The sequence below is a fragment of the Cynocephalus volans genome, chromosome 8 (genome assembly GCF_027409185.1).
Source record: "Cynocephalus volans isolate mCynVol1 chromosome 8, mCynVol1.pri, whole genome shotgun sequence".
NCBI classification, from domain to species: Eukaryota; Metazoa; Chordata; class Mammalia; order Dermoptera; family Cynocephalidae; genus Cynocephalus; species Cynocephalus volans.
In genome coordinates this window covers 72,736,548-72,808,636 of record NC_084467.1, presented here as the reverse complement: position 1 = coordinate 72,808,636, position 72,089 = coordinate 72,736,548, and positions in this window count along the sequence as shown.

Genomic DNA, 72,089 nt, shown 5'->3' with positions numbered 1-72,089 from the left:
ACAAAGAGATAACATGTGTGGCAGAGGAAATGAAACTAAAGTGTTTATTTTTCTGATAAAATAGGAGTGCCTCTTCTTTCCCAGTTGTAGCATAGTGACTCAATTCAGTGAACTATGTAATCCTCTCTAGAGCTTAATTAGAAACCTCGTAAACTGAGAGCAAGAGGCCAGAATACATGTTGGAAGAACACAAAAAAAGCTTTTTATGAGAACAGGACCTCCCCCTGAATCACCTTACAATGGGGTCTAATAACATTGTAATAGGATTGCCACATTTGGGTCCAGAAAAGGGAACCTTCTGCTTCTACAGAAGGATAATGAGAACTGTGAACTTTACACGTTTATAACAAAAGCATTCTTCCTTTTCTCTCCCAATGTCAGAGGCATAAAACACATTGATCCAGATTCTCCTAGTGGCTGCCTTGTGGACTGTGAACTAAAGCACTGCAGTGATTTCCTAAATGGTACCCTGACGAGCTGCCAGCTTCTCCAAGAGTGTAGAGAGACCCTGGTTCAATAAAAAAACAAAGAGATAATAGGCTATCAGGAAGGGATCAAAACTCTGTATCCTTGAGTAATGGCATCCGGCAGACCCTCATTGAGGAAAGCAATGAAAGGTGGAGTGAGTTGATTTCACATCTCATGAAAAGAGTCAATTTTAAATGTTTACATTTGCACACACATGATAAACTGTGGGTCTCTTTTAAATATCTTTTCCTTTTTCTTTTGCCATTCTCTTCCTCTCCTTTTCATTCTGCTTTTCCCCTTTCCACTAGGCCTCTGCTTTGGCTTTTGACATGTCCTCTCATAATGCAAATGTTTTCTGTTTTTACTCTTAGCTTGTTAATTTCCATTTGAAGGTTATTAAGGTTTAATAGGAACTAGTCTCTACTTTGCAACCCAGTTTAATTGATTCATTCAAAAACCTATACTTTGGAGAGTCTACTTTTGTCAGTCATCAAGCTTGGAAATATGTGCACACTGTTGAGCAAAGCAGCTATGTTTTTTGCTCTGGAGTTTACAGTCTAGTGAACCTAATGGTATTGAAGGGCTGGAATGATTGTTCTATAATTTTAGAGGTTCTAAGCAGCAGTGATATGAAATTATCCCTAAAATGAAACTGTATTTTTACATTCATGTGATAAGAAAAAATACAGTAAAAATATTTTATGACTCTGACTTTTTCATCAGATACATCCACTTATATAGTAACATTTATGTTTAGTTATATGACATGGATAATGGCATATAAATACATGTATGTTTCATAAGCAGCAACTTGTGACCAAAAAAACACACAGCGTTGATACCTAGTTAAATTTCATTGGTAAACTCATCTTTTTAAACTCACCACATCTCCCACTTCTTGAAATATATTGGAAGATGCTTACATTGTATCCAAATAAATGCACTTAGAACTTATTTTTCTAATTCTTAAACTTTTTATATTGTCACATGAAGATGATGCAAATATTTCTGTGTTTTTCAATGCTTGTTTAATGGTCTTTTTTTTTTTTTGCTTTGCTTCATGTAACTGGTTAGGCCTGGGGAAGAAGAGAGAAGAACAATGTGCTGTTAAAACTGCAACATGCCATATGACATTTTGCACTCCAGCACCCTTTTGCTAAAAAGCATAGATATGACGATGATTTAAGATGGTTGAAAGAAGGCTCTTCTACCCCAAATAAGCTGCCATGGTTTTCCAAGTTGCTTCAGACCCCCCTTAACTCATTATTCTGGCTGTTATATTTTAAGGTATCCAATTAGCATTTGTCCCTCATTCCTTCTACTTGTAAAGGTACTTTGCTATAGATTAAGACATAATTCCTGCTTCTAAGAGGCAAAATGAAAAAAGTGCTCAAATGACCATAGTACAAAGTAGAATATGAAATATACCCTAAGAGAAGTGCTAATGAAATAACATGCACTGAGTATATATGAACAATAGATGTTGGTTCCTTAATTTCCCCCATCACTGTGGGAAATGTGTCTGGTTGGAAGAATAAATAAAGCCCTTATGGACAAGATATTTTGTTTGTGATGGTGTGGAAAATGTCTGTGGAATGGAAAGCAACTTAACTAGACTTGAAAGTAGCATAAGTATAGGAACGAAGTTGAGATGATTTTTGGAAAGGTGGGCTGCAGCCTGACGTGGAAGGTCTTGCATGTTAGGGGGAGAGATTTTAATGTAATTTGATCAATGATAGGAAGCCATTGAGGATATTTAAAGTCAAGAGAATCATACTCTGACTTGTACTTTAGATAGATTCTGTAAGCTGTGTGGCAGAAAGATGATTTTAGGATATTAGTTGTATAAAAATACCAATAATTATACTCTTTACCATCACTGAATACCTATTTAAGGCCATAATTTTTATATACATATCTTCTCATCTTCTCAACCATCTTAGAATGTAGCTATCTATCTCCATTTTACTAGTTAAGAATATGAAGCTCAGTGTCTTATTTTTGGCATAGCTAGGTAGGATATGTCTTGATTTACACAAGCCGTAGTTACCAAGTAGTTTATCCCGTGTCTAAAGCATCATTTTGCTGACTCCACAGCTCATAATAGAAATTAGAACCCACACTACCCTTAATGAAATGTATGACCTTGGGTAGATTACTCAGTTTGCCCAGGTCTCAGTTTCTCCATATGAGAAGACAAATTAAACATTTTAATTCTGCAACATTTCTGTACTCACGTCCAATTCCCATTATGGCCAATGGCACACATTTGCAACCTGAGTGGCCAGGGAATCAAATAGGGACCAACATGGAATTTCATCAAGACTTATTTTCTAACTGAACTAACTCTTCAGGCTGAAGTATAATGAATTTGAGTGATTTCTAATAATACAGTTTTTATAACAAATGATATTTTAGAGAATTTACAAGTCATACAAATTCTGTTAGAGTAAGGTAATATTTAACCATAATTTCATAAGAGGTGCATTTAACAAGATCCAATCAATGATATTTCTCTTGGAGATATTCTAAGTTAAGAAGAAAAAGTTTGAGGAAAAATATAAAGGCCCTAAACTCCTTATTACTTCAGTTTAACAAGGAATCAAGAGTAGAGTTCTTCAAAGAAATACTTGAAGACACCCCGGGAAGAGCGGACTGAGGTTTTCAAGTTTATCATAAATCTTTCAATGCCTTTGGCAAAGCCTTGGTGGAACTTATGAAGCTGAATATTATAATGTAATTTAAGTTTTCACTAAGGACTTAATTCTGATTCTGATGGGAATTTTACCCAAGAAAGAACTGCAGAACTGAATCCCAAGAGACAGAGTCTGTTGATCATGATAATGTTTTGCCTCTAGCAGAAAGGTGAGCTGCTGTTTTTGAACCCAAATGAGAACTGTTTCGGTAGCACCACATCTATTCCTTTCACATTGATCAGGGATAAATCAAGGAGAGGACAAAATCTACGCCTCTTCTGAAAAAAGGATAAATAATAGCACCTTTATTTGTATAGAACTGAACTTAGAAATCTCCTCTGAAATCTATATCAAGTGTTTCTAAATGGTATAGGCGTGTGCATCAGTGATGGCTCAGTAGATCTAAGCCTGTCTGAAAATCTGAGCAATTGGAAAATGTTTGTGCTCACTCACCTCCTGACAAAGGAAACAATAACTAACACAGTAGGAAGCTACAGCTATCTTCCAACACATTATGTCTCCAGCCCCCAAATGTCACCTGAAACCCGCTGAATGGAGATGAATGAAAACCAGCAGTGGTCCTGAAACACGCAAAAGGAGAAAAAGCCCCAGCTGCAAAAATGACCAGGTTCTTCAAAGCCAACAAGCTGTTGACTCAGACCTTTGCAAAGTCAAGAGCGTGGATTCTCTGGTAAGGCCAAGGGTCTTATAATTGACCAGGCAGGGAAACGTAAATCTCTAATTTGAGGTATAATTGCAGCGTGCAGATTCTTTGCAAGAAGCTTTTAGAGAAAAAAGCTACAGTAAACCTTAGAATGATTTCCTATTTCTCTGTCATTTGAAAATGTAAGGACTCCGAAGTGTATAATGTTTGAAGAAAAAGGGACCCAGGAGCTTCCAGAATTCAAACTTGTTCTGCTAGGGCTGATTCTACAAATTTTACATTTGAGAAACCTGCAGCACTAACAAAAGAAACCTTTAGAACTTGTACAGGTTTAAGACAGCTGATGAGTGAAGACGAATGATTAACTTTATGTTAATGTTCTTCTCGGAGCTTTCATATATCAGTATTTTTGGAGTTAACATGAACTTTTTAAAGCACAAACAGTTCTTAATTAGTAAAGTTATGAGTGCATGCTCATTAGAAACTGAATGGGAGTTATCTTTCATAACTTTAAAAAATTCTTTGGTTATTTGAGCCAATAACATACTTTGGGACTCTACTGAGCAAAGTAATTGTTATCGTGCAATAAATATAATTGAGTTTAATGTATGTGGTAGATGTCAGAATTTTTTCATTCTTCCTAGTTTTCTGTTTTCATTGATTATTTGCTTTGAATTGGTCTGGATTAAAAACGTGGCTATCTTCCTGATAGGTGCACTAAATAATGATAGTGTCTTGCAAGATCCAAGAAAGATTGTATCTTGCTATTTTCATGAGATTAGTGTGGCCCTGAATTAACATAAATCATCTAGTTTTGTAATTGTTATCCTGTCTCAGGAAGAGGATGATAGTGCCTTAAGTGACTTTTTGATTATTGTTATTACTATTGTTTCAAAACATCTTTGTCTTTTCAATAATATTAACAACAAACTCATAGACACTCGGTCATACTGAAGTCAAATTTTGAAAACTGTGTAGATAACTTCATTAACTGGGAAGACAGCATTCAAAGTTACATAACTGGCTTCCAAGGAGACAGGCTGGGAGGAGAGAAGAGAAGGTGCTTCACATTAACCACCTACTTAGACTGGCTATGCTGCTTATTTGGAAAGAAGCATTGCATTTTGACCTTAGAGAAAGTAGAAAAAGATAAAGCAAGTTTTAGGAATTACATATGTTTGTGACAGGTATATTTTAGGATAGACCATTTTTACTTTTATGTATAGATCCTTAGATCTTTTTCTTCCAAGGGTTTAAGATTTCATTAAAAAATTGCAACCCCATGGTGGAAATTTGGGTACTGGTGAAATATGAGCAGAGACCAATTTACACTATGTAGACATTTTAGCTAGAATGAAGAATTAGCATTAAGCTATGTAAATAGATTTCATTGCTCCTCAATCACCAATTTCAGTTCATAATCGAACAAAAAACATACTGTCTCTGATTTTCTCAGCAGTTAGAGTTGTCGGAACTCAATAACTATTTCATGATTAATAATAAAGTGAATCCCCTCAAAAATGGAATTTCACTGACTTTATTTTCCCAAGCCCTTCAAATCCCTCTGGCAGGAACCCCAACATGATATATCAAGAGCTTAAACTGGAATGCGTATAAAACATTACACATTTACAACTTCCCCTTTAATCCTGCAAACTTCATTTTCGTCCTATAGGCATTATTTTCTGACACTTTAGCAGTAGTAGGCAAAATATATTATCGGAGAAATATGCTAGAAAAGGAAAGAGAACAAGGTTTTGGGCTATTAAGTTATATTAACAGCTTTCTCTAGGTTTATTTAAAAAAATTGATGCAATAAATGTCATTTTAAATATTTTATCATACATTTAATCTGGTAGAGTAGGGCTTTAACAATTTATTCTTGAGCATAATGTTTCTTAATGAGGTTTTTCATACATGAAATTCATTAGTGTTTAGGTCAAAGAAAAATAAGTGGATTTGTAAGCTATATTGCCAAATTTGTGATTTATTGGTATACTAAAAGGGGTAAATAAATATGGTTCTTACATTAATAGATTAATTCTGCATATATTATTAAAGTATAAATTGTTCACTTTTTTGACATCATATTTACTAATTATATTTGTATCTAAGAGATCATTCCTCAGATTTTAATCATGTGAGCTCCTGGTTAAGTGACGAATTTAAATCTCTTCATTTTTTGATTTTGAATGTTCCCAGATAACCTAAAGAGATGAATTGATTGGTTAATTCATTCATTTATTCAGAGACGTGTCCTGAATGCCTAATGTATGTCAGGTACTAATCTATGTGCTGGGCACACAATGGAAGGCACACTTCATGCCCTCCAGCAGTGAGGCTGCCTCAGAGAATGAAGGAAGGGCATTTTCCAGGTTGGCTGAGGTTTCAGTTGAGGAATTATACTCTATAGGGTTGGAATGCTGTCCTCTGGATGCATATGTCAACCAAATTAATGGCCAATATATGGTGCTGTGGCCCCCAAAGCCAGAATGCATGGGTCAGAAACCAAAAAGTAGAAGGTTGGTCCCCCTGTTATCACTCATATGGACTCAGTTGGGGAGTTTGTGCTTCTCATTCCTACAATCTAGGCTGCTGAATTAGAAGTTCTGGTGTCTACTGGACAGGAGGGCACTTCGCTAGAGGACACAGTAAATGTGTCATAACTTTGAAACTATGACTACTGGTTGGTCATTTTGGGTTTCTTATGCAAGTGGCCCCAATGGCAGAGGAGGAAGTCATTGTGTTGGTTGGGATAACTGAACCTGATTACCATGAGGCACTATGGTTATGGCTGCTGCATGGTGGTACCATGTAAGAGCATGTTTAGAACCCAGAAGCTTCCCAGGGGCTTTCCTGGTGATAACAGAAAATGGACCATTGTAAAGACAATGGCCTGACCAGGGTATAGTAATTAAGGACTCTGGCCCCCTGGAAGTGAAGGTCTGGGTCATCTCATCAGACAAGTGAGTTTAGATCAACTGGAGTGCTGAGTAAGAGTGGGAGAAATAGAATGGGTGTGGGTAGAAGAAAAGGATGGTTAGTATCAGTTATAGCCTGGAGACCAGCTGCAGCATGAGAGACTCTAGCTTTTACTAACATTTCTATATTGAGTCTATTGTGGAAATTGCTACTGGACACTCACTACATTGAAGGCTGTGTAAAAGGTTTCAGTGATGCAAGAGGTGAACTCTATCAGAAACCTCTTATATCCCACCTCCATCCTCTCAGTTGACCATTTTATTTCAGCCATTGATGTCATAACTAGCTGATTGTAGGAGTAACCAGCTAACACCTTGCCCCAACTTTTGCTCCAGACACTCTGTTGGAACACTTGTGGCAACCTACTCAGCCATTCTGAACCTGTACTAACTGTACCAGTGGGACAACACTTAAAGAATGGAAAACGGGCTGTAACTCAGGTAGACAATTATGAAATGTATTATACAAGGCTCTTCAGAAGGTCCCTGATCATAGTGAGCCCTGATTATCCACATGGGTCACTAACTTAATAATGCTCTGCTATATTAGCTTTCCTTTCTTTCCCTTTTACTCTTCCCATTATTCCACTTCTCTTACTTGGCATTACTTCCCCAAATTACCTACATGCAAGCTCTTTTCTCAGGTCCTTCTTTTTTGGGAAATGTGGGGGGTAGAGTAGGAAATGATGATGAGGAATGTTTTAAAGAAAAGTAGAGGAGGAAATGGGGTAAGGAATATCAAGAGGGAGAGAGGAATTGCTGACATTTGAGCAGAGACCTAAGGAAAAAGAATGAAACATGTAGATATCTAGCGGAAGAACATTGCAGGCAGATGGAGCTGTAAGTGTAAAAGCCCTGTGGAAGTTTGTCTGGCACATTTGAGGAGCAGCAGGGTGGCCAGTGTGGCTGGAGCAGAATGAATGAGGAAGAGAATAATAGGAAGTAAGTTTGTAGAGGCAATTGGGCAAGATGGAATGGGAGCTCCAAGTGTCTATGTCAAGATATTTAGCATCTATGGGTTGTAAATGGGGCTATTGCTGACCTCACATGTGTTGGAAAGTTTTCAAGAGAATGCAGTGTATAGCAGGAATAAGCCTGTTTATCTATCTATCTATCTATCTATCTATCTACCTACCTACCTACCTACCTACCTACCTACCTACCTACCTACCTATCATCTATCTATCTATCTCTATCTATCCACCTGTCTCTGTCTGTCTGTCTCTATCTGTCCATCCATCCATCATCTATCTGTCTTCATCATCATCTATCATTCTAATATATCTAAATTTTACTTAATTCTCTCATTTCTTCCATCTCCTTCTCTAGCACAGCACTTGTTGATACACAGTCTACCATGGACTATGGATATACAGGCACCAATGGAAAGGAACCGGGGAGCTGAGAGCCTTCAGGGGTTGGGACTCTCACATCTACATATGAGCCAATCCCACCATTTGCCTCCATCTTGTGTCTGCCTTCAGTCTCTGGAGCTCTGTCTCCTTTTTGGCTAAAAACATTATGCAGCAAAGAAAACTTACATGCTGATTGCCTAGAGGGGCATACCCTTAATGAGGTACTTTCTCTAAAGGATCCTGTAAAACTCATGGGGACCTTGATACTATCATGTATTATTAGTAGCAGGAAACTCCTTAGTCCATTGAACCTTATTTATGTTATTCTTTTCATTTAGGCTATGAAGAAGAGAGTGGGTCACCATTATTGGAAAAAACAAGGTAACTGTTAGCAAGTTGACTATCATCAGACCACTTGTAAATTATTTAACACTTCCTGGAGCAACTGACTTTACAATCCATTATGAAGCTACTTCCTTTTCCACGCTTTTGAATTCTTAAATATTTGTTCATTTTGTATCTGGAGACTTTACTTCTGCTCAGTACTATGAATCCTACTGCTTAGTGACCGTATGAGACCCACTCAATTTATAAACTAGGTAATTTTTAATTTTATAGAGTTGGAAAAATTGTGTGATTGTGAGTTGGGAGATATTCGCACCTTGTCACCCTTTAGGACTGATTTTTTCCTGACATTTTTTATTGATGTAGTTTGGGCCTCTCACTCTTTATTTCAGCGGGTATCTGAGTATCTCTGGCACACTGTCAGGTACCAGGCATATAATGGTATACAAGACTTGAGTTTTTATGGAATTTAGAGTATTTGGGGTTGAAAAGTAGTTGTGAGTGTGAGTCTCTGGCAAAGGAGCAGTACAGAGGTTAGAGGAGCTAATAACAGAGGAACTAGCTGGGCATGAGCAGTCATGTGAATCTCTTGTGAGCTATATTCTTCATTTATTCACTTAGCTTGGCATTTAGAGTCTGCTACAAATCATTGGAAGAAGTGAGAAACTCAAGTTGGAAGAAGATGTACTCTGGGGGTAACTGGGGAAGAAGATCAGCAGAGGGCTTCTGTAATGGGAGAGCCCCGGGGCCCCTTAAAATGGGCTGCTCAGAGACTCAACTTGGGTCTTTCAGTTGGGTTTAATTGAGAATTAAACTAGTAGGATAGTTGCCAAATTATTTCCTTCTACTTCATCCTTCTACCGTCCTCTATATCCCCAACAAAATCAAAACAAAATGAAATAGAAACAACTTATTAGCTATATTTTCCTTCAGTTGGGTGATAGTTCAAGTTATGAGGCTATTGATACAACTCCAAAATTTATGCATAAAATTACAGGCAGTAAATAAAGCCCAAGTCTCAAAATTATTCTTATGGCCTAAATATTTCAAGTCTCAGACTCCCACAAAACATGCCAAGAATAGGAATCCAAAGATGAGACCTTAAGCATCAGAGAACCTAAACCAAGCACAAACAAAAAGCAGATATTGAACAGGAAATTCTCAAATTTGAGAATTTTTATAGTGTCAAGCATTAACAACTTTACAGTACCCCAAAGCAAGCATATGTATGTATTGCTATATTTGGTTGATATCACAAATATATGACACTATATAAAGGCCGAAAGATTTTGAAAATAATTTTTGGAATCTCAAGAGAATTGGGTTAAACTTTTGAATGCTGATGAAACTATAATATAAAGTGATTTGACTGTTATTCCTTAAGGGTTTCAATCAATAATTTTACTACTCAGACACTTTAGATTACAAAGTAAAATTTATTGTTAAATCTATTTAAATATGTTCACTGATATGAGTACATTAAATGCCATGCTGTTTTGGGATAAATAATAATTTTTATTTAGAAATAAATACATACTTTTTATCACCTCCCTTCATTACTTTAACTCCTTTCTTCATTTGGCTTCTAGAACACAGCACTGTCCTGGATTCTCTCTTGCCTCACTAATCACTTCTTCTCTGTCTCTTTTGTTGGGTTCTCTTTATCCCCCTGAACTCTGAATAATGAGTGCTAAAGAATTCAGTCTTTGGACTTCTCTTCTCTGTTTGTACTCATGACCTCAAAATCTCAAAACTCATGACGTCTCCAGTGAGGACTTCAGACTCCGGTATCCAATTGCTTACTCAGCCCCTCCTCCTAAATGTCTAATGTCCAAACTCCTGATCTGCTTGCCCCCACCAAATCTGCTTCTCCTAAACTTCTCTTCATTTAGTAAATGGCAACTCTATCCTTCCATTTGTTCAGGTTAAAAACTTGGAATCATCCTTGACTTTTTTCACTCACATTTTTATTTAATTTTTTTGGCAAATCCTGTCTACTCCAACTTCTAGGATATAAGCTTCCATCATACTTCATCTGGATTATTGCAGTAGCTTCTTACCTAATCTCTTTGTTTCCATTCCTACTCCCATTAGTCTGTTCTCAGGGTAGCTTGGGTGCTCCCTTCTGAGTCATACGGCCCATCACATCACTCTTCTGCTTAGAATCCTCTGATGGCTGCCCATCTGACTGAGGGTGAAAGCCATTCAGTGGACCCCCTTCTCTGGACAGACACACCTTATCATCACCACCACTTGACATCAGCTGCAATTCTCCCTTCCTTGCTGAGTGCCTCGGGCACACTGGCCTCCCAGATGTTCCTTCAACATTGCAGGAATGCTCCTTTCTGGGGTGTTTGCAATTGCTTTTCCTTCTGCCTGGAACATTCTTTTCAATGCATAGTGCATGGCTTGCTTCCTTACTTCCTTCAGAGCTTTTTGCTCACCTTTTCTGAGAGGTGTTACCTTTTCTGAGAAGCCCTCCTGAATAACTCTTCTCTTTTCTGCTTTTTCTCCGTAACACTTATCATCAACCAACATAGTATATGTACATGTACCATGTCTCTCTACTGTTATGCAAATTCCTCTGGGACAGAGATTTTTGTCAATTTTATTCATTGCTATTTCTCTGTGGCAAACCTGTAACTTGAAAGAAAAATAACTAACATGCACAGACTAAGAAGCATGCATACTATACATTCAATAACTGGATGAGGCATGTGACATAGTGAGGACTCCATGTGGACTTAGCTTTGAGACAAATCATGAACTGTTAAGATTCATGAAATGAGTTAAAGACCAAGGTTTTGCGTGAATATTTAAACAATCATGAAAAATAGTCACTAAAAATTATTCCTCTGAATATATCATTTAAGTTTAAAATGTTTGCTAATTATGTTCATGTGATTACCAACAGATTGTGATGTGTTAATAAACCGTTAAAAAAAAGGGGGCAGAAGAAACATTTGTCTTAAATAGAGTGAATAGCTGACTGTAATAGAAGACGATTCTGGAATCCATAGTGCAAGGTGATTTCTCCTGACCATTAAAAATCTCTATAGGTCCCAAGAGACTCCAAATAGAAGCAGGCCACATTGTGACACCCATGCAAAATTAGATATGACAATTCATTAAAAGTATCTTTTGAGGAGGACTGATGTTTCTCTTAAATTTGGGGATGCAAAACAAACAAAAAATGAAATTCTAATATTGTGTTTAACTGGCTGACATCCTTTCTGCTTCATTTTAATAAAAAAAGGATTTCGAGAGCCACAACACCATCTTCATTGTCAAGAATGGTGTGTATGAATAGGAAATAAGTAGGGATGAACACAGTGTGTGTCAGTGTCCATATTCATCTCGGGAAGTTGTGCCTATTAACAAATTCTCACGGCCCTGCACTTTGCCTTCCTGGTAATAATAATCTCTGGAATTTAGGACTGTTTGTTTACACTTTAGAAATATAGTGTTTCGTTTTTCCTGAAATGAATGGGACTTATTAGTAATGGCATCATCTTATTGTGAACACACCCCTTTCTCAATAAATTCACAGCTTGGTGCTTTGGCTAAAAGGAAATGCCATTTAAAGGACAGAGTCTGCAAGCTGAAGTATGAGGTGGAGAAAGAGCAGTGGAGAAATTATTGAAAATGACACTCATCCCTTTATTAGTTGAACAGCATTATTGAAACAATCAAGATTGCAATTTGGGGGCTAATTTCATCTGATAATAAGAAAGTTGCTCACAACCCCTAAGGTTTTAAACTCAGATTTTTTTGTCTTACAAACATAGATAATAAAGCGGAGATTAGACTGCTGTTCTCCATGCCTTTCTGTGTCCTTCTGTTAAAACTTTGGTAGACAGGTTAGTTGCAACCTTAAGTATTTTAGCCCTCTACTGTTAGATAGAGTCAAATTGCTATGGAGTGATAATTGCTCAGAAATTGAACTATAGGCAGCTCTGTCCATACAGTGTATCATCAGACACATATTTCAAAGGGAATATTGAAACTCAAAGAAGCACAAATGATCTTGGCTGTGGAAGTCTTAGGATTTCAACTTCAATCAAAGGGAATAGGACCTGCTTAAAAATAGTCATCTTTACATACTCTGTAGCTGAGTTAGACCTGCATAATCACAGACAGTCCCTGTCAAGTCAATGGAAGGCTCCCTTAAAGCAGGAATGCACATGTGCTCACAAGGCAGTGCATTTGGATGATTTGTGGCATAGGATCAGAAATCGCTTCAACTTGTTTGAAAGGAAAGAGCAACATACTTTAGAAAAAGAACACAAAATCCCATGTGATCCTGATTCTTGGAAGCACCTATTTTCTTAGTAAATGTAAAGCATAGAGGAGTTCATCTTGTATTATTTATTCCTGGCCAGGAGTGTATGTCAGAGTGGAAGGGCTTTTTTGTGCTGGCATGCAGGATTGGAATGAGACAAACAGCAACACAAATATTCCATTGTTTGCCTCTGTAGATAGAGCGGCTGGAGACAAAGGTGCTAGAATGCTGGAGAAGCACTTTTGCAGAAATGCTAGCGAGAAGCACCAAATGCTACCCTTCTCCCCAGCTTGCTCTAATTTCTCCAGAGCTGAAACAAAGATATAACTTTAAAAAGCAAAAAAAATAATAGAAAGGTGATGTGCCAAGTCACAGTTTTAAATGAGAAGAACATTCTTGCAACATTTACAAAAATGAGAACCTACTCGGATCCCCCCCCATTCCCATGCATACACCCTCAATTAAAGCAATGCCCCTGATAGCAGGCAGTATAATCTGCATTTTATTTCACTCATGAGCAAAATAACAAGTTACTCAGGCCTGAGGCACTCATGAGTGATATGGGGCGTGTAATATCCTTTCCATTGAGTTTCCTATTATTAAGCTTGAAATAAGGAGTTCAGAATTAACTGTGACAATGATTTTATCTCGTGTTGGCATCACCATTAGCTTTTGTAGTTTACTGCTAATAAAACTTTAAATTTGCTATTACTTCTAATAACCTTCTTGCCACCTTAGCTGTAGAAATTAGACAAAGAACCCTGCTGACATGTGGCTAGTGACATTTTCTGGAAGTGTAGAAAACTCCAATGACAGCAGTGACTGTTATTTACCAAAGTATAATAAAGCCAGGCTCTGCTGGCCTTCGGCAGCCTAATTTAAAGCACCTGTTCATGGAGTTTGAAGGGGTCTGTAAAAGAACAAAGCATAAAATTTTGGCTTCTGTTATTGTTGTTCCAAGCATCAGAGTTTTATTTCATAGCCGTCTAGCAGATTCTAAAGGAGGAAAAATAATTTGTGACGAGGCCTTTGTGAGTGAAACAAAATATTCAAGTAATTCGTTGTTTGGTTAACACAGAAACTCAAATGTGTTCATGCAAAACATTAAAAAATGAGACAATGATAAACTCATTTGTGGGCTTGATCACTTTCTATCAAGTCTCTAGTTTTACTCAACCCTTCCTCTGTGATATTGGACATTGCCCTTCCCCAATACACATCCCTAGTTATAGGGTTATGAACACTGTCATTTTCTAGTCCTGTCAACAGAATTAACACATGTCCAGACATTATGACTTCTGGTCATAGCTCAGATCTACCTGGTAACCTTGTCCCAACAAAATTCCCCCCCAAAACAAATACAATACAAATGAGACGGTGGACTTAAGCACGCAGAGAAATGCAGTAATGAGTCATAACATATTTATAAAGTATTTGCCTTTAATCATAGTGAGAAGAATTGATCAGTCACCAGACTTGTATCTGGGAGTTGGCACATTACACCCAGTCAGGATTATGTGTGCCAGAAAGCCCTTCCTTCACACATTTTCATCTTAGGGCATGCTGTGATATTGGAAGGTCTGTTGTTTTCTCTCTTTGGAAAATGTGGTTGTTTGCTAAGACAGTCTGAATTCCAGAAAATGGGAGAAACAAACTGAAGCTTCTTGGTCACTTAAAAGCATATCTTTTGCAATAATTCCATTTTATTCTGACTTCTTTAGTCAACTCTCTTCTCATTTTACATAATTAAATTCTATTAGGAAACTTGCAGCAAAGAGGGCAAGTTTTCTCCCAAGACACTCCATTGAGAATGTTCTCTTTGCCTGCAAGTGAGAAGTCAGCACTTCTAGCCATGCTCTGAGCAAGACCGTCCGTAAATGGCAACAGAGAAGCTGGCAAGCTCTTGAGAATTCCTGAGCTGTGAGTGAGTTGTTTATAATGGAAGAACAAACTCAGACCATGCTCAGCCTTTACAGAGTGAATTATGGTGGCAGCGCATGGTGGCACTTTCTTCCTCAAGTCACTTCAGGGTTGTTCTCCCCCTGGAGTACTATAATCACTTTCCAAGTAAACGTCAGGCACACACCCATTTCCTCTTCCTTTTTGTCCTTATTCACTGTCAGTGCAACACTCATCAAAGATATAGAGCTTTGCTACTGCTTTTTCTGGGCCAACCTTTTTGAATCAGATAAGGGGATCCATGGAGTGCAACACAGGGTCTAACTAACGGCCTGGAAAGGGGGCTGTGGGAGATGGCTAAGAGGGCAAGTGTTAGAGGAAGCACTTGGAGCTGGGCCGCATGCCAAATGGTATTCTCTTGTTATGACTTTCTTGGTGACCAGGAAGTATTTCTTATGGCTTTGGTTAAATTTCCCAACTCCCTCTCAACTCTAAGAAAGCTATCTTGGCATTCTAAGCCAGGAAGGAACAGTATCTTTCCTTTAATGAGCTAGGACTTCATTCTCTGTGAATGGGAACTATTCTTCTCACATCTGGGATTCATCTGTTCAACCACAAAATGTTGGTTAAGAAAGAAAGAATTTACTAGAGAAAGTAATATTCAAGGCCAGCCCATTATGAGTTGGCTGGGAACTTGGTTATAAGAGATAGAAAATGACTGAAAATCAGGTGAAAACTACTGATGGCTGTGAAAAGGAAGCAATGTAGTTCCTGACTCTCATGGCTCACCTCTCCACTTTTATTTGATTCCTCTTCATTTCAGAGCCCCATCCCACATTCCTGCCTTCAGTCCAAGCACCCTGTCCCTGACAACTTCATTTTGATCCTCTAAGTTATAGAGATGAGACTGGAGGAAGGAGGAGAGAAGAGGGTCTCCCACTTCAGCACCCAGGGAGGCTTGCTCTTGACCTGTACCGACTTAGGGCATGTGGGGGTGTGGCTGCAGATTTCCAAAGTTCCCTTGTTTGAAAATTGTGTTAGATTTCTGGCCAGAGCCATTAAAAGTCAAATTGTCACTAGATGTGCCATTAATGACATGAAAGAATGCATTTTGGGCTTCCAAAATACATCCTTTCAATGGAGCTTTGGAAAATACAATTGATTCATAAATTCTTTTTGCAAAAAATGCTGGTTTTGCTCATTTCTATAAGTTGCCTTGAATTTTACTACTTTTGGATAGCTATGAATAATCCATATTTTTTGAAATTCTCATTATTAAATTGATAAAAACTTTTCTCAACTCATTATTTGCCCCATAAAACTGTACTGAAATTGTATGTATTTGCCCTCAAATTGATTTCTACTCTAGTATTTACTGTCCAATTTAGACTATTTATCTCAATTGCTGAATTACACAAGAATACAAAAGGTATGTATTGTTATTTACAAACAGCTTTCAATCTGCTAATTAGGGCTAATTAGAGGACAATTGAACTTTACTCTTCCTGCGTTGTTCTCTCTTTAAACTGTAGGCTGATGGCATTTCGCAGACTAGTAGAATGAGCAGCCTTCCTGAGCCTCGTACTCTTTTCATTTTGCTACTAGTGCTATATTTTTCTTGTCAGCGTTGGTGTATAGAAACTCTAGGAGTGCAACTGTGCTTATTACACAAGCTAGAGGAGACAAATTTAAGGCGACTGGATAGAGCTTGGCTGATTCTGCAGAAAACCTTCAATGTGGGTGAGGGAAGGAGACATGGCTAGGTAATCCCTTAGGATTCACTCATTTTCCTTATTACTTAGAAATATTTTTCTCTCTAAAAGTAAAGGCACTTGACTTTTCTGTTACTCTGTTACATGCAATTAACTGACATGATTTCTCTTGTTCCTTTTGTCAACCCTGAGGGGTGAACAATTTTCTTAGCCCCATTTCTCTGAAAAGCAGAGGCTTGGAGAGCTACCTTGGGAGGAAACATGGCAACGTGGCACAGGAGGAAAAGCATGGTCGTCGGGGTTGGACAGTTTTGGGTTCAATTTTGGCTCCAACCTTTCTATTGTTTACTTTAGCATGTTACTGAAGTACTTGTAGTTTTATTTTTTTCTCATTTGTTTATGGAATGATAGTCCTTAAAGGTCTGGTGAGGTTGGAAGTGAAGAGTTATATTGAGTGAGCTCAAGATTCGTTCATTCATAATACTCTCATTGAAATTCTACTATGTGCCACATATTATAAGGTACTAGAAATACCTCAGAAAGGTAAACAAGATACGGTTCATGTCGTCCAAGGAATTTTGAACCAGAGGAGAAGACAGGTAAGGTAACAGAAAATTATAAGACGGTGGTGATATCACTGTGAGATAGGTGGTATGTGTGAGGACTATAGGAAGACAGAGGTGGGGGTCACCTGACTCAGCCTGGGGGAATTCAGGAAGGGATCCTGGAGAAAGAGGCTATTTAGCTGAGACTCGAGAGAAGGAACAAGTTAACAAAATTAAATGATGAGTGAAGTTAGGGCAACGATACTCAGGAATCAAGTGAGCAATGGCAGGTGCCCATAAAGAGAATTCAGGGAATTACAAACATGCAAGTTGTGAGTGAGAATACGAGGTTCTGGTAGGGGCTGGAGAAGTAGTGGGTGGGGTATGGTAGGCTTAAGATCATAATTAGGAAAGGGTGGGATCACATTTGAATGCTGGTCCCAGCTCAGAACATGTGTGTGTATGTGTGAGTGTGCGGGTGTGTATGTGTGAGTGTGTGTAAGTGTGCATGTGTAGTCATATGTGGAAATGAGTCCTGCACATGTGTATTTACCATCCTTGGGCTTTTCTGATACTTTTCTTCACAGCCAACATGTAGATACATGTTATAATCCTTTTGTAATTGAACTGAAATGTCAACATACTTTAAGAGAAGTCTTTAGCTGTATTTTTACCTACCATTATCTGTACTTTTTTTAAAAAAAGAACAATTCAATCTATTAAAAGCTGTTTGTGAAATATTCAAGCTTTGAAAAGTTGTCTTTGATAAGATAGAGTACAAGCAAAAAAAGAAAGCAAAGCAAGCTTGGACAGTATATAGTTACCATTTTATCTGAAGTGAGAACCAACTATCCTAATGGACTTGAATAACTGTAGTTGTTACCTTTTCTTTTATAACATAACCAATATGTGTAATATAATACCTGGATTCTGTATAGAAATATAAATTATCTGGCCAAAAAATGTCAATTTCCTAATGAAAACAGATAAACTTATAGTGATAATAGATAAATTTTAAGTGAGACCCTGTTGTATTCTAACCCTCCAGCCCAGACCATTTAATTGCAGAAGCCAAATGAAAACATCTGTGAAAGAAAAAAATAAATAAACACACAAAACAAAAATAATCTAGCCCTATATCTAATACCTAACAGATTTAAATGTTTACAATATATGGGCTCCTTACATGGCTGTAATTTAGAAAAAATAGCCTAGAGTTCAAATACATTTGAACATTGTTCTGGCAAACATATGACATTCATATTGCTCTCCTTATGGATACAATGCATTATTTTAAAATACAGTTTATGACCGAATGTCTTCAAAGCAAATCTCAGTTTCCCATTGTTTTTCTTATAAACAAGGGGGCATATTTCCACAATCTGAATTAAAATGGTTTTTGGTGGGAAGGGGATGGGGGAGGTGACGAAGAGGTTAGTCATTCCTATGGCTCTTAGAATATTATCACAGTTGGGCCGAGCCCGTGGCGCACTTGGGAGAGTGCGGCGCTGGGAGCGCCGCGACGCTCCCGCCGCAGGTTCTGATCCTATATAGGAATGGCTGGTGCACTCCCTGGCTGAGTGCCGGTCACGAAAAAGACAAAAAAAAAAAAAAAAAAAAAAAAAGAATATTATCACAGTACTTGTACTTTCCGTAACATTGTATTTGCTAAGAAGTAGAAGGCAGAGGTTAACAGATTCCCATCTCTTATACTGCTTCTGTTCCTCAAGATCTTGACAGTTTCTCCTGTCCTTCTCGATGTTCTTACTTCATATCCATACTTCCCAAAGTTGAATATCCCTCTTGGACAGGGCATGTCATATTGAGATAGGAGGTGCTCATTTCCATGGGCTTGGATTACAGGACACAACTCTGGGTTTCAAGCCATTCCCCAAGGTCTCGGACCCTCCCCTTGAGGAGAGTTACTGTTGCTAGATAGACCTATTTTTGGCATCAACAGGAGGAAGTTGAGACCTCAGGGGGCTGACCTGTGCAAATCCAGGGGCTGGATGTGCTCAGTGGAGAAGGGTTATATAACCCTGGTAGCCAAGCATGCTCAATGGAATGGAGTTTATCCTTGAATGACCTTCCACTAGGGGTGCTAAAGAGCACAGAATATTCTTGAGTATATCTGGTGCATGTGATAAGATAAGATGTGACCAATGAACATGCTCCAAAAAGAGATCAACTGAGCATATGCAAGACTATGTTACATAACATATGCCCCTTAACTGAATGTTTATTAGATAGCAGGAATCTGTATTACACAGCAAAACTGTGAAAACTGAGTCCTGGCAGGAGGTGGAGTTGTTGCTCACTTTTCTGGGGCCAACCTGTGCTTTGCTGGCTGAGGTGTGTATGCTTTACTTTCGTGTTAAACTTGTTTTTAGCAGGTGGCTGCTCACTCTCTTGAGCCAGCCTGCTCTCTGTACTGAACTTTAAGTGTGTATTTCTTACTTTTGTATTAAACTTGGTGTGGGCCCTGCCCAGTCTCTGGAGCTAGGCTGCACTCTGTGAAACCTGTATTTTTAATCTGTTATGTTAAAGCTTTTCTCACTTTCTATTGATTTTGCTCTTGAATTCTTTCCTGTGGTGGAGTCAAGAACCTGGTAAGAGGATGGGGTGGGTTGAGGCTAGGTATCGGGCCCCTAGACCCTTCCTCTGACATCAATATGTGTAGCAAAAGGCTGCGTTTTCCATTATTTTGCTGCGGCTGAAAAATTGCAATTATAATGCCAATTCTATAAGCAAAGAGCAAAAATTGCCATTATAATGCCAATTCTATAAGCAAAGAGCATATATTACTGAAATAAAATATGACTTTCTGTCCTCCTATGATGGGGTATTTTCCATTTGCCTTTCTAGATCATTCTGGGGCTATCTCCCCTTGCATTATGTCCCAGGAGGCTGATAGGAAGAGACTGTGAAACTAGGCTTATTTTCCTCAGCTTTCAGTGGGGTTCAGCCAATGAGAGGCCCTGGTAGGAAACTGGAGGACATGAGAAAGGAAAAATTAGGATTGCCCCTTCTGTTGGTTTATGTCTGAGTGCCTCTTCCATGGCCACAGCTCCTGTAGACTCAGGCCTCATCCTCTCTAAATGTTTCCTCTTCTTGTGGCTTCAGCCCTGGTGGTGGTTGGGAGTCTCAGGAATGCTTGCTTCTCCCTACTGGGTTGTTTTCTCTTAACTCTGCCCACCCCTTTTGCCTTCATTAAAACTCTCCTTTTAAGTGTGCCATCTGTATCTTGCCAGAACTCTACTGATACAACTTCCCGAAGCCAAAAATGAAGAAAACAAGCAGAGCAAATATCAAATTTGGGCATTGAACAGGCTGAGATTGTTTTCTTGAATCTTAATATACTGTATAAAGCAAATTCATGTGAATAAAAAGTGCATGATCTCTGAAAAAAGAGGTCTAGCTAGGAATTGTAAATTATTAGTATTGCATTACATGTAGCACTTACAATAACATGCAAGTGGTACCAATTTGCACTGGAAATTAAACTGTTTTTCTTCTGTCCTGGAAGACCAATTTTGTTCAAATACGAACAATTTTTGTTTTATGCCAAGGGATGTACAAAAGATGGAATTTCAGAAGCCCATCATGGATGTCTTCAAAGCCATGATATAGAGGATTTGATAGATTCTTCAATCTCTTCTTTAGAATATTCTGACAATGGTAAAATCCTGCCTGCCCATCAATGGGCTTGTGCTTAAAAGACAAACTTCACCATGTAATGACTGACCACTAACCCTATTAATGCAATTCGGGGGGCTTTATTTTGTTTCATTTTGTGGCTGATTTCTTGTTCCACACTTCTTCGGTCTCCAGTGCTGCTTTCTTTCTACCATAAGTTAGAAATGAATTTTTTAAAATAAGCATTTGTACTTTGAACCATAAAACAAAATCTGAAGCTGAAATCAAAGGAAGAAGGTAAATTACTTTTAGTGCTCTGCAAAGAAACTTTCACTTGGCTATTTCCTGTTGTTTTGAAACTCTGAAAATCAATACAGAAACATATCATATTCTGAAGGCAGGTCATCTGTGCACTAGGTGTTTTTAACAGTTGGCTTTGAAGGGGATACTTATGCCCCCTTGACATGAATCTACAGTTCTTTGCACTAAGTGTCCCTGTGAAACTACATTTTTGCTCAGGCTATCCATCTCAATGGTTATTACTTTTTACTGTTCCAAGCTCCCATCTTCTATTATAGATTCACTGATAGATCAATATGACAGAGGCAAGATGAAAGTCAGTTAGCTGTACATGTCTATTATAAGCCTGAAAATTCAGACACACATTTTTCCTGACAGAAGTCAGGCACATAACTGAGCCATTATGTGTGTCTGGGTGGTTTTCTAGTCTTTTCTGTATAAACTCACATTTCTGGACATCTTTCTTAATTTTGAGGTCCTCATTGCCTGTCAAGAAGTTAGGAGTGAGTGGTTCCCTAGAGGAGAAAGTGATTTTACAATACAATCTTCACTTTTGAAAAGAGAGAACAAAACACATTTGCTGCTACACTGAGGCAGTAAAAAGCAGTGCTGACATGCTCGGTTTCTGAACCACAGGCAAGCGGACTGTAAAACCGTGTGGTGGTTCAAAGTCAAGGCAAAAGTCTTTGCAGTTCTCTAGTGGGTAGTGGGAATGAGGAAACTGGCTTTGGGTTGGTTGGAAACTTCAGGTTCCCTCTGGGATTGATCACTTCAGCTATTAATCAGCAACCATTTTGATAAAGAAATAGAGATCTGCCATATTTAAGTTACTGGCCAGTAGATGGTCTAAAATATCAGTAGAGAGAGAGTGCTCAAAGGACACTTCAGAAAAATAAGAAATGGCTAGTGAAAGAGGCTGAGATTCAAATGGTCTTGTATTTTAAGATTTTAGCTCTTATTGCAAATTCTCATCATTAGATTCTTATCAAGAGATATGAAACTTGGAAAGTCTACCAAAGGTCATTAGTAACTCAATTAAAATTTAGTCCCTTTAATTCATTAATTTATTGTCTCATGCATGGATTTAATAAACATTTATTAAGTTCTTATTGTATCAGACACTGTGCAAGGTGTTCAGGTTGGAAAAAGGCTAGTTTTCTGCCTTCAACTAGCTTTTTGTTCTAGTGCCAGAAACAAGTGAACAGTCAATTATGTGAAAAAATACAGACAGATGTGTCAATACACCATTTTTACAAAGACATCCAAAATCAAGAATCTGTACACACTTATGGATCCAAAGAACACTATACAGCAGACAGCTGTGGGGGGAGGAAGTGGCAGGAAGAAATGAGGATGCAGGAATAAGTAAGTAAATGAATGAATGAACGACAGCGGAAAAAAGGCGTTGTGCGGACTGAATAATAATCCTCTTTGAACTGAATGTAGAAAAAAAGTAAAACAAAACCTGGAAATTATAATGCTGTGTGGTGCGTGCAGATAGTGCTGCTGGCTACATGGATGACGGTCCTTGCTCAGCTCAGGTGGATTTAGGAAAGGTAGTTTCTGATCCAGTAGCTTGAAAGTCTCAGGTTTTGGTAAGGCCTCCTGGCAGAATTGGCCCTCATAGAATTTCCAGAGGATGAGAGGGGGCTTACCAGGTGATGAGAGGGGGCTTACCAGGTGAAGAGAGGTCAATGAAGACACATCTGTATCTATATAAATATTTATATATTTACCTGTTTTTTATTTTACTAAATATCACATAACATGAGAGGTACTCTTTAATTTTTGAGAGTGCACTATGGTACTGTTAACTATAAGCACAATGTTGTACGGCAGATCTCTAGAACTTTTTAATCTTGAATGACTGAAACTTTATACCGATTGAACACCCAGTATATTCAATCTAATTTTGATTTTAATTTCTCCTCCTCCCCCACCCACAAAGACATGAAGGAGAATAGCAAATCATTTATTACATCAAAGGGGAGGGGTGGCAAGATTTCACATGGCTGTCAGACCATAAAAGTCCTTACAAATTATACTATGAGATGGTGATTTTATCAGGAGTGATAGGAAGCCAGTGAATTTCTTTTTGTGTGGAAGGATGTGAAATGATCAGGATACCCTCTTTACAACCATCACTCTGGGGGCAATTAGGAGAGTGAACTGGAGGAGAGTGAAACCAGAAGCATGTGGATCAGTCTGGAAAAAGTGGTGATTTAGATAAAAACAGTGAGGGCCTGAACAGAGGCTGTGGTGGGGTTGGGGGATAAGAAAGTAGGAATGCCAGAGGAGGCAGGACAGGTGACAGCGCCATGGGCTGTCCATTTTCTCAGTTTCATATGACAAGTCGAGTTAAACTCAAACCTGCTGCTTGAGGAGAGGTGGTAAGCTTTCCATCAGGACCAGCTCTGAGCGTTCCCGGCGCAGCTGTGGTTTACACACTGAAGCTGGCCTCGATGTGCAAACCCTAAAAAATTGACCAGTGGTGCCCTTTCTTTTTCACAGATCAATTTTAAGAACAAGTGGATTCTAAGTAAGTATCACTGAAAACAAAATAAGGAAAGACAGAGCTGGAACTCTGTGAAAATCAGTGCCTGGTAAGGAATGTCATAAATCCTCCATTATTTCCCTTTTTAAATGTGTTTCAAATATAGCGAATAAGTGTGCGGTTCTAAAGAAACAATACCAGGAGTTTTGTTTTGTTTTGTTTTGTTTTGACTGTAAAACTCTTCCTTCCAATCAATACACACATTTCAGGGCTGGCTGGTTAACTCACTTGGGAGAGTGTGGTGCTAGTAACACCAAGGTCACAGGTTTGGGTCCCCATACTGGCCAGCCTCCAAAAAAAAAAAAGTACCCATATTTCTATGAGATAAATATGAAATGAGCAAGGTCCAGAAATTTGAGAGAGCTAGAAAAAAGAGAGGCTAAAATAAAGACCAAGTCACGCTTTGGTCAGAAGATGGGGCTGAAGTATCTCCATATTTTTAAACAGCTTTATTGAGATATAATTCACATACTATAAAAATCACCCACTTAAAGTTGACAATTAAATGAATTTTCGTATATTCACAGAGTTGTATAAATCGTCATGATCTAATTTTACATTTTTATTACCTGAAAAGAAACCCCTTGTTCTTGTCAGCAGTTGCTTCCCATACCTTCCACCCTGCCCCAGCTCTAGGTAACATCAATCTATTCTTTTCTCTACAGATTTGCCCATTCTGGGCATTTTATATAAATGGACTAATGCAGTATGTGGTTTTTCTTGTACTTAGCAAAATGTTTTCAGGACTCATATATTGTCTCATGCATCAGTACTTCATTCCTTTTTATTGCTGAGTAGTATTTCATGGCATTGCTGTGCTATGTTTTGTTTATTCGTTCGCCAGTTGATCCATATTTGAGTTGTTTTCTTTTTTGGCCATCTGTGTGGTGCTCTTATAAACATTTGTGTATAAGTTTTTACATGGACCTAGATTTTCACCTCTCTTGGGTGTCTTCTTAGGAGTAGAATTGCTATTTTTAACATTTTGAGGAGCTGATAAACTGTTTTTCAAAATGACTGCACCGTTTCACCACATCCTCGCTAACATTTGTTATTGTCTGTCTTTGATTATAGTCATCCCTGTAGATGTGAAATAGTACATAGTATCTCATTGTGGTTTAATTTGCATTTTCCTATATGTTTGTAATTAAATCTGGTGACTGGATGGATAATTTTGATTCTTTCATTATTTATAGAGTATATTTCTCTTGTGTTTTTTAAATCTTGGAAAACTCTTCAGTCACCTATTAACACAATAATGCTGCTTAGCAAACAGTACAAAACTCAGAGGTTTAAAACATTCAGCATCTGTTAGTTCCTGAATCTGTGGGTGGGTGATTTAGGTTGGTCTCAGCTAGGCGCTTCTAACCTGGGCTCACTCAGTTGGCTCAGGGTTGGCTGGTTGTTGACCTTGACAGGACAACTCAGCTCTCTTCAGTGTGTCTACTGCCCTCCAGCAAGCAAGGCCAGGTGTGCTCTTCCCAGACAGTGGCTGAGTAGCATAAGCAGACATGGCAACATACAAATGTTTTTCTGTGTTTCAGCTTCTGGCACAACTGCTTATGTCCCATTGGCCACAGTAAATCACATGACTAAACTCAGACCCAAGAGGCAAGAAAATATACTCACTTCTTGACAGGAAGAGCAGCAAAGTCTCATGGCTAAGGGCATGAATATTATGAGGGCTGAAGTACTGGGACCATTCATGGTATCAGTCCCCCCAAAATGTTACACCATCATTTAGAAGAGGGATGGATTAAATTGGTAGGTCAGCAGCTCTTGCTTCACTAACGTCCTACACTAGGGACATGTTTGCTCTCAGGTTTGCCTGTGTGAAAAACAGATCCGTTAGCTATTCTCTAGGGTTAAATATTCTCGTGGAAGCAGGTATTCTATTTTTAAAAGACAGAAAAGATTCTTACGAGGCAAATGAACATTTGTTGTTTGAAAACATCTCCAGTGGTGTAATGAGCACTCAGGACAAACCTAAATCAAACAGCAGCAGGCACTCTGAGATATTCTGGGAAGTGCTTAAACCTGGGATATGTGACATTATTTAAGTATTTATAAATGTCACATCATCTGTTTTAGGAAAAGCTAGTAGAATGTCTTACAGACATTTCAGATCCCCCCAAAATTGCTTCTGTAATCTACTTCTATAGAATCTGCAAATGTGGAAGCAGACATATTATGGGTCAATACCAGTGAAAGGATGCTCTGCACAGACATAGGATTCACAGTCCATTAAGCTTCAGGTCTGCCCTGATGTGGATTCCTCTGATGTATTACTATTATATCCTATTTTTGTTGACTCAGTTACTATGTCAGCAAAACCAAACATTTTGGCTTGTGGCCCAGCCTTGAGCTGTCTACGGAGGATATGTTTTTGCCTTTACCACCATGACAGTAATGAGCAACTGGCATTAGTTTGATTTGCATAATTGTGTGCTTCCAACTTAGACTCTGTGTCAGTAGGAGACAACTTATTGTGATGATACCCACAGCATATTATCTGTTCTGTGCTATCAGCATTTATTTATGTAAATTCCATCATTACAAGGGGTCATTTTCCAACATTCTCTGCCAATAAGCAGGAAGGAGACACCATAGGAGAAGACCTGGGTGTATTTTGTCATTCACAGTTGTAGGTCAAGGTGCTGGAAAAGGTATTTTTGGTGATTGTTTACTTATTTGATTTTCTAAGCTAGTTTGCATTAAGGACTAACAGGTAAGATGCCAATCGATAGTCTGTCCATGATCATTTAGAACTAATATCATCAAGCAGACACATTTTTTTCTCTCTCACAAACACATATGCATATACCACAAAGAGTGCCCGACTCATTTAAGGTTTTCTTTAAGAATAATTTATGGTCTAAAAAAGTATTTTGTGTTCCCTCGATGATAAGTGAATGTTTTCTTTGATAAGAAGTGGAACTCTGTAATTTATTCATACAAGAGATGAAAAGATAGAATAACTAACTAGGATATCCCACTTGTAAAAAGTACCTGAAAAAGTGGGCAGGAACCATTCAGAACCTCAGATTTTGTAAATCAAACTTCACGTCTCTGTTCACAGAAATATAGCCAAGGTCGATTGTGTATCTTGTCATTAGAGGTAGATGAGTCTCCTAAGCGTCAGTGTAACTTGAGCAGTAATTTATACATTTCTTTGATAGTTATCTCTAGTTAAGCACAAAGGGATGTCAGCATTTAACCCTACTTCAAGGCATGACAATGTAGAAAAAAGGGAAAAAAAGAAGAAACCCTTCAGCCAACGATTTAAATCTGGTTGACACCTGTCAAAAGGAACCCTTACGAAGAGGATAATTAGGATACTGCTATGTTACAAGCATGTAGTTCTCAGCCTGTTTCATATTACTTCTCCAGGCTGGTTAGAGAAGAGAAAGAAGGGGGAAAAATAAAAATGAAAACAACAACAACAACAAAACACAACCAGAAATCACATCTCACATTTAAGAGTTATCTTCGCAGAAGCTCTTACTGGCAACCCCACTGATCATTCAGCTCAAAAGAAACTTGGAAGTGATCTTATAAGGGGTACAGCGTAAAGCCTACATTTAGGAAAGTTTGTAAAGAGGCATATGTGGGATTTCTCTAGACACCTTTCTAAGCCTCAGTGCTAAACAGGGATGCAGCAGAAAGGTATTCCTCCAACCCCAAACTTCTTAATAGGATAATCCTTTGAAAGAGCATCCTGATAGGTGTTTTTTTTTTTTTTTTTATGTTCTATTGTTTTCCCACTTAATTTTTACACTTCGGTATTGTAGGATGGCACTGATTCACAGGCTTACAACATATACAATAACATGGGCCATTCTTTCTTCTCGTATAGCCATTTAGAACTTCAACTCAACACTAAAATATGTTTCTCATGACCTTTTCTCATTCTATTTCAATTGCCCTTCTTGATAATATTATCACTTATTTTGTATTTTATAAACAAAACATCTCTATCTAAAACACGTATAACCTGCTGCCACTTGGACTTCTGTTTAGACTATTTAGTGGCAAGTGAAACTAGGTCAGGAATACAGTGATCAAATAAGACACCACAATGTGCTGTACAAAGCATGTGGTTAGGAGTTACCAGAGATTTACTTCCCAGCCATTTTCTACTACTTATTCCATTTACCGGCCTTTTAGGACTCATGTTGGGTCCTCACTTTCCTCATTTGTAAAATGCAATTGAAAGGTGTAAGTGTCTTGTTAATGTTGTCTTTGAAACAGCTCCAAAATTTATGTTACCATTTGCTGGACTGCTTGTGCTTGGAATAGAACTAGGAAAGGAAAAGTTAGATCCACTGATGTTAATTTCTCATGTGGGACAATTTCTCAAAGGGAGGGAAGAAGGTTCTCAAACACAAAGACAGGCAAAAAGCACACATTCTTTTAGGAATACCTACTAACAAAGAGTTCAAATAAGGAGAAAGGAAAAGCTGGCCATGGAAAAAAAGCTGGGAGAAGCAAAGTTCCGACCACCGCTTCATCCTCAGTGGGGGACTTACACCACACACATATGTCAAAAGGAAAAAGCAGCATTTCTAAAGAGCTCACTGTATATGTGGAGAAGTGGAGGGCTGAAAGCCAAAGTGAAATGTTACCTAAAAGCCAGAGGGGCAGAATAGTAACACTGGGAAAAATAATATCAACACCAAAATGGGGGCAAGACAACTGAAGGCTGTATGTAGTTTAAGGAACTGAGGGAGACCCGCACGAGGCAGTTGAGCAAGAAGAATTGAAGGAAATGACAGTAGCAGTAAGAAAAAAGTTAATATGTTTGGCCACAGGGACTGACAGAGGCATCTGGAAACAATGAAAGGCAGAATTTATTTTTCTCAAGAAGTTTTCTTTGAAAATAATGCTCCAGTGGAACGAAAACCATAATAACAATGTCCTCGACATTCCACTTTTTATGTTTTAAAAATTGATCTAAGAAGCAAACACAGAATTCTGGCTTTGTTAATTAAGAGGAATTATGATTTACAAAACAATCCCTCGTAGCCTTTGTTATTTCATGAGGTCTTACTCCACTTAGAAGAAGCCTGAGGCACAAGAAGATAGCTTAATGAATGCTTTCTCCATATTCCCAGTAGCTGCTCTTTACCCTGCTCACCTTCTTATGGACATATGGAAACATAATGGAAGGAGTGAACAAAAGACTCAATGATATCCGTTCCTGGCTAATGAAAAAGAAAAAACCCATGCTGATCATTTATAATATGTAATGTACTCATATCAAAGATAACATAATCAGAGGAGAGTGGGTTACAAACTACCCAATTGACTCAGCAGGTATCACCAAAATATTTGCAGGTTGCTTGGTAACCCAATTAAAAGTGTCTATTTAAATCCCAGATCATTAGTGACTGAAAATCACTATCATTTGATGGCTCATCTCAGTCCAGTTCTTAGGGGAGATTTTCCTACATCAAAAAACCACCAACATATTTGGCACTAATTGGCTCCCTTGGTGGCAATCGCAGCCTATAGGCCAAGAATTGAGTGGACCTGGGAGGATAAACTATTCCCCCAACCTGAGAGTTGGTGCTTCTCAGCACAGGCTGAAGGACATTGGTGGGTTAATATGAAATTTTTACACGGATATTACCTGTCTTTGGATAAATTGAGATGTTCTATTTTTAAGAATATTATATTGGTAGCAAGTTCATTTTTGTTAAATTAAGTTCCATTTAGGACTTTCTTATTAAAACACATCTCTTTTTGCTCTCCCCTCCAATTTTTCAGGTCCTCCCCCAAACTTATAAAGATTAACGGGGCAAATATTAAATTTTATCATCTTAAAATTAGAAACCTGAATTACAGACATTGATGTGACCCAAAAGACAGGCCTAGAGTAAATGGGAAATTGTTTCTTCACTAAAATTAACTGATTGATAGCCTTGCTACTTTGCTATATGTAATAAGAACTTTTGTAGAAATAAACAGACTTACACAGCATTCATGTTGTAGGGACCCAAATGCCCCAAGGGATCACACCCGGATCACATAAGCCCTTCTCGGCCACACCGCATCATGGCGCTGGTTGCCCTTCTCTTCTGTATTCTCCTTCCCGCCGGCGCGAATTAGACACCAATCGGCTCCCCCCAAACCCCATGCGGTATGCTAAGTAGGGATTGTATTTTAAGCCAATCAGCTTTCCCCTTAAAGCCCTATATATGTGTGTGTGTGCTGCCTAATAAACGGGCTCTCTCCGGTGGATCGTCAACTGGTGTCGACTTGTCCTTTCACATGTAAACATATATGATCTTTAGTATTATTTGAGTACTTTTCTGTTAAAAATTGGTCTGAAATTGATCTTTTGAGATAATGGATTTTCCATATATTGTGGTGTTGAAAGTAGTAGACAAATTCAAATTCTTAAGTGAAGAGACATAAACCTGGAGAATATATGATGAGAAAATTCTAGGTAATTTAGTTACCTAGAAGTTTAGAAATGTCTAGGTAACTAAATATGTCTTTCATGAACATTTGACTATTTGCATTGACTATAGCATAATACAGACTATTGCAAAATAAATTCATCACTTTTATGGTAAGATATTTCACACACATACACATAAAGATAATGAGGACCACAGATAATAGAATAAAGTTATAAAAACACAATCTAATAAAAGAGGACTGGATTAAGAGAAGGCCTGAGTTCCAGTCATATCACTGCTACCTCCTTGTCTTAAATTTTTTACCTGCAAAGTTGGAAATAAAGATACGGAAGACCTCTTTTTAGCTTAGAAATTGGGAGATTCCTACAGAAGATATTCCTTTATAGTTTTTTTTTCTACTGATGTCTGCTTTTGGTGTACTGGGGATATGAAGAGTAAATTATATTTTCTCTTTGGGGGGCCTCAGACCTCAGCCATGCTCCCCCAACACCCACAACCAGCCCAGTGACAACCACCGAGCTGCTGCAGGAGGCACCCCAGGTTCCTGAGCAGGGGTGATGGGGGGTGCTGAGGGCCTCAGCCATGCCCCACCTCCTTCCTCCTTCTCCCACCCTGTTTCCTTCCCCTTCCAATCTCCCCCTCACCCTCAACTGCTCTGCAACATCTTAGAATGTAAAAAAATAACATTAATAAATAAACTTAAAAAATTATATTTTATCTTCAAGATTTTTGACACTGAATTTATTGGACTGCAGCATTCTCTAAAATGAACCTGAGAAGATCCACTATGAGAAATATTTTACAATATAAGGAGAGTTGCAGTTTCATTTGTTCACAATGTCATATAAGGGGAAGGCGGGCTTGTTGATTAATATTCAAAGAAACAAATGAGAAAACCTCTAATATTTTTATAACAATGAAGTTCCTCAACACAGAGATCAAGATAACAACAAAAATGTGGTGCCTGAGTTGCTAACGTGCACTGGCTTTCAACCATTTACAAGTCAGAGAGATTGAGATTTGTCCCGAATTGTTTACTGACAGCAGCAAATCAGAATAATTTTAAAATTTTCACCTCTGTTGTTAATAATTTTTGTTGAATTTGGGACTAGTATTTCACAGTTTATTTTACACTGGTGATCTTTTATTCAACTGGTTGTACTTTGAGGAGGTGAGGTTTTGAAAACTGTTCTCTAACTGGCTTCTAAAGGCAATCAAATAGACATCACTCATTGTTCACAGTTGTTGTACACATGTTTAGCTCACATTGGTGAAGATGATCTGGTTTTAGAAAAGTACTGGAATGTGTCCTGAAATCATGGAAGAGACTACAGTGGTCATCTCAAACCAGTCTCTGATGCTGCATGAATTCTGTTTACCACATAAAACACGGCAGTTTATCAAGTAAAGTTTGTGAAACACAGTCCTAAATGTGTCTAAATGGAAAAATAAAGTTTGGTGTTCAATTAATTTAGTAAATTTCACATGCTATACTTTTTCATTAGAGAATCACAGACCGTAATAAAGTCTCTGAAAAATACTGCAGTGAGAGGACAGCACTGTATATTTGCTTAACCTAGAATTTCCTACACAAACTTGACCGTAAATTCATTTCTCTTTTTTATTCCTATTTACCTGTATTCTAAAAAATAAAGCCTCTAAGAAAGTGGCTAGGTACCCACTGTATAAACAGTCAGAGATTTTCCAGAAATTCTTTTGAGTTTTTCCATGGAATTAACTGGAACGCTTCCTTGTTGCCTTTATCTGTTCGTTGGTACCATACACCTTAAAGACCTTGTGAAAACATTTAAGTCAAGAATATAATTAATTTTGTCCCTATGCCCTACTCTCTTGCACACTAAACATTGTCAGACCCTTCAGACATTCCTTCTATGCCACAGTTTCAAGAACATTCTCCATCTGTGAATATTCTTCAATTTACTACTATCCCTCTTGTGGGTAGCAGGGGAGAGGGATACAGTTCTTCAAGGGGCTAGAACAGAGCAGGAGCAGAGGAATATTCACCTCCCCTATGGAGAAGTCAGTAATTTATCATGTTGTCAAGGATCACTTAGTCTGTTTCTGCTGAGGAAGACTTGTGATGGATGTCTCCCGTGGTAGGCAGAACTCTAAGATGGTCCCCGAGATTTCTGGCTCCCTTTTGTTCATTCCCTGCACAGTCCCTGGGACTGTGAATATGATGGATTTTACTTCTGTGATTAGGTTATGGCACAGTTGACCTTAAGATAGGGTGGACTTGATTTAATCACACGAGCCCTTTAAAAGTAGAATTTTCTCTGCCTGCTCACAGATGAGTAAGTCAGAGAGTCAAAGTAGGAAATGGACTCAAAGCATCACTCCTGGCTTGAAGATAAAGGCGGACATGTGGCATGGGATGTAGGTGACTTTTAGGAGCTGAGAGCAGCCACTGGCTGATAGCCAGCAAGGAAACAGGGAACTCAGTCCTAAAATACCTGAATAATCTTGGAAGTGGATCTTTTCTCATTGTGTCCAAATAAAAGTTCATTCTGGCTCACACCTTGATTTTGGCATTGTGAGATCCTGAGCAAAGAACATAGAAAGACCATGCCAGATTTCTGATCTACAGAACTCTGAGCAAACAAATGGGTGTTTTTTAAGCCACTAAGTTTGTGGTAATTCATTACACAACAATAGAAAACTAATAAATCCAGATAACCAAACCTCACCATCTTCACCATAATTTGCTTTTATATGTGCTTTGTGATATATGTCAGTAATATATTTCCCATTTTCTCTGACTGAACAGCTTTAAGTATCCCACCTGAATAAATATTACTTGCATGCCTTCTTTTCTTTGCTTTCAATAAGATGCTGCCTGTTTGCAGCCATTCTTTGATTCATGGATTTCCTCACAAATTCATATTTCTTGGACATACAGATATATCTTGCTTTGTATATTTTCTGTGGACTTTTTCCATTAAGATATGCCCTTCCAATTCTAGATTCTAAGCTTGAGACAGATGGCATGCCTGATTAAAAATTCATAATGACTATTTACCTTTTCCTACCAAGATTGTAAGTTTACTCCTTTGATTACCCAAACAATGGAATTATTATGCAGATTGACCTCAGGTATTGATTATGACCTCTTTTCTCATTTGCTTTTTCTTATGAATTACCAGTCATCTTCTCCACTATTATCTTTCTGCCTCACATTCTTTGTCCTTTATAACTTGTATGAAATATGTCTTTCATTTTTTCTCCTACATTTTATTTTCTGCTTAAACAGCTCTTGTACCACTCAATTGCTTACCAACTATCTTAGTCCATCATTGCAATACCTTGAAACAATCTAAGTCATCTCTATCTGTTTTATGGTATCCTAATCATAGAAAACTCTTCACTGTGCATAACCTCATTTCTCTTCCAGAATTCCAGGCATTAAAATGAATGAAAAGGTAGAGTTTTCATTTATCTGGGACTCTGAATCCTTCAGTATTATATCCTTGAAGGTATTTGTTAACTCTTCTGTTGGTTTCCTTTATCCTGAATGAATAAGGAGTTACAAATAACAGAGGGGTTGGTAAGCCTCAGAAGCCTACAATGTCTCATCAACCCTCTTCAAGAAGTAGCAAATCCCTGAAGGGACAAGTCATTACTTCAACATCCTAATTTTGTTTCTGAAAACACTAGCCATTTCTTCTCAGTCTCCTTTGTTGGCTCTTCTGCTGTTGAGTCTATGTACCCACATTTCACTATGGGCTCAGTTTGGACTCACATTTAGAATTGAATGTGAAGTGAATGACAATAGACTTTGAATCTCATGTTATGTGCTGGGCTGGCTAACGATAATCTTCAATGAAATGTTTCCTCTCCCTTCCCCCTCTGGTACTTTTTAATGGAAAGTAAGGGCTTATACTTTGAAAATTTGATTCCAACTACCTGATTTGAAAAAGGCTTGTAATCTACACTGCTAAATATCAAAGATTAATATCTAATGCCATTTGCCTTAAATTGCCACATGATTCTTAGAACCTGGGAAGAGTAAGACGTCTGATTATCCAGATAAACTTCAAAGGAAGTTTTATCTTGGTCTTGATATAACAAAGAGTTCAAATACCTCCTTTAACCCTTGGGCTACCTCTACAGTGTCTATCTTTTGTCACTACTATTTATTTTAACTGTTTGGTTGCTTCACTCCCCCAAAGTTGAGTAATTGGTGTGTGTTTGTGTGTGTGTGCTGCATGCACGTGCATGTGTGGGAGTGGTTCTCTTTGGTTATCAAATACTTTCCCAAGTATTTTTCTACGCTTTCCACTTTGAAAATTTATTCTGACATCCGTGACAACTATTCTGCTTTCCCATTACCCTACAAATGTAGTAATTTCACTTGATTTTTGTTTTAGATATCTCCCAGTTGATTGGCATCTCCTTAATTAGCTCAACATTTTCACTAATATTTACCTTCAACATCTATGTTCTCCTTCAATTTCAATTTAAACCACAAAATCTGAAAATATTTCAAATGCACAAATAAGAGAACTCATTAGTAAAAATTCCTTTTTTCAATAACAGTAAGTAAAAATTATATGAACATACATAAATTGCTAATATAGTATGTTTTATTGTATATTTTTATGTTTCTATATGCTTCTTAATAGTAAAGCAATGTTAAATTTTGTTATGTACTTCAATCTTAGCAAAATTAAATGTGAATTAAACTCTAAAATTAAGTGACAAAAAGATCTCTTATGTGCGTACATATGTGTATATATATATATAAAAGCTCCATTGAAAATCTCTCAGAAAAAGGTCATATGAAGACTGGCAAACAAATAATTTATTTCAACATTAGAACAGATTATTGTTTCCTTTCGTGAGTTTCAGATGAAATAATTGCCATGAATTTAGGTGTAATATTGTACTGAAAATAAGCATCTTTAAATGATAAAATTGTGCTCCATTCAGTGATAGGCAATGACTGAACAGAAAGCCAAATCATGTCTTCTATCTCGTTTGATTGGGGATTCGTGCTCCATTACTGGAATTGTGAGAAGAATCTTCTGTAATTATTAAATTGTTCTTTCTCTTTTCCTTTAGCTTACTTACTCTTTCATTTTTCAAAGACAGTTGAATCTACTTAATTTTAATATGTTGATCAAGTGACTATGTACTAAAGGATGTATTAGCAAGAGAGCTATTCATTTTTTAGTTGACTAGCTTTAGAATGGTGAGACAAAATAAAATATCTTTTATTTTATTTACTCTTGATACAATTTAAACTTTTCAATTTGGTTTTGCTATGTTTGGAAATGAGAAAAGGAAGTCAGGAAGAGGAAAGAGAAAAGAATGGAGATTTATCGAGCATATGTTTTATGCAAATAATTCTGCATGTCTTATGCCATCAAATCTTTAAAATAATCCAAATGCATTATTTTGCTAATTTTATGGATAAGAAAATGGACTCAGGGCAAGATCATTTGTTGAAACAGACCACACATCTAGTATGCACAGATACTACTTTAGTAGGAAATAGACTAGTAAAATTCAAAGCCCAATGCTATAATTTGGATATGATTGGCCTTGCAAATCTCATATTGAAATCTAATCCTCAATGTAGCAGTGTTGGAAGGTACAGCCTAGTGACAGGTGTTTGGATCATGGAGGTAGATCCCTCATGAATAGATTGATGTCCTCCCTGGGGAGTGAGCACTCTCTCCAGAGAGAGGGGGTTGTTAAAAAGAGCCTGGCACCTTTCCTCTCTCTCTTTTCAGCTTCCTCTCTCCTGATGTGATCTCTTTGAACATGCTGGCTGCCCTTCTGCCTTCTACCTAACGCCCATTAATGAAAGCATCCTGAGGCCCACACCAGATGCAGCTGCTGCAGAATCATGAGCCAAATAAACCTCTTTTTTAAGAAATTACCCAGATTTTGGTATTCTGTTATAGCAACACAAAAATGGACTAATGTCTGGCTAGGCAGACAGTGGAATCCTGCTCACAGCACCAATTGTCTAGCTCTTAATCCTGTTTGTGACGCCAATTGTAAAGCTAGGCAATCACGCCAGTTGTTGGGCTCTTTTACCTGCTAGTAATCCTGCAACAACTGGGCCAATTGTTGCACTAGGGCTGGGTCTGGAGCCCACAGACCCCTCAAGCCCATTCACAGACTGGGTCACAAACCCTTCACATGCCAGGCTGAGTCCTCAGACGCCGCACACACCAGGCTGGGTCACCAGACCCCTTAGACACAGGTCTATGAGCTAGGTAACTGGCCAAAAGATCCTGGAGCCATAGGTTGGAATGCAGGGTGGATGCCTGAGGCCAACACCTGCCCACCTGCTTCAATAAAACTCCTTTCTCTCTTTTTCTCCCTCTCTCTCTCTTCTCAGAAGAACACAGGAATAGCAACAAAACTAAAAAGATACATTGGCACGCATGTGCACTAACTCCACACACACACACACACACACACACACACACACACACACACACACACACACACACACACACAATTTGCTTACAAAGGATGCTGAACCACACCCAACTGGACCTGAGGTGAGGGCCCTGACCAAAGTATTCTATTTTCCCAACAACTAATAAACACAAGTTTTCTCTGGAAGGCTACCCATCCTCCTGCTGTCTGTTCTTGTTCCTGCAGTAAGACAAAGGCTTTTGAGTAGCAGGCTGAGGTTTCCTAACTGTCCCCATAATATAGGTATTGCAGTTTTTTTTTCTTATCTCATTTGCAACAAACAGGATATTTATTCCTTGTGGTTCTGATTCATTTATACTATACTCACAAAGAGGTTGATTGTTTTTTCAAGAGCTATTTGAACTGTAAGCCAGGTGACTTTTTAAAAAGTTACTGGAAATAAAATGTTGTTGATATTAGTAAAATGGGATCACCTTAAACTACAGAATTAAACACAAAACTTAAATCTCTCAGTCTATACCCACAATGGTGTGCTGTAAACATGTAAAACCGATTTTGTTGTTTATACTTTTGATTGCCTAAAATTAACATCATAAACACAAAAAGTGTGTTTTTTCTCCCTTAGCACCTATCAGATATGTTCGTGTATGTGTGCGTATTTCTGGAGCTCCTATTTCCTCTTGAATGTACGTTGGTAGAGTATCTCCTTTTTGAAAAATACCAGTATTTCTACGTATTTTTTCCTATGCAAATCAGTATTGTGCACAGGCCCACAACTGAAGCTATACTTGAGTATACGATGCCAATGATTTCATGCAGAGTTAAGGATGTTATTTAAATCACAGACTCTCTGGTAGTTCAGAAACATTAAAAGTGAACTCCCTAATTACCTTAAAAAATAGTTGAGATTGTAAAGAAACAAAAATTGGTTGGAACTTAGCGAACCGAAGAAATAAGTCCCACTCTGTATAGATCAACTTCCTAATGTCACAAGTCAATTTAGAAATTATGCACAAGATAAATCTCTTTCCTCTCACTGTACCAATGTATTTAGCTTAATCATGAACATCAGTGGAGACAGAGATTGAAAAATAAATTGTTCACTGTCGCCAAGACAAACCCCAAATAGGAAACTTGATATTCTGCCTAAACTCTATCCCTGGAATATGCTTTTGAAAAGACATGGTATAATTATATGTAGCATTATAGAGATTCTTGTGTTTATAAATATTTTCTAAAGCCTTTGAAATTGTTTGTAAATCCAAAGTTTATAAATGACTTATGAAATCCACAAATTTGCTAAATATGTTTCTGCATTTTTGCATTATGCTCTGTGATTTTTCTATGTGGTGTAAGTCAAAGAAAATGATATACAATATGGCTAGATGGAACTAAAATATCCAAACAAAAGAAGCATCTGTTTTTCTAATTTAGTTTTTGAATTTATGTTGGTTTCACAATTGGTTACACTGCAAACAATGTGGTTCAAATGACAATGACATTGATTACAATTCTACTTTGCACTAAGAGCACTTTTTATCCAAGATTGTCAACTCCCTTAACTAACAATAACTAAGCCTTTCAGCACCTCTGTACCTTGGGTATTGTTTTACCCAATGTGAAGCAGATTGAACTGTAACTTTGCAAGAGGCTGACACAGTTCCCATGAACCCAGAGATGGCTAGAATTTTAAAGCCACACTGGGTTGCAACTGCTTATCTTTTGATGTACATTTTTAAGTATCGGAGTAAGCTACTTACAAGTATGATTTCTCCACTATGCTGATTTTTCTGGTACTTTGAAATGATTCCAACCTCAGGGACCATGGGCCAGGTGAGCTTTGTCTCACCACTAATTCTTACTTTCTTTGTGTTTCTATGCAGTGTCCCTACTTCCTCTCTTAGTCAGTGGAAGAGGCCAGTGGAAGAGGTTTACTACCCATGTTAGGGGTAATATCATCAAAGTATCATCCTGCCGTACAGAACTTTGATTCCTGAGGTGGTTTTCATCAATTGCTCCAGTTCAAAGTTTCACTTTTAAGATCATTTAAATGTTCATATCTGTACCTCAGTTTCTTAAAAAATTGTTTATGTCTGTCTTGCAGTCCAAGTAGACTGCAAGTCCCTTTGAGACAGGGAGAAATTTGCATTCTCTGAATCCCATTCTTTCACTTGCTCATTCAGGAAACATTTATTGAGTACCTACTATGTGAAAGACAGTATGCTAGGTGCTAGCTTGTAGGAGCAACTGAACACATTTTCCTTGTTAAGATAGTGATTGTTTCAATAAGCTGAGGGCTCTAAGGTAAATCCATTGGAGACTGAGGTGAAAAATGTGCTTTACAGATATGGTTTCATGATGTAATTTGTGCCTATAATATCAAAATATTTACTTTGTGTAATTTCTACAGCAAGAGTGTTCTAGTTCTGATGTCTACCAATTTGCACTTTCTGTGTCTAGTGGAAATCTTATTGTTCTGTAAACTGGAAACAGAAAACTCTGAATCATCTCCTGAGGGTTTTACTTTTGCTATGATACCTTGAATAATTTTATTAGTGTTTAGATGTGTATCAAAATATTACTTTTGTCTTATTAGTGAGATTAATGTGGTGGCCATTTTTTAAAATGACAAGAACAAGTTGTTATAATAAGGTATTAAACGGAGATAATTTCTCAACAGTGAAACCAGACTAGGTTTAACGTATGCTTTATCAAATGATATTTTACAATAAAGCAAAGAGAAATTGCCAGCTAAAACATTTAATTATTACTTTACTGAATGAGTCAAAATGGTGTATTGCCTATTCTTTTCATGCCAATTTTGACATTAACTAGACACGTAAATTTTACTTAAGCGTTCTTACAATATGGTGGATAACTAACTAGGTTATAAAACTTGCTTTTGCCTCTAACAAACTGTGTAATCGTGGAGAAATAATTTTGTTTCATTTAAAATTCAGTTTTACCATCTGAAAAATGGAATAATAAAAGCATTTTCATGAATGAGTGTATGGGATACTTAGGAAAGAGCCTAGTACAAAGTAACTACACTAGAAATGTTAGCTAATGATATTAGTAGTGGGTTTCAAATATATTGAATTTATGCTAAATTTATTAGAACAGATGAATCAAGTCACATAAGATCACAGATAAATTAGTAAGTTATTTTTTAAAATTTACTTTTAATTGAACCATGTTGATTGTATGTATTTATGAGGTACAAAGTTGTATTTCAGTACATGTATACAATGTGTAGTGATCAAATCAGGGTAGTTAGCAAATTCATCATCATAAAAACTTATTTCATTGGGATGAGAACATTTAAACTCCTCTCTTCTAGCCGTTTGAGTATATACAATAAATTATTATTAATTATACATGTTTAGTACTCCTGTACCCCACTAGGACTTATTTTTGCTCTCCAGCTGTGATTTTGTGGCCATTAACCAGCCTCTTACTATCTCCCCACCATCCTCCCCTTCCCAGCCTCTAGTAACCACAGTTCTACTTTCTACTTAGAAAAGTTCAACTTATTTTATCTTTTTAGTTCCCACATGTGAGTGAGGAAATGTGATATTTATCTTTCTGTGCCTGAATTATTTTACTTAACATAATGCCTTCCAGGCACATCCATGTTGGCACAATGACAGGTTTTTAAATTCTTTTTCATGGCTGAGTGGTATTTCACTGTGTGTATACACCATGCTTTCTGTAGCTATACATCTGTTGATGGACACGTATGTTGATTCCATGTTTTGGCTATTGTGAATATAGTGCTTCAGTAAACAAGGGGGTTCAGATATCTTTCTTGTATGCTAATATCCTTTCCTTTGGATAAAAACCCAGCGTGGGATTGCTGGAACATCTGGTATTTCTATTATTAGCTTTTTTTTTTTGTAAAAGCTTTATACAGTTTTCCATAGTGGGTGTCCTAATTTACTTTCCCACCAACAGTGTGTAAGTGTTCCCCTTTCTCTGCATCCTCACCAGCTAAGCATTGAATCTGTAGATTACTTTGGGTAGTATGGTCATTCTGACAATGTCATTTCTTCCAATCCATGGATATGGAATATATTTCCAGTTTTCTGTGTGTTGTCTAATTTATTTCATCAGTGTTTTGTAGTTTTCATTGTAGAGATCTTTTACCTCTTAGGCTAAATGTATGCCTAGGTATTTTTTTTTCAGTAGCTATTGTAAATGGGATTTCTTTCTTTCTTTTTTTTTTTTTTTGTCATTTTTTTTTCGTGACCGGCACTCAGCCAGTGAGTGCACCGGTCAGTCCTATATAGGATCCGAACCCGCGGCGGGAGCGTCGCCGCGCTGCCAGTGCAGCACTCTACCAAGTGCGCCACGGGCTCGGCCCTGGGATTTCTTTCTTGATTTGTTTTTCTGCTAGTTCATTGTTGGTGTATGGAAATGCTAATGATTTTTCTATATTGATTTTGTACACCACAAATTTATTGAATTCTTTTATCAGATCTAACAGGTTTTTTTTGGTGGAGTCTTTAGGCTTTTCTCTATATGAGATCATGTCATCTGCAAACAGGAACAATTTTTCTTCCACTTTTCTGATTTGGGTGCCCTTTATTCCTTTTTCTCACCTAATTGTTCTGACTATACATTCCAGTACTATGTTACATAAGAGTGGTGAGAGTGGGCATCCTTGTTTTGTCCTATTCTTAGAAGAAAAGCTTTCAACTTTTCCCTGTTCAGTATGATATTAGCTGTGGATTTATTAAATATGATCTTTATTATATTGTGATACTTTCCTTCTGTGCTGAATTTGTTGAGAATTTTTATCATGAAGGAATGGTGAATCTTGTCAAATGCTTTTTCTGCATCTATTGAGATGATCATATCTTTTTTGTCTTTCATTTTGTTGATGTGGTGTATCACATGTATCACATTTATTGATTTGCTTATGTTGAATAACCCTTACGGCCCTGGGATAAATCTCACTTGATCATGGTATATAATCTTTTTGATGTGCTATTAAATTTGGGTTCCTGGTATCTTGCTGAAAATGTTTGCATGTATGTTCATCAGAGACATTGGCCTGTAGTTTTTGTTGTTTTTGTTGTTGTATCCCTGTCTGATTTTGGTATCAGTGTGATTCTGGCCTCATAGAATGAGTTTGGGATAATATTTACTGCTTCTATTTTTTGGAATATTTTGAGAAGAATTGGTATTAACTATTCTTTAAAAGTCTGGTAGAATTCAACAGTGAAGACATCCAATCCTGGGCTTTTCTTTGTAGGAAGATTGCTGATCACTGATTCAATTTTGATACTCATTATTGGTCTGCTCAGATTTTCTATTTGTTCTGGGTTCAGTCTTTGTAGGTTGTATGTATCTAGAAATTTATCCATTTTCTCCATATGGTTCAATTTGTTGGCATATAATTGCTCATAATAATCTCTAATGATTCTTTGTTTTATCAGTTGTAATGTCTCCTTTCTCATTTTTTATTTTTGCTATTTGGGTCTTCTCTTTTTTTCTTAGACAGTCAAGCTAATGGTTTATCAATTTTATTTATCTTCTAAATAAACCAACATTTTGTTTCATCGATCTTTTTTTGGTCTCTGCTTCATTTTGTTCTGTTTTGATCTTTGTTTTTTGGATTGCTCTGCTTTTGTATTTCCTTAAGGGTCAATGTTAGGCTGTTTTTGAAATCTTTCTACTTTTTCCTCTTAGAACTTAGTACTTAGTACATAAGTTTTGGTATGTTATGCATTTATTTAAATTGGTTTCAGGAATTTTTTGGGTTCCTGCTTAATTTCTTTATTGATCCATTTGTCATTCAGGAGTGTGTTGTTTCATTTCTGTGTATATGTAGTTTCCAAAGTTTTACTTTTTATTGATTTCTAGTTTAATTCTGCTGTGGTCTGAAAAGATACTTGATATGATTAAAATTTTAAAAAAATTTTTGAGACTTTATTTTTGGCCTAATGTGTGGTCTATCCTGGAGAATGATCCATGTACTTATGAGAAGAACATGCATTCTGCAATTGTTGGATAAAATGTTCTGTAAATGTCTATCAAGTCCATTCAGTCTACAGTGCAGTTTAAATCCAATGTTTCCTTATTGGCATTTTGTCTAGATGATCTGTCCAATGCTAAGAGAAGGTGCTGAAATCCCCAAATATGATTGTATTGGGGTCTATCTCTCCTTATATATCTTATAATATTTACTTTATATATCTGGTGTTCAAATGTTGGGTGCATATGTATTTACCATTGTTATATTCACTTGCTGAATTGATTTTTTATTATATAATGTCCTTCTTTGTCTCTTTTTATGGTTTTTGGTTTAAAATATATTTTATCCAATATAAGTATAGCTACTCCTGCTCATTTTTGGTTTTCATTTCCTTGGAATATTATGTTTTCATCCCTTTACTCTTTGTTTATGTGAGTCTTTACAGGAGAAGTAAGTTTCCTGGAGACAGCATATAATTGGGTCTTGTTTTTTAATCCCTTTGGCCACTTTATACCTTTTAAATGGGAAATTTAATCCATGTGCATTCAGGGTTTTTATTGAAAGGTGTTGCCTTGCACCTGACATTTTATTAATTTTTTGTGGTTGTTATATATTTCTCTTGTTATTTTCTTTCTCTTTTAGAATCTATCTTTGCTGTTGGTAGTATTTTTGTAGTGATAAGATATAATTTTTTCTCTTTCTCATTGGTATGTTTGCTCTACCAGTGACTTTCATTCTTTCAGGTGTTATGATGATGGATGTTAATGTTCTTTTGCTTCCAATATAGGACTATTTAATGATTTCTTGTAGGGCTGGTCTTGTGGCAGTGAAATTCCAGTTTTTGTGTGTCTGGAAAGTATATTATTTCTCCTTCATTTTTGAAGGATAGCTTTGCTGGTTATAGTATTTTTGGCTGGCAATTTTTTCTTCCAACATTTTGAATATATCATTTCATTCTCTTCTGGCCTATGAGGTTTCTGCTGAGAAATCTGCTGTTAGTCTGATGGGGATTCCCTTATATGTGAGTTGACACTTCTCTCTTGCTGTTTTTGGAATTCTACCTTTGCTTTTGACTTTTGACAATTTGACTACAATCTATCTCACAGAGGACATTTTTGGGTTAAATCTGTTTGGGGTTCTTTGAGCCTCTTGGACCTGGAAGTTTATATCTTTCCCAATACTTGAGAAGTTTTCAGCTAAATAGGTATTTGATGCCTCCTCCCTTCTCGTCCCCTTCTGTAACACACATAATACAGATATTTGTACCATAATTTGTCCCGCAGATCTTGTAGGCTTTCTTCATTTTGTAAAATTCTTTTTTCTTTTCTTTTTGTTTAGTGTCACTGGGATTTTTCAAGAAGCCTGTCATTAAGTAAAGAAATACTTTCTTCTGCTTGATCTAGCCTATTGCTTAAGCTCTCAGTTGTACTGTTTATTTCATTTAATGAATTCTTCAGTTCCAAAATTTTTGCTTGGCTTTTTTATGATATCTAGCTCTTTCTTGAATTTATCCTTCAGATCCTAAATTGTTTTTCTCATTTTGTCATGTTGTCTATCTATATTTTCTTGCATGTCATTGAGTTTCCTTCTGATTATTATTTGGAATTCATTTTCAGCATTTCATAGACTTTTAATTCTTTGGATCTGGTATTGCAGAATTATAATATTCTTTAGGGATGTCATGTTTCCTTGTTTTTTCATATTTCTTGTTTCCCTATGTTGATGTCTGGGCATCTGGTGGAAGAGTCACTTCTTCTAATACTCTGGAGTAACTTTTAAGGGGAGAGATTCTTTTCTGTCGATGTGTTCTATAGTGTCAGTCAGGAAGGTTGTTTTAGATTTGGTTCTGGGTGAGCACAGTAGTGGTCTCCATGTTATTTCTTCAACTGTATTTAACATCAGAGTTGTCTGTGAGTGCCTCTGTGGCCTAGGTTCCAGAGCACTTGGCAGCTACTTGTTGGAGTGGGCAACACTGGGCTTGGCCACAGTGTTAGTGGATGAGGTCTCAAGCTCTTGGGAGAAGGATTGGGGTGCTCTGCATCTCCTTAGCTTAAATGGGTGACTCTTGGTGGGATTGCTGGGGTCACAGTCAGGACCTTGGACTTTGAGAGAGACAATGAGATGCTCAGTAACTCCTCAGCTGAAGTGAGTCATCCTGGGTGGGATCATTGGAGCTTTTGGCTGGGCACTACAACTCCAAAAGAGGTGCTAGAGTGCTCTGCAGCTGCACAGCTGGAATGAATCACTCTGGGCAAAGGTGCTGGGGTCATGAGAAGGACCCTGCTCTCCAAAGAGAGATGCTAGGGTGTGCTGCAGCTTCACTGTTGAAGTAGGCCACTCTGGGTGAGGTCACTGGGGTTGCAGGCCCTGCATCCTCAAAAGAGACACTGCATTGCTCTGCAGCACAACTGTTGGTGTGGGCCACTTTGGATAAGCTCATTGGGGTTGTAGGTGGGACCCGTACAAGAGAGATGCTGGGGTGCTCTGCTGCTGCTTAGCTGATGTGGTCCTCTCTAGGCAAGTCTGCTACAGACATGGGTGGGTCCCTATGCCCCCAAGAGAGATATTGGGTCCTTCTTTAAGCCCTCAGCTAGACTCTTGGCAAGGTCTCTGAAATCATGGACGGACCCTTGAACCCCCAAGAGAGACACTGTGTCACTCTGTAACTCCTCAGCTGGAGTGGGCTACCCCCCCGCAAGGTTGCTGGGGTTGTGGGTGGGTCCCTGTACCAAGGGGCAAGAGAGATGCTGGGTCACTCTTCAGTTCCTCAGCTGGAGTGGGCTGCCCTGTACAAATTTGCTGGTGTGGGCAGGTCTCTGTGCCCCAAGAGAGATGTTGAATCCCTTTGCAGCTCCTCAGCTGAAGCAGGTGGCCCTGGGCAAGATCACTGGGGCTACAGATGTGGCTCTGTGCCCCTGTGAGAGGCATGAGGGTGCTCCATAGTTTCCCAAGTGGAGTACATGGCTCTGGCAGGTTTACTGAAGCCACGGCAGGACTCTGTGCCTCTGGGAGAGGTGCATGGGCACTTCACTGAAGAGAGCAGGAGCACCAACACTGGCAGAAGGCTCTAATCTGTTGGCTCCCTGAATCTGGAAAGTGCATGCTCTGGCTCCCTCTATCCTGGGAGTGGCCTCTGCATTGCAATAGACCACCTGTTTCCAGAGTGCAAGGTGCCACATGTGCTCAGGTGCCTGAGTTCCAGTGTGTTGAGGGAGCATTAGGGCTGTGAAGATGCCAGGGATATTGGGCCCCAGGGCAAAATACACTCAGGTGTTGGTTCTGGTCCCCAAATGGCAATGTGATGTGGCAGCCAGGTCCCAGGGCATGGTGAGGATTCAGTTTGAACTCCCTGCCTGAATTAAGACAGTTGCTTGGGCTTTCAGCAGCTTCCCACAGGGGGCTCAGGGCCTGCAAGGGCTGCTTGTCTCCCTCATAGTTTGGATTGCAAGCATTCATGGTGCAAATCTTGCTTACCTTTTCCGTGTAGGCAGAAGCTTTTCTTGTTTCCCTGATGCTTCTGGCTGGGGTATGGGGCCAGTAAGTTATTATTAACTACTGAGAAAGCAACTGGTACCTTGGGGTATTCTCAGTCTATCATTATTATGCACAGCCTTGGCACATAGTTTTATAGAAGTGATTATAGAGTCACTTAGTAACTGTAACAGACTTTTAGTCATTCCAACATCACAACAGCACTGTGAGGTAAGTAATGTGTTTATTTTACAAGTAAGGAAAATAACAGTCAGCAAAAGAAAGCAGTTTTCGAGGTTAAACAGCTATGAAAGGGGCAGGCCTTGATTCCAGGTATAAGAGTATTAATTACCACACAGTATATGCTTTCCAATAGCCTGTCATTCTAATTAGCATGATATGAATGTAAGCAGCAATTAGTTTTGTCAGAAACAGTCAAATCATCAGCACTGATCTAATAATTATTAAATGTCTATCACATGCCAAATACTATGCAACAGGCTGTAATAAATATTTTTATAACATAATTCTTCAGTCATTAGCTATACTTATTGGGCATCAGCTCTGTTGCTATACTAGCTACCAGGGGTACACTGAAGGAGACACATTTCTCAAATTAAAGAGCTTTTGTTTTTTTCTTTTTTCGAAGATTTTTTAAAGGGTTGTTTTAGGTTTGCAGCAAAATTGAGAGGAATACAGAGATTTCTCATATACCTCCTGCCTTCACACATGCACAGCATTCCCCATTATCAACACCTGTCATCAGAGTGTCACATTTGTTACAATTGATGAACTTACATTGGTGCATCATTATCATCTGAAGTTCATAGTTTACATTAGGGTCCACTCCTGGTGTTGCACATTCTGTGGGTTTAGACAATGTATAATGACATGTATCTATCATTATAGTATCAGATGGAGTAGTCTAACTGTCCTCAGTGTGCCTTATCCATGCTCCAACTTCAACAACCACTGATATTTACTGTTCCTATTGTTTTGCCTTTTTCAGAATGTCATATAGTTGGAATCATATAGTATATAGCTTTTTCAGATTGGCTTCTTTTACTTAGTAATAAATATTTGTTTCCTTCATGTTTTTACATAGTTTGGTAGCTCATTTCTTTTTAGCACTGAATAATATTGCATCATCTGTATGTGCCACAGTTTATTGATCCATCCAACTATCAAAGAACATCTTGGTTGCTTCCAAGTTTTGATAATTACAAATTAAGTAGCTATAAAAATCTGTGTGCAGGTTTTTGTGTAGACATAAATTTTCAACTTCTTTGGGTAAATACCAGGGAAAGCTTGATCATATGGTAAGAGTATGTTTAGTTTTGTAAGATATTGCCAAATTGTTTTCTAAAGTGGCTGTACCATTTTGCATTTCCATCATCAATGAACAGCAGTTCCCATTGCTCCATATCCTCACTTGCATTTCGTGCTGTCAGTGTTCTGGATTTGGGCCATTTTAATAGGTGTTAAGTGGTATCTCATTGTTGTATTTATTTGTATCTCCCTCATGACATATCATATAAAGAATCTTTTTGTAAGCTTATTTCTCATCTGTATATTTCCTTTGATGAGGTGTCAGTTATTTTAAAATTGGATTGTTTTCTTATTGTTGTGTTTTAAGAGATCTTTGTATATTTTGTATAAAAGTGTCTTATTAGATGTGCTTTTTCAAATATTTTCTCTCTATCTGTGTCTTGACTTCTCATTCTCTTGACACTGTCTTTTTGCAGAACAGACACTTAATTTTAATGAAGTTCAGACAATCAATTATTTCTTTCATGGATTGTGCCTTTGGTGTTATTTCTATAAAGTCATCACCAAACCTGTAGACATCTATGTTATTTTCTAGGAGTTTTGTATTTTTGCATTTTACATTTAGGTTCATGATCCATTTTGAGTTCATTTTTGTGAAGGGTATAAGGTCTGTGATTAGATTCTTTTTTTTTTTTTAATATAGATGTTCAGTTTTTCTAGCACAGCACCACCTGTTGAAAGACTGTTTTTTTCCATTGTATTGCTTTTGCTCCTTTGTCATGATTAGTTGACTATATTTATGTGGGTCTATTACTGGGCTTTCTATCTGTTCCATTGATCTATGTGTCTATTCTTTGCCAACACCTATTTTGATTACTATAGCTTAATAGTAAGTATTGAAGTCAAGAAGTATCAGTCCTCCAACTTTGTTCAACACTGTGTCGGCTCTTCTGGGTCTTTTGTCTTTTCATATAAATTTTAAAATCAGTTTGTTGATATTCCCAAAATAACTTGCTGGGATTTTGATTGTGATTGCATTGAATCTATAGATCAAGTTGGCAAGAACTGACATTTTGACAACATTGAGTTGTGTAACCCATGAACATGGAATTTATTTAGTTCTTTGATTTCTTCCATCAAAAATTTATAGTTTCCTAATATAGATCTTGTACATATTTTGTTAACTTTCTACCTACACCTTTCATTTTTTGGAATACTAATGTAGATGTGTTGTGTTTTTAAATTCCATTTGTTCATTACTGGTATATAAGAAACTAATTGACTTCTGTATATTAATCTTGTATTCTGCAACCTTGCTATAATAGCTTATTAGTTATAGGAGTTTTTTTAATTGACTTTTTAGAATTTCCTTCATAGATGATCCTGTCATTTGCAAAGACAGTTCTGTTTCTTTCTTCCTAATCTGTATATCTTTTATTTCATTTTCTTGTCTTATCACAATTGTGAGAACATCCAATACAATGTTAAAAAGGAGTACTGAGGGGATATCTTGTCTTGTTCCTGATCTTAGTGGAAATGTTTCTAATCCTTAAATATGATATTAGCTGTAAGATTTTTGGCAATATTCTATATCAAGTTGAGAAAGTTCCCTTCTCTTCCTACTTTACTGAGAGTTTTTAACATAAATAGATATTGAATTTTGTGAAATGCATGCAAAATTGTTTCCATTGTTATTTTGAACAAACTGTTATCTGTTAGATCAATTAAGAATAAGAAAAATAGAAGTTTTTGTTTTACCTTCACTTATTTTTTCTTTGATCCTCTTTCTTCCTTTGTGTATATTTGAGTTTCTAACCTATATCATTTTACTTCTCTCTAAATAACTTCTTTTAAGAATTCTTTTGAGACAAGTGTACTGGCAGCACATCCCTCAATTTTTGTTTGTCTGAGAAAGCCTTTATTTCTCCTTCACTTTTGAAGGATAAGTTCTCAAGGTACAGAATTATACATAGGTAGGTTTTTTCCCTCCACTTTAAGTATTTCACTCCGCTCTCTTCTTGCAAACATGGTTTATGAGGAGAAGTTGGATATAATTCTTTTCATTGTTCTTCTATAGGCAAGGCATTTTTTCTTTTGGATTCTTTTAGATTTTTTTCTTTATCTTTAATTTTTTGTATATTGAAAATTATATGTGTTGGTTGAGTAGTTTTGATATTTACCCCACTTGTTGTTCTCTGAGCTTCCTCAATTTGTGGTTTGGTTTCTGACGTTAACATGGGGAAATTCTCAGTCATTATTGTTTATAGTATTTCTTCTATTTCTTTTTCTCTTTCCTTTCTTTTTAAAATTCCCATTATTACATTATATATTGGTGAATATAGTAATTATGCTGATTTGAGCATCACATATTGCACACAGGTATTGATATTCAACTCTGTACCCCACAGATATGTACAATCAACTATGTTACAATAATAAGATAATAAGTAAATACCTATTGTATGTATGTTGTACCTTTTGCAGTTGGCCCACAGTCCTTGGATATTCTGTTTGTTTGTTTCTTTGTTTGTCTTTGTTCTCTTTGCTTTTCTTTTTTGGAGCTTTCTATTGAGATATTCTCAAACTCAAAGATGCTTTCCTCAGCCATGTTCAGTCTACTTCTAAGCTCCTCAAAGATATTCTTCATGTGTGTTACAGTGTTTTTGATCTCTAGCATTTCTTTTTTCATTCCATCATAGAATTTCAACATCTCTACTTACATTGCCCATCTATTTTTGCATATTGTCTACTCCATTAATACCCTTAGCATGTTATTCATAGTTGTTTTACATTTTCTGTCTGATAATTCCAACATCCCTGACATGTGTGGTTCTAATGCTTGCTTTGACTCTTCAATTTTTTTTTCACCTTTTAGAATGCCTTGTAATTTTTTTTCTTGATAGCCAGACATAATGTACTGGTTAAAAGAACTGTAAATAAGCCTTTAGTAGTGTGATGGTAGGGTGTGGGGGGAGAAAAAGTGTTCTGTAGTCCTATGATTAGGTCTCAGTCTTATTGTGAACTCATGCCTCTAGACTGAACTTCACAAGTATTTCTCAGGTATTTATTTTCTGCCTTTAGGTGGAACAGATGGCTACAGTGGCCTGGGCTCAGGTATTTCCCTTCTGTCATGTGGAAGAATGGAGCTGGCTGGAGTTGGGTATTTCCCTTCCTCCTGGTTAATTAGGCTCTGATAATACTCCCATTAAATTAGGCTCTGGTTAACTAGATTTTCCTGAAGGCAGTCCTTATTAATAAGAACACAGTGCTCTGGCATAATTCATAATGGTTTCTTTTCCCTTCCCCCTGCTGAAAGCACCAGAGAATTTTTCTCCAGTATTTACTGTGAGAACTTAGTCAGGTTCTTGGAGATAAAAATTATAACAGTCTGGTGAACCCCAATAACTGCATCTCCCTGGAGTTTTTAACTCTCAGACTTGTCCACACTGAGCCTCCAGCAACTCATCAATTACAGTTTAGATTTTCCTACCATGACACTGGTTCTTGCAGCAGTTTCCACTTGTGAGTCTCTGCTTACGTCAGCCATGACTCCTTTTTTCACCTGTCTGTCTCCATTCTTAGGGCCAGCAGTGTGTCCTCACCTTTCTCATGCATCCAAAAAGAGTTATTGATCTTTTAGTCTGTGCAGCGTTTTACTTATTTATAGGATGGAGTGACAACTTCCAAGCTCCTTACATGTGGAACTTGAAACTGCAAATCTAAAGAGCTTACAATGTTATATGGAAAAGGAACAAATAATCAGATTTTTATGGTACAGCATAATAAGTATCACCACGGACAATTTTTATTCTATTATTTTCATTTTATAGATGAAGAAACTGAGGCTTAGGGAGGAACGTAAGTAGCTATAGGACAGTAACTAGTATGAGGAACATCCTGGATTCAAACTCAAATCTGTCTATTGCTTGTCCTTTTTATTTTTATTAATTAATTAATTTATTTTTAATTTAATTTTATTTTGTCAATATACTATGTGGTTGATTATTGTGGCCTATTACCAAAACCTCCCTCCCTCCTCTCTCTCCCCCCCTTTCCCAACAACCTCATATCTGTTTGCTTGTCATATCAACTTCAAAGAATTGTAATTGTTCTGTCTTCTTCCCTAGCTGCCCCCAGTTTATTTGTGTATTTATTTATTTATTTTTAGCTCCCACAAATAAGTGAGAACATGTGATATTTCTCTTTCTGTGCCTGACTTGTTTCACTTAATGTAATTCTCTCTAGATCCATCCATATTGTTGCAAATGGCAGTATTTCATTATTTTTTACAGCAGAGTAGTATTTCATTGTGTAGATATACCACATTTTCCATATCCACTCATCTGATGATGGACATTTGGGCTGGTTCCAACTCTTAGCTATTGTAAATAGTGCTGCAATAAACATTGGAGAACAGGTATACCTTCGACTTTATGATTTCCATTCCTCTGGGTATATGCCCAGCAATGGGATGGCTGGGTCATATGGTAAATCTATCGGCAATTGTTTGAGGAACCTCCATACCATTTTCAATAGAGGCTGCACCATTTTGCAGCCCCACCAACAATGTATGAGAGCTCCTTTTTATCCACAACCTCACCAGCATTTATCATTCACAGTCTTTTTGATATTAGCCATCCTAACTAGGGTGAGATGGTATCTCATTGTGGTTTTAATTTGCATTTCCTGAATGCTGAGTGATACTGAACATTTTTTCATGTGCCTGTTGGCCATTTGTATATCTTCCTTTGAGAAATGGCTATTTAGCTCTTTTGCCTGTTTTTTAATTGGGTTACTTGTTTTCTTGTTGTAAAGTTGTTTCAGTTCCTTGTATATTCTGGATATTAATCCTTTGTCAGATAATATTTTGCATATATTTTCTCTCACTCTGTTGGTTGTCTTTTAACTCTGTTAATTTTTCTTTTGCTCTGCAGAAGCTTTTTAGCTTGAAATAATCCCATTTATTTATTTTTCCTTTGGTTGCCCATGCTTTGGGGGTCATTTTCATGAAGTCTGTGCCCAGTCCTACTTCCTGAATTGTTTCTCCTGTTTTCTTTAAGACATTTTATTATTTCAGGGTGTATTTTATATGTAATTCTTTAATCCATTTTGAGTTGATTTTAGTACATGGTGAGAGGTACAGGTCTAGTTTCATTCTCCTGCATATAGATATCCGGTTATCCCAGCAGCATTTGCTGAAAAAGCAGTCTCTTCCCTAGTGTATAAGCTCGGTGCCTTTGTCAAAGATCAGATGGCTGTAGGTGTGCGGGTTGATGTCTGGATTCTCTATTCTATTCCATTGATCAATGTGTCTGTTTTTATGCCAGTACCATCCTGTTTGGGTTATTATAGCTTTGTAGTATAGTTTAAAGTCAGATGGTGTTATGCCTCCAGCTTTACTTTTTTTGCTCAGAATTGCTTTGGCTATGTGTGGTCTTTTGTTATTCCATATAAACGTCTGGATAGTTTTTTCCATTTCTGAGAAAAATGTCATTGGAATTTTGATGGAGATTGCATTGAATTTGTATATCACTTTGGATAGTATGGACATTTTCACAATGTTGATTCTTCCAATCCAAGAGCAAGGGATATCTTTCCATCTTCTTGTGTCCTCTTTAATTTCTCTCAGCAGTGGTTTGTAGTTCTCATTGTAGAGATTTTTCACATCCTTGGTTAACTCTATTCCTAAGTATTTTATTTTTTTGGTGGCTATGGTAAATGGGCAACCTTTCCTGATTTTTCTTTCTGTATGTTCACTATTGGAGAATACAAATGTTACTGATTTTTGTCTTGATTTCGTATCCTGCAACTTTGCTGAAATCATTTATCAACTCCAAGAGTTTTTGTAGAGGATATATAGGATCATGTCATCTGCAAGCAGGGACAGTTTGACTTCATCTTCTCCAATCTGGATGCTCTTTATTTCCTTCTCTTCTCTGATTGCTCTGGCTAGTACTTCCATCACTATGTTGAATAGTGCTGGTGAGAGTGGGCATCCTTGTCTAGTTCCTGTTCTTAAAGGAAAAGCTTTCAGCTTTTCCCCATTCAGGATGATATTGGCAGTGGGTTTATCATATATGGCTTTAATTATGTTGAGATACTTTCCATCTATACCTAACTTGTAGAGTCTTTATCATGAATGATAGTTGAATTTTATCAGATGCTTTTTCGGCATATATAGAGATGATCATATGGTCTTTGTGTTTGATTTTATTGATATGGTGTATCATTTATTGATTTATTGATTTGCCTATGTTGAACCAATCTTGCATCCTTGGTATGAATCCCACTTGATCATGGTGTATAATTTTGTGTATGTGTTGCTGTATTCTGTTAGCTAGTATTTTATTGAGGATTTTTGCATCTATATTCATCAAGGATATCGGCCTGTAGTTTTCTTTTTCAGTTGTATCTTTACCTGGTTTTGGTATCAGGGTGATGTTTGCTTCATAGAATGAGTTTGGGAGAATGGCCTCTGTTTGAATCTTTTGGAATAGTTTGTAGAGAATTGGTGTCAATTCCCCTTTGAATGTTTGGTAGAATTCTGCTGTCAATCCATCTGGTCCTGGGCTTTTCTTTGTTGGCATTCTCCTGATAACAGCTGCAATCTCTTCTATTGTTATTGGTCTGTTCAGTTTTTCTGCATCTTCTTGGCTCAGTTTTGGTAGTTTGTGTGTGTGCAGAAATTTATCCATTTCCTCCAGATTTTCAAATTTGTTCGCATATAGTTATTTATTGTAGACTCTAATGATTCCTTGCATTTCAGATGTATCAGTTGTAATATCACCTTTTTCATTTCTAATTTTTGTTATTTGGGTCTTCTCTTCTTTTTTAGTTAGCTGTGCTAATGGTTTGTCAATTTTATTTAGCTTTTCAAAAACCAACTTTTTGATTCATTGATCTTTTGTATCATTTTTTGGGTTTCAATTTCTTTAAGTTCTGCTCTGATCTTAATGATTTCTTTCCATCTGCTAACTTTGGCTTTGGATTGTTCTTGTTTTTCTAGTTCTTTAAGGTGAAGTATTAGGTTGCTCACTTGCCATCTTTCCATTCTTCTGAAGTAAGCATTTAATTCGATAAATTTCCCCCTTAGTACTGCTTTTGCAGTATCCCACAGGTTTTGGTATGATGTATCATTGTTTTCATTAGTTTCAATAAATTTTTTGATTTCCTGTTTGATTTCTTCTTGGACCCATATTTCGTTAAGTAGAATAGTGTTTAATTTCCATGTGTTTGTATAGTTTCCAGAATTTCATTTGTTATTAATTTCTAATTTTAATCCATTGTGGTCTGAAAAAAATACATGGGATATTTCCTATTTTTTTGAATTTGTTGAGAGTTGATTTGTGACCTAACATGTGATCTATTCTGGAGAATGATCCATGTGCTGATGAGAAGAATGAATATTCTGAGGTTGTTGGATGGAATGTTCTGTAGATATCTGCCCATTCCAATTGGTCTAGAGTGTTGTTTAGATCTTGTGGTTCTCTGCTGATTCTTTGCCTAGAAGATCTGTCCAATATTGATAGTGGGGTGTTCAGGTCCCCTGCTATTATGGTATAAGTGTCTATTTCCTTCTTTAGGTCCAATAGAGTTTGCTTTATAAATCTGGCTGCTCTGACATTGGGTGTATATATATTTATGAATGTTATGTCTTCTTGATGGATCAATCATTTTATCATTATGTAGTGGCCCTCATTATGTCTTTTTATGGTTTTTAGTTTAAAGTCTATTTTATCAGGTATAAGAATAGCTACTCCAGGTCGTTTTTTATTTCTCTTTGCATGGTAAATCTTTTTCCATCCTTTCACTCTTAGTCTATGTGAGTCTTTATAGGTGAGGTGGGTCTCTTGAAGGCGGCATATAGTTGGGTCCTCCTTTTAACCCAGTCAGCCAGTCTGTGTCTTTCGATTGGCTTGTCCTTTTTCAATTTCCTATATGCCATGTCTGTGGTTATTGTCAGTGATGGAATTCAGATGTGTAAAGACACAACTCTTTCAGTAGCTGTATTTTGACGTCTTGTTCTAGGCCTGTCTGGCTCCTATCCAAGGAACTATTTAATGACATAGAATGAACACAGAATGGAGCAGATACTATTGCTTACCTACCAACTACCACTTTCTACCTCCTTTATTAACTAATGCCCTGTTACGTCCAGGTATCTCATATCCATGCATTACTGGATCCTCCTTAGCTCCAAGAAATAAATCATTATTAGTTAAGATAAACAGGACAAACTTATTCTCCATGACAGTTTAGGCTTGGTCTTGTCATGCAGTCTGGTTAATAGTTTGAGAAGAGACATGTGTTGTGAGCCATCTGGATAAAGTCCATTAAAGAGGCACACAGAAGAAAAGACTCCATTTTATGCATCTCTACATTTTGTAGCCATCTTGGGGCTATAAAAGGCAAAGCAATTCACAGAGGATGACAGGTCATAAAGACAGAAAAAGCCGAGGTCATTGATGATGTCAATATGCCACTGAATTATCCAACTCTCAAACCACTCTGCCTCCAGACATATTAATATGTGAAATAATGGATTGTACTTACTGCTTAAGTAACTTTGTGTTGGAGTTTCTGATTCTTGCAGGAAAGAAGTATAAAAAGGCATTTTTGTGAAATTCCTCACATAAGATTTTAAAAATCATTTTCATATTTTTCTTTGATTTTTTCCCCTCACATTCCCCTTGTTCCTACCACTGCAACGTTTTAGTATACCTTTTACAGTTATATTGGAGGGTCTAAGACAAAGTTTAAATTCTCATATCTGTCCCAGCATTAGATATCAGACCTTGATTTGTGAAAAAGTATATAGTTTCTAGGGACATACAAGATACTGAAAGACACTAAGGGATTATTTGCCTCCAAAGCCAACTTATCCAGAAATACGTCTGACTGTCTAAAAACACAGAGCAGGAGCAGGAGAGGAGTCATTGGCAATAAAGTCAATTGGCATCTACAAATTTGAATGGCAAATCAACAACTACAAAATTCTCCTTTACTCAACTCTGTTATAAGCATAGAAGGTAAATGCAACTAGCAGGAAATAAAAACAACAAGAGAAATAATAGAATAATTTTCCATGCAGATGTGTTAAGCAGCATTGTTCTGATATTCAGGCAAGGTATATCAATACTATAAGAGAGGTTATAGAAAGTAAATGTATGTTTTAATATCATTTTTGTGTGACTTTATAATAGATTCTTAATATACACAAAAAAATGCAACATAATCTTTGTCTACAAAGTGGCCACCACATAGAGATGGCAAATGGTGGACAAGTAACTGAACAGTTACAATGTACAGCCATGAGTGCTAAATAAAGATGTGCCAAGAAGTACCTCAAGGGGTGCCTAACTGTCTGAGAATTGATGGTAGTGGATTATGAGTGGGTTAGAGAAAAGAAGTTCCACAGAGAAGGAAGCACTTGAACTGAATCTTAAAGAATACACTCAAGGAACTGCAAATAGCTTAGGGTAGCTATAATGCATTCTCCATGTGGAAGAATGGCAGGAGATTAATAGAGAAGTAGGTAGGAGCCAGATCATAAGCAGGAGAAAAAAATAATGAGGGACTACATTGAAGTTGTGGGGAATAGGTGGTAGGATTGACTAATTAGTAGGATAAGTATTTAAGTCATTAAATGTATTATCCAAACTGAAATAATTTTTTGAGTGAAAATGGACACAATTAATCATTGTGATGGATAACTGGTATAAATGGGGATCGTTTTGGGTAAACTAGGTACACAGACACCGTGGTCAAATTAGAATATATTCAAGAGCTTTTTATTTGACAGAATTAACAGTACATAGTGGCTGAGTGAGGATAAAGAATAGGATTATGCTCAGGCTTCTGATGCAGGCAAGACTGGCAGTGATTATTTCAGTGTGATAATAAATAGAGAAAGAGCAGGATTTCAGGGAGAGAAAATGTGTTATGTTTTATATATGTTGAGTTTGAGATGCTTGTAGGAATCTAAGTAGTAATGCCTAAAGAAATCTGAAACGTGGATTAGTACTAAGATAAATATTTGGTAATTATTGAAATAAAATGGGAGTAGAAGCTGTACGGAAGGTTATATTTACCTTGTTGTCTCAGTATATACAGTTAGGGAAGAAAATAACCAAAGAAAGAATTTTCATGAATAGCCAAAAAAAAAAAAAAAAAAAAAAACCCAAAAAACAAAATCAAAACAAACAAACCCAGAAAGTATGTATGTTGGTGAGAATGATAAAGTTATATATGGTTACCTTACTTGAAGGCTCTTCATGATTTCATGATCTGACTTTTTCTTGGCTGTCTCGCCACCGTTCCCACAATTTTCTTCCACTCCTGTATCCTGCAGTCTAGACAGATCAATTTTCTTCCATTGCCTCAAAATGCATCACAATCTCTCTTGCATCTGTGACTTTGTATCTTATATTACTTCCGTATGTCTCTTTCATGTGCATTTTTCAAACCCTGGCACAGGAATGATTTTCCTGGAGCCCACCCTCCCTACTATCAACCCGGTGCCTGGACTCTATGCTCTGTCTCTATTCCTATTGCAGCCAGTACATTCCTATCCTTCCAGAACTTTCTCTGTGTTGTTTTGTTATATGGCCCTTCTCTCTCTCATGAAACTATGCATTACTTGAGGTCAGAGGAAGTTACATTTGCCTTTGTTTTCCCAGGACTTAGACCAACATCTGCCCTCAAAATTACAAACATTGTTAGGTGCTCAGAACATGCTTTTTGAATGAATAAGGAACACAATCAGTATAGACCGTTCACTCAAGAAGATTTGCTGTGAAAAGAATGAGTATAGATTGAAAGTGCAATAATTAATATAGACATTAATTAAGTTTTAACTATATCCCAGGTATTCTTTTATGGGCTTTATATTTTATTAATTCACTGAATCTTCAAAACAATCCTTTAATGTAGTTACAATTATTATCCCCAGTTTACTAATGAGCACACTGAAGAATGGAGAAGTCAAATAACCTGCTCTAACTAATACAGTTAATAAATACCAGACCAGAATTTAGTTCCAGGTAATCTGGCTTTTTATCCCTACTTTGTACTGCCTTTCTTGAACACGAGGAAACTACATGCAAAGTCCATTTATTTTTAAATTTTTCATTTAAATATTTATATACCATGAAGAAAAACATTCAAACCAATAATTTGTTTGAGGTTTTCCAATTAGTTTTTTGGTGCCATCTAGATACTTTATTTGTACTTTAGTGAGCTCAAAATTTAATCTGTTGATTATATTTCCTAAGACCAAAAGTGCCTTTTGTATTCAATAAGAATTTTATATAATTGTCAAAATAAATCAGATTCTAACTCAGGCAAGTACTGCCATAAGCACTGGTCTAAAGTCAGTGATTTTTAAGTATGTCAGAGAAACATTTTTAACAGTGATTATGTAGACAATTTTCATGACTATAGCACTAGTGGTTCTTCAGACTTATAAAGACGTAAACTAGACTAAACTTTTGATTAAATAATGATAGCAATAACTAAAGGGTCATGCTATGATCTGAATGTTTGTTTTCCCTCAGGTTCATAGGTTGAAATCCTAACCGTAAAGGTGATGGATTAGGAGGCGGCATCTGTGGGAGGTAATTAGGTCACGAGGGTGGAGACATCATAATGGGATTGGTGCCCTTATAAAAGGGGTCTGAGGGAGCTTGTTTGCCTCTTCTACCATGTGAAGACGCAGCGAGAAGGCACCATCTGAATCAGAAAGCAGCCCCTCACCAGACTGCAATCTGCCAGAGCTTTGTTCATGGACTTCCTGGTCTCCAGAACTGTGAGAAATAAATTTCTGTTGTTGATAAATCACCCAGTTCATGGCATTTTCTTACAGCAGCCTGAACCCACTATGACAATTTATATACTTTTAAACTAAACCAAACTAATTAGCTGCAAATTAATTACCGATTGGGTTAAAATGAATTGCTATCATATGGAAAACTTTAATTTACCTTATGACTTTATAATCCTCCAAAGCTTCACCTACTGTCAACATATTTTTTAACATTTTGAATGAATCACTTTTTGTAAGTGTCTCTTGAATTAAAAATATATATATATTTTTCAGTCAAAAACTATAATGTAAATAAGAATGAACATTTTGAGATATTTTCTTCTAATTTTTAATTTTGTAAATTTTAAGGTTTACAGATTAACATATTTAGATAGACAGATCTAGACTCACTGAGAGTATATTTTTTAGGCATCTTTATTTTTCACTTAAAATTTTTTTATATCATTAAATACTTTTTATTTTTTAAAATTTTATTTATTATTATTATTTTTTTGTGACCGGTAAGGGGATCGCAATCCTTGGTGCGGTGTCGTCCGCACCATGCTCAGTGCACTGGCCATCCCTATATAGGATCTGAACCTGCGGCCTCTGCACTCCCAGCGCCGCACTCTCCCGAGTGAGCTATGGGTTTGGCCCATTAAATACTTTTTAAAAGCTGTCAGATAGAAGATTCTATGGGTACATCTTAATTAACTAAACTTTTTAAAATTGCTGTACATTTAAGTCCTATACCTATATATCTGTATAACACAGTGAGAAAATCACTGTGCATAAATCTTTGTTCACATTTCTGATATTACTTGGGGATTAATTTTTATAAATAGAATTACTGGGTCAAAGGATGTTGAGGTTTTAAAGCTTTATTAATATGTATTTTAAAATTGCTTTCAGAAAGATTGTACTAAACTTCTGTCTCACCAGAAGGTTACCAGAATGTCTTTTTCATGTCCTTGTCCACAATGAGAAATATGTTAATAAATTTCTGATTTGGAGAGTGAAAATTTTATTATGCTTATATTTTAATTTGCATTTTTTTATTTGTGAGTTGAACTTTTTCACATATTTATTAACTATTTCATCTTTACTATAACTTGTATCTTTTGTTCATATCATTTGTGTTTTTTTATACTAATATATATATGCTATTGACACTTTGTTCATTATTTTGTGATTATTATTTTTATGAAGATATTTTAATTCGATGTATATATTTTGTGTTTCCTTTAATCTTCTCATGCCAAATGTTTTGACTAATTACGATATTTAATGAAACAAATCACCTGAGTTATGTCGCCAAAATTGTGCCTATACCAAATAGTCTTTGAACACTGGCACATAACTGGATAGCTGACAGAAATTTTCGTCTTTCTTATTAGTAATATCATTTTCTAAGCCTCCACTTTAATATTTAGGATATGTGTTTAGAATGAGTAAACACTGATTTATTAAAAAAATGAGCAGTAGTGCTCTTTACTGAATTGGTATCAAAATGCTACTAAATATAGAGATGAAAATAGGGTCAGACCTTCAGTTTTTTGCTATAATTATTTGCTTTATTAAAAAAAAGTCTAAGCCATTAAGATGCTATCAGTTGCAAATCCAACATCAGCAAATCTGTGGCTCTAATTTATTTGCTGTTTATTTAAGGATATAATCTGTTTTCAGAGAGGCTCACACCTGCCAAACATCTTCAAATCTCTAATTTTCAACCTATATGAACAATTTTTAAATATAAAAAATACAGTTGTTTTTGAATTTTGAAGAGAATTAAGTTTGACTATATAAGCTATTGAAATTACATTCTAAACTGGGCAATAATTTAATTAGCCTATTACAAAGACAATTTATTAAAATAAATTGTCAAACTGACAAAATTTGATGGATAGCCTCAACATTCAGTACTATGTAATTCATTCAACTGAATTTCCTTGAGGATGAGCCTGGAGAGGTGTTTAGAAAAAGATTGTTTTGTTTGTTTGTTTTTGTTTTTCTATTATGTTGAAGAAAAGATTTATGAGATTGTTAGAAAAAATACTTTAAAAAATCAGATAACTCATTTAGGTATTTTCTATAATATGTAGAGCTTAGTCATAGTGCCGTTTTATAGGTTTACTATTTTGAGACCAACAATATTATAACCTGATTAAATATTACGTAACTCCCCCCAATATTTATATTTGTTGTTCTTACATATTGCTCTCAATTACATGTTTTTAAAGTGCCAGATATTTTTCGCTAATTGTTCATTTTCAGTTTCAAAAGATATTTGAACCCAAACATCATATTGTCCTTATCATCTCATCTTTTTGTTAGACTCATATTACAACAATCCTGTGAGGCTGTTTGGAGAGAAGCTTCGGGATGAGCTGTTGAGAAGGCTTACAGATACTGTCAATTTTTTTTTTTTACTGAAATATTAATTTACTGTATCCTAACATAATAGTAACAAATTGTGATCTATGAGATTCATGTACTAACAATACACATAATATAGTCTTAACACATAGTTTGTAAATACATTGTATTTATGTACTAATCATAGCATGATAATATTCTTGCAATTACTTTTAGAACCAAATGAACATAATGTCTAAAGTAGAAAGAGAGTGCTCAATAGCATGTGTAGTACTGTGCCCAGTATGCAGTTCATGAACCACTAAGAAATGACTCAGTGATAATCTAATTATAGTTGAAAAGTTTGGGGATGTGTTTGATAAGACTAGATAGTTCAGATATGAGGATGATAAGCTTAAACACCTGAAGCCTGTTTTCCTTAGTGAATCTGGCTGGCTGGGCCGGACCTGCTTTGTCCCCACACCTCCATGAATCACATTCCCAAAACTGCACACTTGAAGGAAGTAAATAACCTTTTCTCATTCAGTAGCGTTGTTCTTGCACTAAGACACATCTTCTCCATTCCAATTACCACCACTAATGTAGTTCAGGGTCTTAGTAACTCTCTCCTATATTATTGCAACTTTCTAAATAGTCTTATTATTTCCAGTCTCATTTCTAAAGCTACTCAATTGATTTATTTAAAGTACAAATACAGCCATATTATCCCCCTAATTAAAGCTCTTCAGGAGAAACAAGAACCCCTCATAAGAAATAGGAACTGTTGGAATGTAAAATGGTGTAGCTACTTTGGAAAATGGCTTGGCAGTTTCTTAAACAGTTAAGAATAAATTTACTATAAGACCCCCAAGTATCTGACCAAGAGAAATAAAAATGTATGTCTGTGCAAAGACTTGTATATGAATGCTTGTAGCAGCATTATACATAGTAAGCAAAAAATGGAAACAATCTAAATGTTCACCAAGCGGTTGAATAGTTAAGCAAATGATGGTATGTCCATACCATGGAATACCATCTGACAATACAAAGGAACAAACTACGAGTACATGCTACAGCAAGGGTGAACCTCAAAAACCTTTTGTTAAATAAGAGAAGCCAGGTGCAAATGACTACATATCGTATGATTACATTTATGTGAAATGTCCAGAAATGTCAAATCCATAGACATAGAATGCAGATGATGTGTGTCTGGGTCTGGGGGCAGGAGTAAGAAGTGACTATAAATGGGAATGAGGGGTATTTTGGCATGATGGAAATATTCTAAAAACTGGATTGTGTTGATGATTGTACAACTCTTTAAATTTAATAATAATCATTGACTTGTATACTTAAAACAAGTAAATTTTAAGATATGCAAATTGTACTGCAATAAGTCTATCTTAAAAACAAACAAAATTCAATAACAACAGCAAACTCTTCAGGAGCCCCTGACCACAGGATCCAGCCTAGACTCCTACATATTGTTCACAGAATGCTCCCCATCTTTACCTCTTTCCTACCTCTCCACTCATATCTCATTGGCTTTGGCATCACTGAGTAAACTCCTGTACTATCTCTGGTAGTTCCTGGGCACATTCTAAACTCTTTCTTGACTCTATGCCTTTGCTCACTTCCCCATACAAGAAATGCCACTCCCCACTATCTCCCTGTCCCAATGCCTTTACCAAGCTTACTTCTTGGTCATCTTTTAAGCCTCAACTCATGCTACATCTCCCAAAAGATTTACTTTGGTCTCCATGCTTTTCCCCCCACCCCTGACCTCAGAATGAGGCATTTTCCTAATACTCCCACAACATCCCTAAATAGAATAATACTTGTTTTTATAGATGTTTATTTATGACCCTGCTTCCTTCTTTGAACTCTGAATTTATCATTATTGTTAATTTTGATATCTTTAGAACCTAACACATATACTTTGCACAGGATATGTGCTCTAAATATTTGTGGAATAATGAACTAATATATTATGGCTGCGAGAGGTTCTGAATCAATATGTATAAGGCATTCTCATCCAACTTGACATGAGCTAATTCTTCAACCTTATTTTTGGCAGCTAAATTCCTGGAGAGATGACATAATGACATACATCTACATGAGATCACAGATTAAAATATTTCATTTATGAACTCACATTGGTTCATGTTTTCCAGGATGTGAAATGGCAATCTTTTGACCAAATTCATCACTGGCATATAGGAAGGATCAAACATGTGTGTTGTGACTGGTGGCTCCTCGCAATGATGATAGATCACACCGTCTAACGGGCTGTCATTTTCTGACATGATTTACAGGTTACAATAGAGACCACAAGAGAAGATGGACGGCCACTTGGGGACCACCTGTAACAGGTAAGGAATGTGGTATCGTTTTCCACTGTTATGAAATCAACTCATCAGGAGGATTTGGAAATGAGTCAATAGGCAGTGGGTAAACAAATATGCCAGGCAGACTAAACACCAAAAAGTGATGAGTTTCAGACATGGGAGCTCAGATAAATCTAGGAGTATCACACTGCCTCATTAGTATTACTAGAACTGTGTAGGGGATTGTGGTATTACTAAATTCTGCTGTACATCAAAATAAAGCCACAAAAATGAACACTATTTCCTAGGGCAGTAATACCAAGCAGATATCATTCTATACAGTAAAAGTAATATTTTTTTTTTAGGGCTCTAAGGATTATGAATGAAAACAAAACACATAGCAAATGTCTCAAATACAAACTGTGAACAGAAACATGTTTTTTATTCATAACCATACAAGAAATTATAAAAAGAAAACCTTTTAGAAAATGGTAAAAGGAACAATGTGTATCCTTAGGAATTTCTAGTGTGAATTTGAAGATTTTTGAGCAGAATTCCATGTACCCCATTAGGGTTATCTGTCTCAGGTTTGCGAAGAGAACAGTGATGGTTTTCTAAAAGTGTATGGAACTTTCTAAAAATGCAGAGAGAGTCTGGCTACACCGAAAACGAAAACTACTATTGATTGCAGCATGAAAATGTAATTGTTCTTTCTCTGGCTTTAATTTTAAAATTTATTAAAGACTACAGGAACCAATTAAAGATGGCAGAGTAAAGATGTTTCTGCCCTGTACTTTGAAACCAACTTAAAACTTAAACGTGGAACAGAGAAGTATAAATGAAAACCTGAAGGGCTCCCAAAGTGTTGTGAAATTTGTATCTAGTTAAAATGAGAATAGCAGCAGGAGGTGTGTGCCTCCATGTCCAAAGAAAGCATGTAGAATTATTCGAAGGTAAGTTGAACTTTCTAAAATGTCAAGTCAGTGAAGTGACCTCTTCTTTGCAATAGCAAGAGCTCAGTTGCTTTGTGGAATGTTGGAATATCACTAGCTCTGTTGACCAGAATAGAATGAAAGGATGACAGGGAAGTAAAGTGTCTACATAATATCTTTTTTTTTTTTTTTTTACAAAAAACAGAAAACAAAGCAAAACAATAAAAGAATCTAGGTGGAAGGGAAAACTATTTTGGCAAGCAATCTTTCAGTTGATTATTTGATATACAAAAATAACATAAATGCCAAGTCACTACTTAAAATCTGATGGCACACTTCACTGTGAGATAAGAAAAGTTTATACTAACCCATGGAAAAATCAAAATCCTAGGACAGGAAGTTCTAGCCAGAACAAGAGGAAGAAATAAAGGGCATTCAGATTGGAAAGGAGGAGGTCAAATTGTCCATGTTTGCAGACAACATGATCTTATATAGAGAGACCCTAAAAGTTCCACCAAAAAACTTATAGAACTGATGCACAAATTCATAAAGTTGCAGGATACAAAATCAACATACGAAAGCAGTAGTGTTTCTATACACCAATAAGGAGAAATATGAAAATGAAATCACAAAAGAAGTCCTGTTTATAATAGCTACAAAAAATATAAAATACCAAGAAATAAATTTAACCAGCAAGGAGAAAAATCTCTACAAGAAAAACTGAGGCACAGATGAAAGAAACTGAAGAGAACACAAATAAATAAATAGACATCCCATGTTCATGGATTAGAACAACTGATATTGTTAAAATGACCATACTACCCAAAGCAATATACAGATTTAATGCAACTTCTATCAAATTACCAATGACATTTTTCACAGAAACAGAAAAAAAAAATCCTAGTATTTGTACAGAGCCACAAAAGATCCCAAATAACCAAAGCAATGCTGAGAAGGAAAGGAAAAAAAAAAAAAAAAGCTGGAGGCATCACACTCCCTATCTTCAAAATATACTACAAAGCCACAGTAACTGAAACAGCATGGTTCTGGCATAAAAACAGACACAAAGATCAGTGAAACAAAATAGAAAATCTAGAAATAAAGCCATTATTTGCAACCAACTACTTTTTGACAAAGATGCCAAGAAAAAAGTCAGATACTCAACATTAAAAATGAAAATAGATATATAACCACAGATACAGAATTATAAATTTCTAAACACTATTTAAATAAGTTTGAAAACCAGAATGAAATAAAGGATCTTTTGGGAAAACATAAATTACCAAATCTAATGCCAGTGGATTTAGAAAATCTAAAAAGTCTGATTATAGTAAAAGAAATGAGAGTTGTCATAGCACTACTTCCTAAAAGAACACCAAGCCAGACAGCTTCACAGATAAATTCTATAAAAACATTGAGGCAGAAGGAAAACTATTTGAGGGGATAGAGGGGACGAAAGAGTGGGAGCAGGAGCAAGAGTGAGAATGAGGAAGTGAGAGAAAGGGAGAGGAGTTTCCAATTTCCTTCTGTAAAACCACCATAACCTTGATGCTAAGACTTGACAAACAGCACATGCACAAACACACCAACAAATAGCATAGATGAATAACGCCACAAAAATCCTAAAAACTACATTGGCAAATGGAATCCAAATGTACCTTAGAAGAATTATATAAAATAATCGAGGAATGATTCTTCCTAGGAATGGAAGAATGGTTCAATACTGGGAAATCTTTAAATATAATTCAGGGTGAAAAAGAAAAATAACTGATTACATCTATAGATTCTGAAACACATATGTAATAAAACTCACTTTCTATTAAAAATGTATTTTTTAAAAAATTGTGATAAAATATGAGTAAATACATCAAAATTTTCTTCTCATACCCACAGAAATGCACTCATGGAAACACAAGCCAGCATCATTCTTATGGATAAAACAAAAGAAACATTCCTATTAAATATTATATTCAAGACCAACACAAACCCAGAATCATAAAAGAGTGGGTTAATAAATTCAAGTACTCTAAATTCATATGATCATATTAACTTATGTAGCAAAAACATTTGACTTACTTGAACACCCATTCATGATCAAAACTCTTAACAAATTAAGAATAGAGATGTACTACTTCAATTCAGTAAAGAACATCTGAAAAACCCTACAGCTAATATGACAATTAGGAGTAAAAGACTGGATACTTTCTCCCTAAAACTGGGAATAAAATAAGGATATCCACTCCCATCTTGCCACTCTTATTAATCATAGTTCAGAAAGTTCTAATCAGTGCAAGGCAAGGAAATTAAATAAAAGGCATACAGATAGGAAAGAAGAAATAAAACTGTCCTTATTTGCATGATTATCTATATGGAAAATCACAAGGAATCTACAAACAAAACAAAACAAAACAAAATAAACAAACAAAAATCTCTAAAACTAATAAATGAATTCAGTAAGGTCTCAGGATACAAAATCAACACCCAAACATCAATTTCCTTTTTATAAATTAACAATGAACATGTGGAAACCAAAATTAAAAACACAATACTATGTACAATCACGCCAAAGAAAATGAAATACTTAGATATAAACTTAAGAAAACATGTACAGGATCTGTATGCTGAAAATAAAATGCTGGTAAAAGAAATCAGAGAAGACCCAAACAAATGGAGAGACATACTGTGTCCAAGGAAGGAAACACTCAAAATAGTAAAAATGTCAATTTAGTATACAGGTTAAACACAATTTCTGTAAAATTCCTAGCAAAGTTTTTGTAGAGGTGTATAAGATATTTGCAAAATTTTTATGGAAAAGCAAAGGAACTAAAATAGCTGAAACCATTTTAAAAAAGAAGTATAACATTGGAGAAATCAGTCTTATTATATAGCTATCTTAATTAAGACGGTGTAATACAGGCAGAGGGATACAGACATAGATTAGGGGAAGAAAATAGAGAACCCAGAAAAGGTCTATCCAAATATGCCCAACTAACTTTTGACAAAGGCTCAAAAGCAATTCAATGGACTATAGATAGCCTTTTAATGAAGCAATTGGACTTCCACAGGCAAAAAGTGAATCTCCATCTAAACCTCCTCTCTCATACAAAAATTGACTCAAAATGGATCACAGACATAAGTGTAAAACATAAAACTACGTTTTTATTAGAAAAAAATAGGAGTATTTCAGAATCTATGGCTTGGCAAAGAGTTCTTAGATGTGGCACCAAAAACATAATTTATAAAAGGAAAAATTGATACAATGAATCATAAAAATTAAAATTTTTTTGCTCTGTGAAAGGCCCTATGAAAGGATAAAAGACAAGCTACAGATTGGAAGAAAATATCTAAAAACCTATGTAAAGTGATATCTCATTGTGGTTTTGATTTGCATTTCCCTGATGATTTATGATGTTGAGCATTTTTTTTCATATATCTGCTTGCCATTTGCATGTCTTCTTTCGAGAAATATCTATTCAGGTTCTTTGCCCATTTTTTAGTTGAATTATTTGTTTTCTTGCTGTTGAGTTTAGTTCCTAATATATTTTGAATATTAACTACTTATCAGATGTATGGTTTACAAACATTTTCCCTTATTTTTAGGTTGTCTCTTCGCTCTGTTGATTGTTTCCTTTGCTGTGAAGAGGATTATTAGTTTCATGCAATCCCCAAAGGAAATGAAATCAGTATCTCAAAAAGATTTATTGGCACTCGCATGTTCATTACAGCATTATTCACAGTAGCCAAGTTATGGAATCACCCTTAGTGCCCATCAATGAATAAATGGATAAAGAAAATGTCATATATATAAATACACAATGGAATGTTATTCAGCCTTTAAAAAAAAAGAAAAAGAAAAGGAAAATCCTGTCATTTGCAAAACATGGATAAACCTGTAAGACATTATGCTAAGTGAAATAAGCCAAGCACAGAAAGACAAATAGTGCATGATCTCACTTAAATGTATTCTGAAAAAAGTTAAACTCATAATAGAAGCAGAGAGTATAATGGTGGTTTACAGAGAGCTTGTGGGTTGGGGTAAAGAAAGAGATGTTGGTCAAAGGGTACAAACTTTCAGTTATGCCAGATGAATAAGTTCTGGAGATCTAATGTACAACATGGTGAGTATAGTTTATAATACTGTATTGTATAATTGAAATTTGCAGAGAATAGATCTTGAATGTTCTCACCACAAGAAAAGTAACTATGTGAGGTGACAGATTATATTGGTAATCAGTTTACAATGTAAACATATATCAAAACTTCATGTTGTACACCTTAAATATATCATTTTTTTGGCAATTATACCTTAATAAACCTGGAAAACACAGTTGTAAACCACTAGTATCACATAGTTGTGAAGGACAAGGATATAGAATATATAAAGAACTGTCAAAACACAACAGTAAATATAACAAATGAGAAACATAGAAAATGGTCAAACATGTATAAAGAATTTCACTGAAGTCAATATAAAGCTATCAATAAGCACGGGAAAAGGTATTCAACATCATTTGCCATTAGGAAGATGCAAGTTAAAACCACAGTGAGTTATCACTGTATTCCTATTTAATAACACCAAATACTAGTGGGAATGCTAAGAAGCTAGATCACTTATATATTGCAGGTAGAAATATAAAATGATACAACCACTCCAGAAAAGTATATGGCAGTTTCTTACAAAACTAAATGTGTGATTACCATATGACTCAGTAATTTGCACTCTTGAGCATTTACTCTGGAAAAATGGAGACTTATGCTTACACAAAAACTTAAACACAATTGCTCATATCAGCTTTATTTGTAGTCACACTGAACTAGAGACAATCCAAATGTCTTTCAGTGGGTGGTGAATGGTTAAAAAATCTGTCAAATATCCATACCGTGTAATATTACTAAGCAATACAAAGGAACAAATGATTGATACAAACAGTAACTTGGAAGGATCTCAAGGAAATTATGCTGAATAAAAAAAAAACAATCTCAAAAGTTGCTTACTCTGTGGCTCCATTTGTATAACTTTTTTTGAAATGACAAAGTTATGGAGGGGGAGAACAGATTTGTGAATGTCAGAGATTAAGGGAGAGGCAGAGGGAGGTAGGTAGCTGTAAATATAAAAGGATAACAGAAGGATCTTTATGATGAATCTTTTCTGTATCTTGACTGCAACAGTGTTCACAGGAATCTATACATGTGACAAAATTGTGTAAAACTAACACACACACAAACACTCAAATGAGTGAATGTAAAACTAGCATCTGAATAAGATGGATGAATTATATCAGTGTCAATATCCTAGTTGCAATATTGTACTATGGTTATGCAAAATGTTACCAGTGAGAGGAACTGGTGAAAGGTATATGGAATCTCTGTATTATTTCTTACTGCTGCATAGGAATCTACAATAATCTCAAATTAAAAAAAATTTAGGGAGGTGGGGCAAGATGACAGACTAGAGGTTCTGGGGTCATGTCCCTCTCACAGAAAAGGACCAGAACAACTAACAGCTAAATATTGATGGGAACATCTGTGGGAGAGTGCAGGAGTGCAGCAGGAGACTAGTGCCATCCTTGTGAGGCAGGAAAGCCCAGGATAGCAGCATAGAGAGGAAAGACACATGTCCTCCCCTGTCAAGTCTTCACTACCAGCATTGGTGCAGAAAGAACTTTCTCTTCTGGGGAAAAGGTAAGAAGAGGGCCCAAACCAGCACCATCCTCACCAGAGATACCTGCAGTTCTTACGGCAGAAGGATCTCACAGCCCTTGCAAGCCTGGAGCAAAGTGTAGGAAGCTGCCTATAATACAGACACTGAAATGCTCTAGAACAGGAGCACCTACTGTACACACCTCACCCCCCCACCCTCGTGACCCAAGTTGATGCTGTAGGTGCCATCTTCGAACTAAAGCCACTGCAGAGACTTCCTGCCCTGGGGTCCAGTAGCGACGGCAGTCCCTCACAGGAGAGGGTACAACACCTTAATCCAAGCAGCTTGGACTTTGCACTCAGGCATGGCTGTGACTCTGAGCCTACAATCCTGGGAAGCCAATCCCAGCCTTGCTTAACTTGTACACCCCCCACATCCCCAGCTAGAGATCAGACAGCCAGAGTTCCCCCTCAACAGTGGGCTGAGTTCTGTATGTCCAAACTCCTAATCCAGGAAAGCAGCTCACATGTTCCTAACCTAACCAACACACCCCTGGGCTGGTGGAACTAAAGTGCATCTGTGCTCTCTGAGAAACAGCCAGGTGGTCTCGCCCTCAACAGTCCTACCTAGCAGCCTTGCCTACTGCCCAAGAAGAAGCTAGTTGGACCCCCTCTCAGCAGGCCTGTGTCATGGCCTCACTCACTGCCCAATAAGCAACTGGCAAGGCCCCGTTTCTGCAGGCCTGTCTAGCAGCCTCAACTATCACCCAAGAAGCAGCTGGCTGATCCCCTCTGTGCAGGCTGTATTATTCCATTTCTGTTGCTTATAACAAAATACTTGAAACTGGGTGATTTATAAAGAAAACAAAATTTACTGCTTACACTTTTGGAAGCTGGGAAGTCCACAGTGCAGGGAACACATCTGGTGAGGGTCTTGGTGGTGACAACAGTGACCCAGGGGTCTCACATGGCAGAAAATGGCAAAGCAGAGAGAGAGTGAGAGATCCTTTTCATGCTCCCATTTTAAAGCCCTCAGAACCATGCCCCTGACCACCATTTTTAATCCATTAACTACAGCACAGTCCTCCAATCTAATCACCTCTTCAAGGCCCCACCCTCTTAACGGTCACAGTGGAGCCCAAGTTTCTAATACACAAAACTTGGGGGACACAATTCAAGCTTCAATGAGTTTGGAGAGGACATTCAATCCACTATACAGACCCATCTAGTGGCCTTACCCACTACCCAAGAAGCAGCTCAGCAGCTCTGCTATTGGCAGACCTGCTCCCAAACCACCAAGAAGTGGTTGCATCTGGCCCAAAGAAGTGGTGCAGTGGACTGGCTCCTGGAAGACCAGCACCAAGCTAGCCAAGCCAAAACATGCCCATGTCCCTGACTTGGAGCAAGAGCCAAGCTGTGACATCCCTGATGACCCACTCCTGATAAATAGCCTACCCGATGATCTCCTGCTGAGTTTATCCCCAGTCAGAGATTCGTCATGGTGACCTTGCCACTGGCAAACCATCCCCAGAACACTTGACATGCCACATGCTCACGCTGTCAGCCTGAGATTGGTCCAACAATCATATCTCCATGAACCAGCTCCTAAGGCAACTGACCCTTGGTGAGTATGTGCACATCCCCAGCTTGAGAACCAACACCATGAGGCCACCCCCAGCAAACCCATGCCACTGACACTCCAAACCTCCCAAGCATAAGCCGCTGAGGCATACCCAGACATAGCAAAAGTGGATTACAGCTGAAGAAACTACACAGAGTCTATACTACTACACCCATCCAGAACAAAGCCATACAGTAGTACCCATTTTATCCACCAGATACACATATATCAACACAGGGGAACAAGAAACATGAAAAAACAAGGAAAAATGACACCACTAGAGAAACACAATAATGCTCCAATAACTGATGCCAAAGAATCAGAAATTGCTGACTTGTTAGAAAAGAAATTTAAATTAAATTAATAATCTTAAGTAATCTCACTGAGATACAAAGAAATACAGGCAAACAAT